The sequence below is a fragment of the Dreissena polymorpha genome, chromosome 6 (assembly GCF_020536995.1).
Source record: "Dreissena polymorpha isolate Duluth1 chromosome 6, UMN_Dpol_1.0, whole genome shotgun sequence".
NCBI lineage: Eukaryota > Metazoa > Mollusca > Bivalvia > Myida > Dreissenidae > Dreissena > Dreissena polymorpha.
This window is the reverse complement of record NC_068360.1, coordinates 35,604,233-35,674,052: the sequence shown is the minus strand read 5'-3', so window position 1 is coordinate 35,674,052 and position 69,820 is coordinate 35,604,233. Positions and strand designations below refer to the sequence as shown.

Sequence of the window (69,820 nt, the reverse complement as noted above, 5' to 3'; positions counted from 1 at the left end):
ATTCTAAATTTTGCTCAACACAAAACAGATGCCATGGCTACCGGTGGTGTTGACGATACGTGGTACGAACTATCGAGTGACGTGATTGGAGGTCAAGTTGTTTGAGACTTTGCGATCCTTGAATAAGGGATAACAAACACAACGATGCCTCGTTGTTCTGTTCAATCTGTAAAGAATTCCTTTGCAGCACATGCAAGAATTTACACCTTAAATATACGCTTGGAAATCATGACATTGTTAGTGTCCAAGAAGCGGATTTTTTGCCATCTGAAGTGGATATGAAAGGCATGGCCAGATGTAAGGAGCATTTTGAAATAATTAAATTTATATGTGAAGATCATTCATTGCTATGTTGTAGCGAGTGTTTGTTTATTCACAGAAAATGCAAGCATGTTAACAAAGTGACAGAGCAATGTAAACTTCACTTAGAAGAATACCGAAGTGCGCAAGCATCGTTAGAAAACTCAAGGGCGCGAGTACATGCTGTCATTGAAGACTGCGAAAGAGAAATTGAGAATATAAATAATAATGGATTGAAAGTATCAAAGGAAATAAACGTACACATTGACAGTATAATAGTTATGCTAAACAACACAAGATCAACAGTTCTGAAAGAGGCAAATACTAAATTTGACACAGAGACTCAATTGCTTCGTGTAAGACATTCGACTTGCAAAAGTATTGAAGCGACGATAGCTGAAATTCTTCCACTGTATTCATTAGTTTTAAAGGCTGGTACCCCCGAGCAGACATTCATTCTTACGAGAATGTTTAAAGAGAAAATAGCACACGTTCAGCATGAAGTTGCTAAGCAAGACGAAACACCATGCTCAATTAGAATAAATGTTGAATTTGCGCCCGAAATGTCAGCGCTGTTGAAGAAAGGTTACAGTATTGTCTCACTGCAAATGAATTATAATTCATTCGAGAAAGGTAAAAAGTTGATAGACCAATAGGTACTACAATAATGAAGTATTCAATTATTATCTAGTGCGGAATATTGATAGCTATGTTTCTATCATCAAGATATGTCTATCTCAGTACATGCTACGAATTGAATGACTGTATGATTCTATACTCGTTTTGGTTACATTTTATCTTGCTTCAGATTGTCTCTTTTGTATACGACCATTAGGTAGTCTAACAGTAGCAATTGAAATGTATACTCGTTTTGGTATTTATTTTTATGCGTGATGCTATGAGGTAACGTTGTATGTACACTGACATATTTAATGAATACTTGTGGGCCAAGTGTGAGGTTTTTAGCTCCTTTAAACGGTTTAAACCCCCAGTGCGTTTGCATTTAAGATTCAAAGGCGGTGAGCACTGTTTTGTTCATGTTTGTGCGTTTTTTTATTTGCATGTATGTCTTGTGTAGTTTATTTGTGTTGTGTTCATTGCTATGCAATTGGTCCCTCGCCATAAATAGAGACATTGTATAAAACTGATTTCCTCTCCTGCTGGTGAAGATAGCTAATTAACTGTTTGTATATGGTCATGGTTGCATCATCATCAGTTAAATATAATTTAATACGAAACAAAGCAAACCACAGATCTTTTATTCTGTGAATATTTATAAACTAAATGTTATTTCTTAGGTATACACGTTGAAGACAGTTGTTTACAATAATCTCTTTTCGATCGTGTATTACTGCTCAGTTATTTATGTGTTTATCAGGACACACGTTCAAGGATGACAAGAAATATCCGATTGAATCATATTCCAATAGGGCTTTGGCCAAGAACATAAGGTATTCGTTCATGCCAAATAAACCAGACGCATTTTATTAAATGACCCTTACAACTTTAAATTTGATAAATAATTATTGCAAACAATCATTTAACACCAGAAGGGAGGATCTATCTATAGTCAATGTATCGGTCGGTTTAAATCTTAGGCCACAGAAAGAGCATATTCAAAAGTGAAAACAGTACACAAGTGCATCTACTGAAAAAAAACGTTTGAAAACGGCCATTTCAAGTAACGACAGTTATTTTAGTTCATTAAATGCACTCGCTTTTCATGTAAATTGCACTTCATGTGATGTGTATATTCCAATATACCAATTTGACAATTATATATTTTATTTCAGCAAAACAAACCAGAAATATTGGTAAAGTTTAAAAAAAAGACCCTTTAAATGAATCGGTTGATGGGTCTATTCACACAAGTGACAGCTCGAGCACAGTTAACACAATAAGGTATCAGTCGTAATTATTATCCGATTATCCGTTACATTTTGTATACAATTTGCCTTACAAAGAACACACATTTTTTGATAATCCTATCACATACTGTCGATACAAATGTATACTAATATTTTGATAGTATAGCACCGTGTCTCTCTGTATGTATCATGTGTGTATAGAATGCCCACAAAGGTTTTAATACTGATGAACTATTAAATATGTTGCAATATTCTTTCTTTTTTCATTACTTGAAGTTTGCGATTTGACGCCTGAACTTGATATGTTTGAACTTATAATTTTTAACATTGTCAGGTAAAACTGATAAATCTAATTAACTACATTCAATGGCCCTCTGATCTTTTTCGGGGTAGCTTTCTAGTTAACGTTTGATTACTTGCGGTAATTTATGTGTGGTCATATCGAACGAGAATCGAATCGTTCGAAATTTCTTAATTTATCAAATGCGAACGTACTGCGATTGTTTAACGTCTTCCAAGAACGGTTGCAGTTTTATGATGATTAAAATTTAAAAAGTTGTTTCAATAACGCGTTTTAAATAAAGTAATAAGCATATCCATAACTAACACATACTTTTCTTTATAAATTTCAGAATGCTATGTGATTTCTTTTAAAACAACATGAAAGCTATTGGTGTATAGCGTAAAAGAGGCGCCCTTTAACAGTTTATTGCGTGTTTAAAGTAAACAATATCAGGGGAGTCATTGTACGTGCAAATTAATTATTAAATCATAATATATAATCACTTTTGTACCTGACGTAGTTTCGATTAATCATTTACAATATAATAAACCGGTACATATTAATCAAGTCATGTTAACTTATATGATATAAATAAAAACGATGTATGATGTGACACATATTTTTTTAATAAAGCATGCATAGGAAATAAGAAATACAAATTCATTCCTTAATTCATCACTAACAATAACATATGCAGTCCTCAAACTAACACAAGTACGCATCAATTCAAATCAAAACTATTTCTTAAGCGTAATTAACATTATTAATTCGATTTTATTTGAAATAAGAGAATCTGGCACACAGGGTTATTAAGTGTATAGACAAACACACTTGGTTTTTAATGATTGTCCCATATTTCAACCTATTGGCTGGTAAAACAAAATAAATGCACAATTGAACTAAATGTTGAAAGCCAGTTATAACCAGTTACAATAATGTAGAAAAAAACAAGCAGTATACGAAGATATACAACTAATTATTTGTAAGTTGGGATTATGTACATTCAAATATTGTGACTTTGATTTTCAATTTATAGAGCTGATTCAGATGTACAAACAATGTTATTTAACGAAAACCTATCTAGTCTAATCCAATGTTGCATTTCAAATTACATCTTATATTGTTTCTTCCATTAAAAGTATGAATAATGATAAGCAATGAAAAGTCATTTTATAATAAAAATCTCATAGTGTACCTAAAACATTAGTGTTACAGATCAACACTTTTCGTGCTCTAATTAATAGGAACATAATTAGCAAGTTTTTTTTCTAACATTACATTTTTTCTGTCCTATTTACAATTATTAAACAACCTTTAATAATCCTTATTCCTAAAAAAATACTGGGTTACGGTAATTATTCATATTAGATGTTAATAACTCCGAACTTCTGGAACATATCAACTAAACATAACCTTTTGATGTGTCTGTTCCATTTCCCAATATCAAGGCAATTACCTTTTGTAATAGTTATATAATCTTTTAATCTTTGTTACACTTGAATGCCACACAGAGATCAAAGGAACATGTTTCAGTAAAGTAACAGTATTTCCAATGAATTAGCAAGGCAGGAGAACAGACACCATAATTTATGTTTGCATGAAATGTTCAAATATCACCCCTTACACTTCCTGAACAAATTTAATTTAGAAAAGTCTGCAAAGCAATTTTTGACAATTACTCTGGCTTTTAAACAGGTTCCTTTAGCAGTCATTTTATTTGTATAAAGTGTATAATTTCCTAGCAATAACATTAACATATAGTTATCGTCATCGATAACGTAATGCACACTATAGTGTAACGCGTCATTCCACTGAGGCAAAGTTGGAAGAGTAGTTATATTTACTTGATATAAGTATGTCCTGCTAACCTTAAGTAATGTTGTATTCCCAAGTGCGTTGCGTAATTATCACCATTGAGTAAGTCATGCACACAAAATCAATACTATCGTGAACATATTATCAATGTCCCACCATATCTTTTGTGTTGAACCCTTCAAATACAGACGAGTTTTTAGCTTAAGTTTGCTATCACGGATAAGGTGCTGTCAATTTAAAAGTCTAATTTACCCGAATTGAAATAACCATAAAAAGTGATATTGACATTCCAAGTATGTGCAAATAAGCAAGTTATGTTTATTTATTAACCAAACACCCTGAAAAACATGATTCCCTTCAATACAAAGGGAATAATATCAAATACAGAAAAGAAATATGTTCTTCAATAATTGTGAATGTATGCTCCTCACATAAAGAATAAATAAAGGACAATAACTATGAACATACTGTGGGCAGAATTATGGTCCTTGTGTTTGGCATTAAAGGTTATTAACCTGTACTTCCAGATTTACGCTCCAAACAAGAAACCGACTGCAACAAAAATAGTGTTAAATGTGTTCTCCACCTATTGATAAACAGCGAACTGCAGTGTCTGAGTAGCTTTAAATGCTTCAACCAAAACCCAATCTAGGATGATTCTTTCTGGCTTATTATCCGAACACCGCTATTTGAAATCTTGCTTACTTTAGGTGATAAACCCATCTCCCTATCTCGAAGGTCAGGGTCATATTTTAAGGTCAAAAATCCTTTTGTTTCCATAAAACAGTTTTTCGGGAACTATCAAGAAGTATTGACAATTGGCTTGACACGTTTTTCTACGTCCCTCTTGAGTAAAATATTAGTCAGCCAATTATATACTTATATATTTTTTTATTGAATTTGATACAAATCATTATGTTATATATTCGAGCTAAAATATGTGGTAATTAAATTAATATAGCAATCCACAACTGCATACAATATTAGTTTATGTTCAATCTAAATAGAGCGGCATATTTGTATCATAAGTACTAAAAGGAAGACAAAATGATGGAAGCTGTTGAGAAATTTAAAGATACCAACGATCGTGTCCAATTTCTTACTGACAGAAACGACATTAACAAAGCAGCTGAGATATTGGCTAACTCAGGTAATGTGATCAATCTTTGTTGATATATGATGTTAAGCCATAATATTTTGCACTGTTATACAGTGTAGTAGTGTTCTCGCAAACAAAACTTATTGTGAGGAGTATCTATGCGTAGATTACCCCACAAGTGTGAACATGTACCGAACCTCTGATTATTCTTCAAAAACTTATCGGAGAAAAATATAATTTCTATTCTAACGTGATGTGGGCTTTAATAAAATTATTATGCATAGTGTAGCATGATTGGGGTTTATACAGAGTAAAACAGTGTCTTTGGTTTTCATTTAAATGCATTCGTTATGATTGTTAAAATCTGACAGAAAAGTATTATTCGGCAATATGGGAATACATGTTTTGTTTTATATATTTACAGGAAATATTAAAGAAGCAGCCGAAATGTTGTTCACCTATGGAAAAAGAGATAAAGCGGTTTTAATGGCCAAAAGGACAGAAGATGAAGCAGTGATCGGCAAATTTCTCCTCACGAAGTGCAGATCTCTTCTCTACGAGAGTAACACGCAGTCCACATAACTTGGAGAATGAAATTTGATGCTTAAAGATGCTATATTAGAAACAATCGAAATGTTTGAGGCTTGTAACGATTTTGATGAACTGGGAGCTGCTTGGATGTTGAACTGGGTACTGTCAGATAATACACAGTGTATTGAAAAGTAGTGAAAATATGCCGTTCATCCTAAAGAAAGACCGCGTTGTCTCGACATGATTCAATATCTCATTTCTTCCAAAGCTGAGAAGAAAACGCAAGTTATTGAAGTCTTTAAAAAAGAGGCTCGTGTGAATTTGGCTGTTGTCCTTCTTAAAAGAATTCAGCAATGGCTTGAACCAATCTTTTCGCGCATTCAGACTCTTAGGAACGAAGCAATGGTTTGTGATTGGTTCAGATTAGATATGCCTTGTATTATTGGAAAGAATTGTAGAAAACTACATTGCCTGCAAACAAAAGACGACTTTGGCAGGCATGTAAATAAAACTGGTCGTTTTGTGCATAGAATGTGAAAGCAATGTCCAAAGTGGAGCTTCAAGCTTGATTGAAAAGAAGTGTCTAGATGCAGTGACATCAATTGTAGAAGTGTTTGTTACAAATAAGGTGGACAATTTCTACGAAAGGTACAAAAGCTGCTTCTGTCTCTGGAATGATCTTATGCGTGTCGATGGTCATCCTAATCTACTTGGGAATGACATAAAAAATCTGACAGAATACATATCAGAAAACAAGATTAAAAAGCAACTGAAAGAGTTCTTACAAGGTCAATGGAAACACGCTTCAGCTTGTGACAAAGGTATGCTGCTCAATAGCCGGGCTTTTAGACAATCGGAAGTTTTCATGCGCATTGAGTATGGCTACTATCTTTTCCAATTAACAACTGGGAAACACCAGTTCAAAACATCATCTTCATCAAAAATGAGACAGTTGGAAATTCAGCTGAATTGCGAAATAATAATGAAAGGAAGGTGCTTCAACCAAAAGTATAACACAATAATGGTTACACCGAACAGAAATACCATGAATGTGGAGTGCACCGCACGAAGGTTTATTGATTGATTTGATGAACTTTTGAAGGGAAATGTGTGGGAATCTGTTGAAAAATTCACAAAATTTATCATATTGTCTAGCACGAAGGATGATGACGTTCTTGAACCGTGGGTGTTCATGATGTGGTTGGAGTTCTACTCTACTTTGGCTTCCCTTATTATTGCGAAATTGAAGGGTCAGAATTTTGCATATTTCCATTTAGTTCTTCCAAACAACTATTTGAACCTTTTGTTTTTTGTGGAGTCCATCATTCCATCTGGCCTCAAAATAACTAAAGCAATTCAGAGGTTTCAAACAAGCTATAAAAATATGCCAAAAATGATTTCGATAATGCAAGAACGTTTAAAATGTATGGCATTTGCTGTTGCAGGATTTTGTGATCATTTACCTTTGATGGAAACTTTAGTGTAGAAATGTGAAGATGATCCCATGATGTTTGGTGGCATTGAAAGACTGTTAATTCTGGCAATGACTCTGGTTTGTAACATTGGCAAAACTGTTGAAGTAGTTAATTAACAGTCGTAAATGAATATGATGACCAAAATCAAATTTGAGACAATGCACCGTTGCGCCTCAGAAGAACACTGCAGCGTTTGCAGAATGCTACAGGAATAGCAGATGTTGCTAATGTACTAATGGATTTGTTGAATCGTCGACAAATATCTGAACAATTACTGCTATGCTCATGGAAAACAGAAAATAAAATTGTCATTCTTGCAAAAAGTGCCCTAAAGACTTCAACAGAAATTGGAGGAATGTTCGATGAGCAGTTCTGCAATGCTGAAAAAACATTGACCGCAATTAAACACAACAAAGAAGGCTGTTATAATGTTTATGAGGAAAATGACGTAGAAACGGCCTACAAACAGGAAACCGACTTAGAGAAAGATCAGACTAAAGAGGAAATTGAGAAAAGTCAAAGGGAAAAACAAGAACAGCAACTACGAGACATGAGGGAACGGGCTGTCACGACTATTTCGCGTAGGTATAGAAAAATACGGGATAAGAGGCATGCCAAAAAAAGGTACAGACACTTCATTTTATCAAAGTTTTGCTGGAATAAAGGTGGACACTAAGTCATGTGGTATATGTGGTGTCTATTTTGAACAATTGGTCACTAGTATACATGATGTTAAATCAAAAGAAAATGCGATACATTCTGTAACAGATATTCATTAGAGTAGTGACATCAAAGCTGCAATGATGATTCAAGTTCTTAGAGGGCTCATGGCTACCCTAGACCATCAACGAAACTCATTAGAATTAACGAGCTTCAAGAAAACTTATCAGGAATCCATTGAACCGAAACTAAAAGAGGTAAAAATATACCTATCTGATTCGGGATTCGGACTAGTGGACCAGTCGTATGTAGAGAAACATTATGCACAACACCAGATGGACATGCAAAGACTGCGAACGCTTGTAGCCCAAATAGAGAAAGAATTTCAACTCAGGATTAACAGCAGAATGTGGTAGCATGCTGGTTTAAATGACATGAAATTAAAAGAATTGGACGATAATTTCCGAACTCTAAAACCGTACATAGAGCGGATTCAGGACAAACTAAAACGGGTAAAAATATTAATTAGTAAAATTAAAAACCATTTATATGGGTCGTAATGTCACAAAGAGATATTTATGGTAAAGAAAAAATATTTCCCAGACAAAGTTGATTTTATGTTTTGCGTCTTCGACCACACACACACTTTGAAATGATATATATTTAGATATACAGATAATGTAAAAGCATTGATTTTAAAATCTGATATTAATTAACTGTTTTTAAGAAACGTGCATACAAATTCACTCACTTGAGCTTTGGATTCTTCTCTGTCGACTCAAATATAACCTTTATGGTATCAAAACAATTAAAAGCATTTATAAGTAAAATACAGAATGACACGGCTTTGTGTTTTATATTTACCGTAAATGGAACTAGTCGGCATGACATATTTTGTGCAATAGTACCGCCTGTACATATATTCATATTGCCACATACAATTTGGTGTTACACAACGTAACATATAAATGAACGTAAATAATAATTAAGTAAATGAAAGCCACTTTCACGGTGTCGCATATAAATTAAACAATTTAAACCAATATTGTTCGTTTCAAGTATATTTTAAATGGATTAAGTCACATATGGATTAAACCCGCTTTGTATGTTTTATTATGGTTGCTGGTACATTTAAAATCAAGGAAAAGTGTTGAACCGCTTTTAAACTTTGAACAAAATGTTTATCTACCTTTAATAGGTATTAAGCCTGTTAAGTCAAATTGTGAGGACACAATTCTTTTACAACACATTTAAACCAAATTAAGGTTAGAGGACACGCGATTTTATGTTTTTGCATTGATTCTAAAATCAATATAGCTGACAGCGTGTATACATTCTTTTAGATGATCTGTAGGGTTTCCTCTCAACAAACATGCAATGGAATGTTACCGTGAATTGTTCGCAATTCATATATACAACAATACAAAACATAAACAGTTGTAAAAATGTAAGATATAATAATAAATAATCTCGAACAAGAGGGCTTAATGTTATATGTCGCTCACATAAGACCCGACGTATCGGAACCAACAAGACGACTAAATGCTATATGTCGCTTAAGACCCGAAGTAACGGGACGACAAAGAGGGCTTAATGCTATATGTCGCTTAAGACGCGAAGTAACGGAACGAACAAGAGGACTTAATGCTATATATTGCTTACTCAAGACCCGAAGTACCGGAACTGTTTTGATCAGCTTTTTGGGCAATGAATGTGACTTCTCGAGTGTTCATGGGAGTGCACTACAGCCATATAAGGAAAGCTGCTGCGTCTCGTGGTTGTAATGTTTTATTTATAAAATCAACAGGGAAAGGTCACTTAAGAACTCATGGGCATATTTTGAATCAATATTGTAGAGGACCATCATATTATGTTTCCGAATACATACCAAGCATCTGGGCATCGAGATAACGATTTTGAGAGTATAAACTATATACATTATAAGGGAACCGATATGACATAGCGCTGGGTCAGTTTGACTACCGGCAAAATAATTTGCATAAACTAGACAATAAACAACCTGTTCAATTTTAAGTTTTCGCTATATACAGATATGGGAATCAAGTAATCCCTTTTGCTAGGTTTGGCCTCTGGGGCATTATTTAAACAAACTTGGCTTGGGACCAACATAAATGTTACCGGTGAAATACCAAATTTCTGGTATTAGAGATGTACATAAGAGATTGTTTCGTGTGGTTTCAGAGGAGAATATATTTACGTTTTCACATTATAAATCTAACTGACACACGTTACCCCCTGGGTTGGGCAAGATGTGTCCACATAGACATGATTCCAACAAACTTGGTAGTGGCAAACATACGATGTTACATGCCAAATACTATAGCTATGGATCATAAGGCTTTTATTGGACAAGGTTTTTTAAATTCTCACTATAAACATGGGGGAAACGAGTTACCCCTATGGTGGAGCTAAAACGACCTAATTACTTGAACGGACTCGATATAGGACTTCCATGCGGTTCTACATGCCAAATAATACGCCTTTTGGTCATGTGGTTTCAGCTGAGAATATTTTAAAGTGTTATTTATGTATGCACATTCACCTAAAAGGCAGGATCACTTGTCTCCCAATCACATGATTTTATCTATTTTGGTAGAGGACTACTATGCGATGTTACATGACATATACCAAACTTCTCAATATCGCGGTTTCGGACGAAGTTTTCACTTCATAATAATTTAAGTGAAACAAGTAAGCCCCAAGGCGTGGCAAAGTTTGACACCAGGGACATGATTTAAACAATCTTGGTAGATGACAAGAATGCGATGCTACATTACCGATACCGAAGTTATTTTTTCAGAGAAAATATATTTTTTGCAAACTATAAAAAAAACATATTGTCAGGGAGGATGGATGTATTACCAAAGCAAACATTAGAACACGCAACGCATGTTCTGGTAACGTGATGTAACAGTGTTAAGTAATATTTAAATCGATGATATTTTATAGATGAGAATATAACAAAATGGGACAGCATAATCCAAATTAGATTTTTACCTTTTATATGTCAGATGAGGCAAAAATAATATATAGAAACATGTTGCCCAGTGGACATTCCTTGTCAATGATAATACAAAGTCAATTTAAATCAGGGTCCAATATGTTACCTTCAGAGCGGAATATTTATGGCGAACTGTTGCTATCGGATTGGGCGAGTAATGCCACCATTTTTCCTTTGATTTCGGTCAACGCTAATGACGTTTTTCAAAATTGTTGTGTGTTCTGTACTTGCATTAGTTGTGTTTTGTTTAAAACAATATTCTACTTTATACATGTCTGGCATTGAACCATTTGAACCGTTTGACAGCAATACTTTCATGTTATGGTTATCTTGTTTCCTGTTCTATGCGATCAAACATTCCTGTTTTTCCCAGACTGTGTCGCCATTAATATGAACAAAATGAAATACCTTTAATCCCCGTCAACACATAGACGCCGCTTCTACTACGATCAAAGCGTGGCCGAAAACGTGGCCGATCTGACACATCGCAGGAGAAACGTAGTGGAGTCTTCATATGCGCAGTATGGTTGCGGTAGATACTTCATGATCGGAGAGCTCTACGCTTTCGCGACGCTAATTTTGAACATGCTCAAAACAAGCGTAGCGGGATCGTGGCCGACAAGAATCGGTGTAAACTCGTAAAAAGAACGTATTAGAAGCGCCGTAATCGTACAGGCAGCGCGGAACCATCGTGGAGAGATCTTCATGATCGTAGTAAAAGCGTATTCGTTATAACTTGATTATACCGCACATATACTGCTTAAAATGTCCAACACTGTACATAATAACACATATATGTGGGAAAACATTCGTTCCTGCCATGGTACCGATCCGACCGGGAAGTTAAAATAGAATTTAAGTATTTCCCTATGTTTTTTCCCAGCGATGCTGTCCCTGTTTGGTCCGCCTGTAATCTGTTCCTCTTGCATGTTTGCTTCTTGTCTCCAGGCACCGGGCTCCGGATTGTGCTCATCATCATCATCATGGTCAAGTTGGGCATTTTGTAAAGCCGGGTAGCGTAATCGCATTAGGTTATGATGGCAAACACAACACTCTATGGTGCCTTGTATCACTGCTGGGAATTGCTGCAAGGTTGTGAGTAAAACCTGCCATCTTTGTGCCAAAATACCAAAAGCATTTTCTATCACACGGCGACCCCTTGATATTCTGTAGTTTGTGATTAAGTGCTCTCTGATTAGACGTCTTTGCGAATAAGGTTTCATCAAATATGTCCTCGATCCAAATGCATCATTTCCATGAACAAAGTAGGATATCGGCTCGTTGTCATGAGGAAGTGGGTCTGGCGCTGGAAATCCCATTGCTCTGTCTTCGATGCACTGTTTCAGCCCAGATTCATTACAAATGTGAGCATCAGACATAGAACCAAGACCTCCGCAGACAATCCATAGAAATTTGTAATCAGCATCTGTCAATGCGTGTAGCACTACAGAAAGAAGTGCTTGAAATTGTGATAAAGCGAGCCACTGTTCGGGGGACATCTGATGGGCGCGTGTTTACCATCTAGGGCACCGCATGCATGTGGGACATTCCATCTGTTCTTGAACTCGTCTGCTATGAGAGACCATTAATATGGAGTTGTTGGACATGTTATCACTTAATCTTTAAATTCCTCACAAATAGCCGGGCAAACCTCAGGAATGAGATACGCTATCTTATTCTTAGCCACTCTGAAGTTATACATTAGACTAGGGTACTTATCTCCTGAAGAGAGATGTCTGATAGTAATGGCAAGTTTGACACCTGGTTCTAGCGCTTTCCTCAAGCCTGTATCTTTCTTCTGAATCCTAGGGCCAACTCTGTGAAGCAGCTCATCGAACATCGCTGGTTCCATCTTCAAACAGTTGAAGAAGCAATTGCTGTCTTCCATGCGGAGTTCTCGCAGGAGTGTGTCATACTGTCCAAACTGGAGCCTCCTATAGCCATGCCCGTACCCAGTGTCTTCTTAGCCTTCTTATGCGCCTCCGCCTGTTAACTATCTGTGCATTTTCAAGTTCAACTAACATATGTTCTTGCCGAAGTAAAGCCAGATGAATCAGATCAGCATTAATACGTCCGTTCATGTTTGAAGTTTGGAAAAAAGTGAAAAATATGTTTTTAACCAAAGATATATATACATCATCGCCAAAATCGTACTAGAAGCGTAATACAATCGTAATATGATCGGAGACATGTTAGCGATATCGTCGTACAGTCATATAAGTTTGCTTAGCGTCGTAGTATGATCTTGAATGTCCAGGCAGTAAACGCAGTAAACGCGGCCGCTGGTCGGCAACGGTCTGCGTAACATCGTAGTAGAACATGTTAACAGCGCGTTTGACGTAGGTGCATCGTAGTACGGTCGAATTGAAGACCATAATTTGCCAAATTGCTCGATTTAGACTCCGATCGGCCTCGATAGGCCCCGATCCAAACCTTTTTCAGATCGTGGCTTGATCGGGATGATCGTCGTGAAGTCGCAGCCATGTGAGAACGGGAGGTAATGTAGGGTTGGTAAAAATACAAAGGCCGTATCAGATTTTGCATACTTAAACGTGCAATTATTTATCGGAACACCATACACACGTCATAAGGCTAATTTGAAAAATGTGTCATATTCCCTCACTATAACGCCTCTTTTTTTTTAATCCGATCGAAACGTAAAAAGTATCTTTTCATAAATAAATGTTTTTAATTTAAAGTTTCAGTGTGTTTCATTTCACATGCATCAAGTATGATTAAACAGTGCACAAAGTGTGTTTTGAACTACACAATCCAGATGTTTGAATCGTAAAATGTTTAAATATATGTAATCATAAAATTGAATTTTAAACAAGGCTGAATCGAAAGTAATACATTAAAAAACCCAACTGCTCATCCATATATACACAAACATCAGATATTCGTGATAAACTGAACAATTAAAGACACGTTTATAATACTTGGCATCGCTAAAAATAAATGAAGCAAAAACTCCAGAGACAAGCAGAAACCAAAAATCATCCCCTTGCAGGGATATATGTTTTCTTTCTGATGCTTATTTATTCATATTTCAAAGATGTAGTAAGTTTCACTTTATCGTCTTTTAATATAAAACTAGCAGATTTGAGCAAAGTTACATTTGCTAATTACTCCTCTTTGTATGGTTTTCTGATTCATACACAAGGCTGTCGTGGCACCATCTAATGAGTTGGAATGATTAAAATTACGCATAAATATATGCACAAATTATGACTTATTTTGTCGACAGTTTATACATCGGTGAAATTCCAAATAAATGCTTTTCTTTTCTTACAATTACAAATAATGTGGATATAATCTGCAATTGTTTAACATTTTAGGACAATAACATACTCTTATTTGCCTACTTACGAATATCGTTTTACTTTCGGTTCATCTCCGTCAAACGGTACATCATTGATTATCGCACTAAACAATGAATTCATTTCAATATTGACGAACATAAAGTAACGTCGCTAAATAAGCGCAATAAAATGACAGTACTAAGACACTTGTTTATGACAAAGTTGTACGGATATGGATATTTAATTGTTAATTTTCATACGGGTGGGACACGAAACACAAGTCACGTGAGCGGACTATCTGATCAGAATGCAGCGTTCAATTGAGCATGAAAAAATCTGTTATCATAACTGATCAAAACAGAATCGATTTAAATGAAACATCGCTAAAGATGATATTTTTAGCAAGTTTGTATAGTTAATTGTCTTCCTTTACTTGTTTTGCTCCATCATCTTTGAAAATGTTGACAATGTCAAAAGCGACCCTCGCGTTGTGAGAAAGTTGGCCGGTAACTACATTCACTAAGAAGTTCCACAGTCAGTCTACATATACTTACTATGGTGTAATACCAAGTGTCACCATACGTAGTTTGCTTTTCAGAATAGTACGACGTCAGTGCGACGTTCGGTATTTGGGACCCAACTGTCGGTGCGCATTGGACCGGTTTGATTGATAACGTATCCTATAATTAAACACATTTTCTTTATTCACTTTTGAACATGTACCATACCTCTGAAAAAGAACTAATTAAATTTGATTTGAAAACCATAGATGTATATCCCTCATTTTCAATATCCTTGCACCAACATTCACGATTCGGCAAATTCTTCTTTTTAATAGACATTCTTATGTCGACTTCAAACTTCAAAAATCTTGTAAACGTATCCATCAACTTTCTCAAACGCAACCTTTCGACAAACGATTGTTTAAAAATTACCTTCACCAACAATCTCACCGGTTAACCGTAATTAAGCAGTTATAACTAATATAACGACAACTACTACTACTTCTACTACTACTAACTACTACTACTACTACTACTACTATTACAACTACAACTATTACAACTACTACTACCACTACTTTTACTGCTACTACTACTACTACTCGTACTACTACTACTAAGTACTACTACTAGTACTTCTTCAACTACTACTACTACTACTACTACTACTACTACTTCTACTACTTAAACTACTATTACTAATTTTAACAAAGAGGTTTCCATTTTTTACTATGCCCTAATATGACGTCAGTATTTTCCAAAATTTCGTCCAGTTAGTTTTTTTAATATGGAATAGCGACTAGCATAATATCGGGGGGGGGGTCCGTCGGTGTATATTTGTTCAGTTAATTACATCGTGTTTTTTATTTTATTTTAATATTTAACAGGTATATAATAAATGAAATTTAGTTCAATTATTTCAATATTGACAATATGTGTTTTTTTTAAGTTTCTAACAAAGCCTACGAAGCGCTTCTATATTCGTCTTGTCCCGACACAAGTGACTGTTGCCGGATTTTTTTATTAAATAATTTTTCTTTTCTTTTTTATTTTTTATTTGTATCACATTTTTCTTAATTCTCCAAAAGATATTAAGTGTTTTGCGACTTGCTTGGTTCATTTCTTTCTTCTGATTTAAAATACTTGTATTTACTAAACAAATGTTAAAGCATCGTATATAACTTAAGTTTTGGAATATAATCACTTTTTTCGGTTCGACTTGCATGTACAATTTATGGCATGACTCAACAATTTTTAATGATGTAATAGTGGAGACAAAAAACAAACTAACGTCATATATTCATGTTTACACTATAATTCATTAAAAATTACAAAAACACACCTACCAATTTTACTGGTCAGATAATATACCCTACCAATTTGCTAAAACCTAAACACCATACAAAAACTGGCAAACCATATATATTGACATGTTTCTCTATAAACATAACATCGTGAGCATTATATGTTGTCATGGCAAACCTACATAAGCACATGTAATTACATATTAAAATGCTTACATAATACTCGGACACGCCACACATTGTATTACTAGTCTAGACAAATTATATATTTGCATTAAAGTATGTATCAATAAGATCAAAATTTCCAAAACCACAATAAAATACATTTTAAAATTCAACGCCGTGTGATGACCTTTTGATTTATTTAATTGTCTTGCCTATTCTTAAATTATTTATTTTCAGAGAACATGCATAACGCCTATGTAATATCTATTCAGATACATGCGGAAATGACACGAATAACGCGGATTGTGGAATAATTGGATTGCGTTTCAAAGCGCGCCGTTTTCATAAATGAGATCGCGTTGTTATGTGTGGTCCTTATAATGGCTTTCGGCACCTGATATAATGAGGTCGGAGTCAACCACATAAGGTCGATTTTCAATGTTTAAAATGTTAATATTTATAGTTATATATGCGATAATAATGGATATTCAGCCGCTTTCAACGTCATAAAAATTGTGGAAGTGCATTAACGAATAAATGCAGAAGTCGAAGTTATTTTGTTAAACGTCAGAATCATTCGACCTGAAAATAATATTGATAAAATAATATTGTCAGATATTTAGCATAATAAAATACTAGAACGGGCTTATATAAATATCAACTCTCAATCCTTAATAACATGACAATATAACAGCACTTATTTCGTAACTGTAAAACAGGAAATCTAGTGGTTTTGACTAAATAACAATCGAATTCAATAATTGCTGTTGTTTACAGCTATTTCGAACAATCGCTTAACAACATAACTTACAGAGAATGGACTTATATTTATCACATAACAAGTGAGAAAATTTATAGATAAGAATTGATATTAGTTTGGTGTTGGTCTTATTTTATTGATTATAATATTATACTGTTTACCACTACATGATTACTTGATATGTAAATAATCAAGTAGAATTTCGAATTAGTGGATGGCATACTCATATATATCAGACATTTAAATGGTACGCTTATTATTATTAGTTTTTTTATGTTTCTAAAAATTTCTTTATAAATATATTTTTCCAATATTACATATAATATAATACACATGTGCATGCAAATTCATGTTAATACTATTTTAAGGGGCCTTTTCACAGATTTTGGCATATTTTGAAGTAAGTCATCAAATGCTTTATATTGATAAATGTAAACATTGTATCTCAAAAGCTCCAGTAAAAAGTCAAGAATAAATTTAAAAAAGTAGCCGGCACCAGGGCTCGAACCAGTGACCACCGGAGTCCTGGAGTTAGGCTGAAGTAAAACGCATTAGCCCTCTTGGCTATTCCGCCGAGTGTACTGAGGATGGGTATTTTATACCTTATATTAGCAATCTTCGTAGTTTCGTTAATGTAAACGACAACAACAGAACTCTCCAAATTATGCAATCGTTTCGCGTTGCAACGCTTTATATTTTTTAGGTTTTCAAATCGTCAAAAGATACATATAATGGCTATATTAGACTATGATAAATGTTCAGTAATACTGTTTCCTCACAAATATCATAACTTAAACGAAAATTTGCGAATCTGAAACAACTTTTTTCAATTTTGTCAATTTACCAAACCGTGAAAAGATCCCTTTAATATTATTATAATAATTGCCTTACATATTACCAAAATTAAATTTGGACCTTATTTCAAGATCATTGTTCTTAAAAATTAATAACATTAACCACCATGCAAGGAATCTATTAAATACTTAGCATAAAACGAAGACAAAGAAATACCATTTAACGAACAAATTAAAACATAATTTGGTACACGAAATATATATTGAAATATCCTAACATCATCCAAAAGATCCCAAGTCTGAAATAAAAGTAAATCCGTAGTAATACAAACCGGACTATAAAAGCCTTTATATGACATGGACCTCGATATTTACCTTAAACCATTGACCCTGCTATGCTTATTATGTGGTGCTATTTGCCAAGAGTGAAAACGAACTTGCATCATTGTATTACTCATGTTTGGATTTTTGTTACATTTGAATAATGGATATGAATGTTGGGAAAACAAAAACATTATTGTTACGGGACAGACTCCTAAGTCAAAGGAATATTACCGATTCAAAAGCTATTCATTTCAAATAGTGCATACATTAACTTCCTAGATATTATTCCTAGAAACAAAACATGGCGTATGTTGAATGTCAAGAAATATTTAACCGGGTAATGACGATCGTACTTATTAATTCTGTACTTCATATCAACAAAATTCTCGATAGATTGCCAGCTCAAACTGTTTGTGTTTATTAAAGTACCCAGTTTGCAATTTTTCTTTTTAAATATTGAGCTGCGGTGTCCTATTAATGATCAAAATAGCTAAAACAAACTTGTTTCTAAACACAATTTGAACGTAATGAAAAGGATTCCACTTCATATTGTATGCCGAGTCCATTTCTCCTGCATATTAAAAAGCGAAGCGAATTGTTTGAAAATCATAAACTGAATATTCTGTCATCCATTACATATATAATCTTACTTAAAACACTCAGACATAAATGGTTATTCATATACATGTATTTTTAAAGCCGCATATTTTTTACGACTGCAGTATGGTTTTGACATAATAAAATCTTTATTATTTTGGGCTTAGTGCAAGGTTCGGCTAGCCCTTAAACCGGTCTAAAGTTCAAGTGCTTTGCATAGACCATTCCATGTATACATGTACGAGATTTCATTTTTGTTGTAATTGTTACGTTATAGAGAAGAGCATAAGAACAAAACAAAACGTTGATTTCATGTCAGCATTTGTTATTTTCCACTTATGCACATCACAAGATTTCAGCTTAATCCGTTGTTGTATTGACAAAATTGTGTCGGCCTAGGTTCCAACTTGGCAGCATGTAAGCTTGCTTTATATCGAAATTGCTCATCTCACTCGGTAATTTTGCAATTTGTTTTGTCTATTGCAATCATGAAAATGCAGAAAAGAGCGATAGAAGTAAATAATTCAAGAACCCCGTCATCACTAGTGTTTGAAAGCATACATGAAGCGTTTGAAATCGTTAAGAAGTTTACAGCTGAATGCATACGCAATACGAATTGCATGCATATATACATGTAGTAAAAGAAATTTTCGATGCTTGTTGATTTTTTATATCTAACACGCTATATATTTTATAACCATATATTGTTCGAAAAAAATGGCGATTGCTCAGGAGAGAGAGATTTTTAATATGAAGGTGATGTAAACCATTCTTATCTAAAAGTATTGGGGGACGTATAACAAAAACAAGAAACCAACAAACGTATTTTACCCAACATTAAATCCATTTTGATTCGAAATGATTGAATGAGTTATCTAAAAATGCCGTTGTATTGTTGTTCTCGAATGTATACACTTCTTTTGCACCCTCACTTAAAGGTATAACAGATATCAATATACGTTATTTGTTTATTGTCTAGATATTAGGCTATATGATGTAGCCATGCCATATAATAGGAATTAAAAAAATATTACCTGTAAATATTCCTTCATTATAAAAAAAATGGAGAGTAAACAATGTAAATTGCTTTTTTATTTTTCGTGGAAAAATACAAAACAAAATTACAAAAGAAAATAATTCCAAAAAGAATTGATTATTGCAGTTTTAAACTTTTGTAAATGTTTTTTCATAATGTATACGTTTCTTACAATCTAAATATGAACGCGTAATCTGTAACCATGTTCAATTTCAGACTCTTTATAGTACGGCCATGTTAGATACACGGCATGAAAAAAACCTTCCCATATATGTCATTCTGGTTCCTTTTCATGATATTTGTTACATAAAGTTTTAAAAGTTAACGTTTGTAATAAATTTATATCATGGTTTAGCCAGGGATATGAATAGGCAATTAAATAATGATATCAATAATATTTTATGTAACTGCAAATCTACCGATTTGTATTAAATATGTCATTCTCCATTTATACTATTTAGTCTTAAAGTCACTATCACGCTCACCAATACATACGGCTACTGTATTATGCTATATAAAAACATTCGACAACAAGTAGTACCATACGATGGTTAATTACAATAGGAAGACCCTAAAAACAAGTAACATTGATGTAAAAACGTTATATTACAAGCATTCGGCAAGTTTTAAGCATCTAAATATCTAAATATCGTTCCACGATGTAATATACTTTCGCTTTCGAGTCAGGATCGGATTCATTCGGGTTGCGTTCATTTGCATAATTTATACAAGCCATTTTCGCATTCGCTAAGTTCCAGTTACCCAGAATTCATTTTGATTTCACAGAATGATTATTCATGAGAGCTAAGTCATGCTTCCGACGCTTACCGTATCCAATCTCGTGTTCGCCCGTAAATGTTCGGATATTTCACGGGAGAAATAAATGGAATTATTTGTGGCCACAAAATAAATAAAAACGAGCATTGTGTATCTCGTTAAATCAATTCTACCAGACAACATCTAACGTTGAAATTTTGCATTTTGCTAAAGGAACATTGATTTTTTATGGGTTAGCTTTATTTAACGAAATATTCGATATTTTTGAGCGTGATTGTTACTTTAATAGTTAAGGTCTTATAACTTTTGCATATCTATTTGATATTGAATTCCTAGCTTTTGAAAACGTTGTTTTGATGGAATTGTCTATTTAGTTTCAATGACGTTAGAACTTCTATTCCTAATACATATTAGATTTGTTTAATCAAAGTAAGCTCATCGTCAAAATATTCACGTCACTCATGCAATTACAGTAATGTTTCATTTGGAATAACGTTCATCGAAATTATTTGCTGTGTTAAATGAAAATTGGAAGAGTTTATGTTTTATGTTAATGCTGTTTATGCCTGTAATTTCAGTATCATTTCATATTTTAGATAATATGTCCGTGCAAAGATTAAAGAAATAACAAAATGGTAGGTTCCCTTGACGACATCCAGGCTAAATTAAGAAGAATTCAGAGGAATGCCCACAGTGTATGATAGCGGATTTAGACTAATTGTACAATATTTGAAACCAAAATTGTATTCATAATACAATACAATGTAATGTTATAATGTCAATTAACCTGCGTGCTTGACATAATACCATGCTGTTTTGTCAACACACACCACAGACGCTAAACCAGTATTTATCAAGAAATACATAATACAAGTCTTAAAACGAAGCAAATCCGTACATTTAAAAAAAACAGTACACGTTGACGATATACACATTAAACCACACATATATATACTTGCATTCTACGAAGAATGCAATACACGAATAGAAAACATAGTAGATTCAAATATTGATAACCAACTATTTAGCATAATAATATAACAAAAAATATCCATTGATGTTACAAATTATAAGGCTCCAATATCATGAAACACCAGTCTCACAATCTGACATCAAATCCTACCTGCAACGTTATCCACAGACGTAGACAATGTTTTAACAATAAAACAGGAAATTATGATACCTTTACAGACTTTTATACAACAGTCTTACTAAGAATTTATGGTAAAACTGTAATATTTTGTTCTCAAATAAATTAATCGTTTTATAGTTTGTAAAATCATTATTCGCAATTGTTGAGCGTGCTTCGCATAGATTTGGATAAAAAGCAGAGATGCATAACCAATAGTCAGTTGAAGGGTCGGCAAACTGAATCACTTAACATCACACAAAATTCCGATCGGTAGATCAGTTCAATACAGTCACTAATAACAAAATAGTAAGTTAATATACGACAAAAATATTATGGTGTCACATATTTTTCAGCATACTGCCAAAAGCAAATAAGATTGTCACAAAGTTTGTTAAAGGCATTTACCATAATTCAATGTACGGATGATCCACGTATTTTCAAAACAAACAAATAAATAAGCGATATACATGCACTAAATATATAGGACTGAACAAATCACTAGCAGAGCCAACCTTTTGATCGTTCACTGCAGCTTTAGAACAGGTGGGTTTGTGAAAATTTAAGAAAATGGATCTTTAGGTTCGTTTTGTACTTTATATCAGATTTTAACAAACAAGAACAAATAGTATTGTCAAACTGTAACGTTAAACCTTCTTTCTTCACCAGCAATATATCATTTATTTAAATTGCTAACAAAAAGTTATTCTTATTATGTTATTTGAGTGACCATGAATATTCTAAATATATTTTAAAGTACACCAAGTTTATATTAGTGATATTGCATACTTAAACAGATACTCTACATCTGTAAAACCATTTTTATTCAATACTCTTACCATGCAGAATAAGTTAAAATGTTATATAGTTTTCAATAAAACACTGTATTGATGCTCTCAATTTCTCAGTATTTAATGCAATAGAGGCCCATCAACGTATAATGTTATATAATTTATACTCTAAGCAATGTCATAAATACCATGATTTTATATGAATGTACATATATACAAATATTGTTAGATACAATTGGCTGAACACTGGTTTCAATTACATTTGAAATTAGTTTTTTTAAACAAACTTTGTCTTTGAACATACCATAATAAAATAATCTGAATGTTTTGATATTTATGCTTTCATAAAAAGACATATTTTCAAATAAAATAATTCTACTATTATAAACATTTACTAAATATGGACACCTAATTGAAAGTACAACCTTGTAAACACTGAGCATCCTCAATCTCAGACCCCTTGATTTATACTAATGGCCATGCCTAAATTTAACAGATACCTTCTTTTAAAAGTATGCATGACCACTCTTACTTTCCACAGTGAAAGGAGTTTCCCAGTCGCTGATTTCCCATGTAAATGTTACAAGTTCTTCACCTAGGTTTCTTGTTTCCAAAAATGTCATTAAAATAGTTGAGACGTCCGATGTTTTAATAATTTGTTTCAAGTCTTCGACGGTTTTTTTAATTCCAGATGGAGCTGAAGTCGATAATGAAACTCTCGTCAGCATCTCTATAAGTGATGATTTAGTTTCAACAGGAACTATTATATCGACGTTACTCGCTAGAGTCAATCCTAACATGACTAATCGTTCCACCATGCCAGTCATCTCGGGTTTATCTTCACATTTATTGACCAATATGTCGATCAGTCTAACTTTACTTTTGGATCCCACCAAAACGCTTATGATTTTTGTAAAAGCCGTCAGCATCTCATCAAGGCTGTCTGGAACGCCAAGATCACATTCCTTTAAGCATTTCATGATGTCAAGTTCTGCCGGTAATATTACTTCGACGAACTTAATCAAGTGCAGATAATTTCCCAGGATAAATACTGGCGTTTCAACACTGGTGTTGCATAAAGCATTTAGTTTGGCGACCATTAGGCATGCAATCGTACAAATCAATTCGAACCAAATAATTATTGTTTCAGGATCAGACAATTTTTCCAGGTTGACCATATTAATGTAATTGTTGAACTGTTTAACCGCTTTAAAAACATTGCCAGTCATAATCATTTGGAACAAATTCAGTACAGTATTTTTTAAAACACACTTTGTTTCAGTAAGTTGTATACGAAACATAAAGCAGCTGAATGCAACTCCCATTAACTCTTGTTCATCACCTGGAAATCCAACCGAATCGTTTTCATTATAACCATGTGTGAACCACTGTAGATTCAGAAAGACTTTCAACTTTTGGTGCACCTTGTTTTTGTTTATTATGCCATCCAAAAGGCTTGTAATGTCGCTTGTCGTATAGTTTAAATGGCTTCCTTCAATAATAAGGTCTCTACAAAGGCTTAATGATGTTTGATATTTTAAAGGCTCATCATTCAATTGTCTGAGTATCCTCGAGAACCGAAATTGATCAAGGCTTGAAGTTTCATTGAACAATCTATGTTCCAATTCAATATTAAGTATATCATATTGTATCAAACATTCAAATGAATCCTTTTTTCGACGCTGATAGATTGTTTCATCATCAGAGGCATTTTCACATTGTTTAAATGCTCTTACAGGTTTGCTTAACATCACCTCTTTTCGTATTTCTGCGTTAACACGCCTAAGTTTTGAAACCCATTCCGTTAGTTTCTCTTGCATCAACGCATGAACCACAGCTTCTCCTACTTCCGCTTTAGGTTTTTCACACTGTTCACGTATGTTCCCCAGATACTTCAAGCATAGTGGTCTTTCATAGGGTCTGATACGAACGGTTTGTTCAGAACATGGGCTGAACCCATAGAATGCTCCATATTGAAAAAACTTGGCAAGTTGATGCTTATCGTTGGGATTGAGTAAAGTGTGACAGACACGAAAAACTTCATCGATCGCTGAGACAACAAAATTGAAATCAAATATGGTAAAAAGTTTCCTAGATACAATTGCATCAGTACATTCAATTTTTCCCGCCTCGTTTGCTAATGCTTTAAACGCATCGATCGCCCTCTTTATATCGCATGTTTCTTCTGTGTTTTGAAATTTAAGCAAACATGCAGCTCCTAGGCCCTCGTAATCTTCACACGACTTAAAAATAGCGATTGCCTCATCAATCATCACTATTTGATTGGATAGCCAAATCCAATCATTACTGGAATTAACCTGATTTATGCGACATTTAATCAAAATATATTTGCCAATGTCTTTATTTGAAAGAGTTTCTTTAGCGAGTGTGACCGCTTCATCCAATTTCGTGTGGGAAACAAGCAAATCTACTGCAGCAGTACACTGATCTGAAAATGTGACATGTATATGTACGGTAAAGGAAATACTATCCAATATATCTATTAACTATGCAGTAAGTTAACATACACTGCGATAATATTATCATACTTGACTGATTTTTCATGAAAACCTACGCATCAAATAATGTATTCACTACGATTGAAACCTTTTTGCATAGTGTTTGTACACTCATTATAACAAACATAATACTTACTGACAACGTGTGTTTCTATCATTGTGCTTTCAGATAATGCATATGTTTATGTTCTAATTTGTTTTGACAATAATGTATATATTGTATACATTTATTTTATAATCTCGATTATAAATAATGGTACGTTCTCGTTAACATATTGAAAATGTTTATTAAATTAGCTTACTGTCATCCTTAAGCAATCGTGCTGCATGTGATATGTATCCTCTATCTTCTAGAAATTTAATACGATCTTTGAGTTCTGGAAATGCGCTTACTGCTTTGATCATGTTTTCTGTATTTCTGCGTTGGTGATAAAACTCGGCCGCCCTGAGTAGAGTTTTGTATTTTTTATTTCTTAACAAATTACTCATATAAAAACAATAATTGTCTTGAATATCAATGTAAGCATGATTTTATAATAACTCAATGTGTTATTTGTAGAACTCTACATTTTGACGAATTTTTGTAATTGTTATAAATAATTGTGACAAGCAGTGCATCATTAGATTACTCGCATTCCGATTACACGCATGTTGAAAACACTGATTACCTGTCATAATTTTCAAGTTACAATATATATATATATATATATATATATATATATATATATATATATATATATATATATATATATATATATATATATATATATATATACTGAAGACGACAAGGACATAAAAAGGTCACTCATCACAAACCTCTGTTGGATCACGAATTCATTGAACTCGACGTTCTGTTGACCGCTGTCATGAACTGATATCTGCATCACTTGCAAATCCTGCAATTTAAGATATACCAGATAATATTGAGTTTTGTTTCACTATTTTCCTTTCGCACAACAAAACCTTGATTGGCATATCCAACATAGGGTCCAATCATCGTTTCAAGCAATACCGCGATAATCAACCGAGCAAGTATCGATCCATAGTGTCGGTGTTTTTTGGAAGATGACCTTATCACCAAAAAACAATATTTGGACGTACTGATTGTAAATGATACGTATTTAGGGTCTGTTTACAATGGTGAAACTGAAACCGATAAACAACGCAAACCACGGTTAGTTAAATTCATGTCTGGGGTTCGTTCCTTTCTGCATTTTACCAGAAAAGGAGTTCATTCTTACCTATTTTGTTTGGGGTGTTGCGCCAGATTTTAATGTCGAGGATATTTTTATCCCTATAACGATTTATATACTATTATGCGGATATTGTGGTGTTAAACTACTTGTTTCGGGTAAATTCCTGAACATGTTGTCTTTTTACATTTATTTCGAAAAAATATATACATGAAAGGATGTTTTATATTGTTTACTAAAGTAACATAAATACTCAAAATCATGAATATTTCGCAAACTATTTCGTAAAATAATGTTAACCCATAAAATCAGTGTCCCTTTTAACAATTGCCAACATTTCAACGCCAGACGTGCTATGGAAACATTTAACAAGATCAAAATGCTCGTTTCTATTTTGTTGTGTCACATTATATATTCCATTCTAATATCCAGCAACAATATCAATTCATACGACACACGAATACTAACTTGGTACATGAACATGTGTTGAATATATTGTCCCGTAAGAAAGCAAAAAATATCATTTTGTATCTTATTTACTCTAGGTTACCAGACCGCATCATGCGTTGAATTTTGGCCGTTGCTATAATGAACATTTTGTTTATGTATTACTTTATGTCTCGAAATATTGAAAGAAATTTTCGTTGACTGTGGGGTTGTTGGGCTTTTAAGATCGTTTGCTTTAACAGTATGATATGGAAAAACACCTCACTTTAGCAAACACTAATATGTCTTACTTTTACATGAGTATATTATTGAGGACACACTATTTCGGATTCATCGGAACGTAGTGAATGCAGTTGTTAATATAGTTATTTACTTGTAATGGCGTAATTGATCGTTTATACGTTTAACATTCAGTTATAATACCGTCATAATATATGATATTTTCCTACTTGTGTGAATCTATTCTCGAAATGTTGCATTTTAGTCGGCAGAATTGTGTTATGTTTAACATATGACTTGTGGGTTATGCTAAATGATAACGTTGTGTTCCATAATGAATTCGATGTCCTTAATTTAATTCTTGCTTTATAATGAGAACATACAATTTTTTATAAAGTCCAACACTATTAAATTATTAACAACTGTTTAAAACATTAATTCATTGGCTAATATAGTAAGATTTGTATTGGTTTCATAGGTCAGATAAAAAAAATAAAACAACACGATTTCGTAATATTGTGTTTTATTACCTGATGTCTTATATAAATGATAATTTATTATTTTTTGCTATTTCCTCGTCGAAAAAGAAATTTGCAATGTTTGAAACTGTTACCGGTGAATATCGAACTGTTGACCGGTCAACAGTTTGAACTGTTGCCCGCTGGAATAATGACGTCATTTCGTCGAAAAAATGACGTCATTTTACAGTTAAACAGTCAAAATTATTTATTTTATCGATTACTGTTGTGTGTAAATAAAAATTTAGTTTGCTGTTATTTCTATGTTGGAAATTTGATCAGGTAATAAAACACTTATTTAATGGATGCTTGGTGAACAGTCTAAACTGTTGTCCCTCGGTATCAGGGCTGACATTTGGAACTGTTGCCCTCGGCCTATTGGCCTCGGGCAACAGTACCGCCTCGGGCAACAGTACCAAAGTCATCCCTGATACCTTGGGAAACAGTTTTGACTGTTCACCGCGCATCCATGAAATAAGTGTATAATGTAATGCATCGCATTTCATTCATTATAATCGATATTAACCGAAACAACCGGATGCCAAAATTAACTGCGTACGTTTTCGTGATCAGTCGAATTTTCCTGCTGGAATCCAAGATTATTGAGTCGAAAGATAAATTGACGGTCTACATGCCAAGAAGCAATAATACATTTAATTGTCCTCAAACAAAATGAATTTTCTAACATTTTTCCACTGTAGCGATTTCGAATTCAAATATAGAAATGTTGTTTTTGCAACAATTCTTTAACCCGGTGTCCACCAATTTTTGTTCCCTTCAACTTATATATTTTATTTGATAAGCATAAAATACCCCCCTTTTCAATTGAAAAATGACGGTCTAAACATCAAATTGTTTAGAGAAGATGTTAAGGTTTCGTATTCTTCAATTGTGATATTTTTAAGGTTTAACACAAATATAAATGCTGTGACAACACAGCCTTAAACTTCCTACTAATTTCAATGTTTAATCTTAGAATTAATAACGGCCGTAGGCCTGCATGAAATCTTTGATATGGACTTTGTGTAAATGTAAAAGCAAGATATAAATGAATAAACATGACTTTGGATTATAATTGTTGACTTGAGAAACGTTATAAATGTTATATTTTAAGAACAACAGTGTTAATGAGCTTTTAAAAATTAAATTTATACCAAACAGCACATATCTTATCTAACGGAAAAGCTTACCCTTAGTTTTATTTCGTATCGCCTCAGGGTGTCTAGAGCAGATTCAAAGTCTCCATTCGCACATAAAACTGAGATAGCTTTGTTAAAATTACCCTCTTTCTCGTACAAACGACTGCTGTCGTGGTAAATATTCAGACGTCGATATAGATCGGCAGCATTTTCATACTAGATTTAAGCACAAAATAAGAAATAAGACACACATGTACGTGTAAAAACGGAATAATTATTACATAAAACAAGTTGATTCTAATGAAAACGAAAACGTCAATTTAAAGTAAAAACATATGAAAATCACCTGTCCTGTTTGTTCGAAAAGCTGTGCTGCAAGTTTAAGTTCATTGGCATTCTGCAAACAACGTGCAGCATGAATACGCTTGTTGCATTCGAGGTAGAGCTCAGCTGCGCAAAGAAACTCGAGATGCATTTTGTTTGGATTGTCTTTGTGGTCAAAAGCCTGAGAAATAACCCATATACAAGGGAATCTAATTTCTTTACAACTAACATTGTTCTTTATCAAATGCACAAATCTATTTTATGAAATTAAATAATGGTTACTTAGTTTAAAAAGGATTATAAAATCACATTAAACGTTTTTTTTTACTTTGCAGTCTCAGTTATGTAAATGGTCAGTATTCGACAAACAAAATAGATTTGTGAACGTATATTTTAATAATGCTAATTAAAAGCGTATTATTTTTCTCCTCAAAAAAAGCAAATGCTATCATTTAACAAATTATTACTACCATTCTTGATCTTATGTGTGCTTGTGTCATTTTTTCAAATTTAATATCACCGCTGAACCGGAAGCACTTGGACGCCTCTGCATACATTTTGTGTCTCATCATTTCCCGTCCCCGCCTCCGCCAATCCTCAGGACTTGATTGTACAGCAAACACAGATCCTTGGGAACCTTGATATAATTTAAATGATTTCGTTACCAAAACTTGGAATTGTACGAGATTTATTTATTATGTGATGTTTAAACGGACATATAACCGCATAGATATTCAATGTTTGAAAAATGGAATATTGTTTTGAATCTATTATTAAAAATAGAGCTGTCAGAGGACAGCGCGCTCGACTATTCGAGTGATTGACAGTATAACGTATGCCATCAAGGGGAAATTGTTCATATTCAATAATTTATTAGACAATCTTTCAAAAATAAAAAAGTAAAAAAAATGATATTTTTGCGGGGGGGGGGGGGTGGGGTGGGGGGGTTGAGAGGGGGTATGATGTGGGAAGGGGTCATTTATTAGACGATGTTAAAAAAAGGGGAAAAAAATCGGGGGGGGGGCAGGCGGGGTGAGGGGGATGAACGGGGGGTATAATGTGGGTTGTGGTCATTGATTAGATGATGTTTAAAAATAAAAAATTGGGGGTGGGAGGTTGGGAGGGGGGGGCAGGGATTCTGGGTAGGGGCGTGGCGTATTGTTTGGGTGGAATCCATTGTGGTATTCAGGTAAGTGTTGTTTTGTCAAAGAATTAATAAAATGTGATCATAAATAAAGAAGTTATGTAAATTTAAGGAAAATTTTTCAAATATCTAAGTATAAAAGGGGCCATAATTCTGTCAAAATGCTTGATACAGTGGTCTGCTCTTGTTTATAGGTTGGGTCATGTTGGTAAACAAGCATGCAAAATATAAAAGCAATATGTCAAAGGACATTGGATATATGTGGGGTAGTATGCAAACTTTAACATAGATTTATCAATAATATGCATATTCTAAGTATAAAAGGGGCAATAATTCTGTCAAAATGCTTGATACAGTTGTCTGCTCTTGTTTATAGGTTGGGGTCATGATAGTAAACAAGTATGCAAAATATAAAAGCAATATGTCAAGGGACATTGAAAATATTTGGCGTAGTACGCAAACTTTAACATTTGCTGAATATTCTAAGTGGAAAAGGGGCCATAATTATGACAAAATGCTTGATAGAGTTGTCTGCTCTTGTTTATAGGTCGGGGTCATATTGGTTAACAAGAATGCAAAATATGAAATCAATATGTCAAGGGACAATGAAAATAATTGGGGTAGTACGAAAACTTTAACATTTCCACGCTAACGCTAACGCAGACGCCGACGCCGGGTGAGTAGGATAGCTCCACTATATATATTTCATATATAATAGTCGAGCTCATAAAATTATCTCACTACCAACGTGTCAAATTGTTCGAAATTCATTGTATTATATGGTGCTTAAACGGACATATAACCGCACAGATCTTCAATGTTTGAAAAATGGAACATTGTTTTGAATCTATTATTAAAATAAAATTATCTCGCTACTAAATTGTACGATATTTATCGTATTATATGATACTTGAACGGATATATAAACAACTTAAATCTGCAATGTTTGAAAAATGGTTTGAGTCTATTATTAAAATACAATTATTTCGCTACGAAAGTGTCAAATGTACGATATTTATTGTAGTATATGATGTTTAAACGGACATATAACCGCATAGATCTCCAATGTTTGAAAAATGGAACATAGTTTAAGATATAATCAAAATAATATATATAATGATGCGAGCTTTCATTACCAAATAAAATTGTATAGGAACTGATTTGTACCCATGCAACACGCGGTTAATTTTACGTTGTAATCCATGCTATATATATATATATTTCATTTAGTAATTTAATCGGTCGATGCAGACTACGAATTGCTCCAAGTACGGATCTTATACATAAAATCAAAATGAAAGACACTGTTTTTTCATATTTTTAATCATCTAGTGTTTTCCTTATTTTGGTACGTTTAGATATAGATAATGTCATTTATGGACATCACATTGTTAACTTGTTAAACAAATTAAAACAAATTATATTTTGTTCGTACTTGATTCATTTATGTCTTGCCCTTTTAAGTTTTTCACCAGTTTACGAGCCTTGAAAAACTCATACATTGGCGCCCTTTTTTCGCGATCTTCATCAAATATCCAGACATTCACACGAGCCCTTGTCAACGCTGTGTACAGGTGCTTCAACTCTGAGTTCAGGATTTTGTGTTGGTTTGCGTCAAATTTCAGAGGTCGGGGGTGATTTGATGATTCTAATATTTCTGAAAAACATGTCAAATGATTGGACTTATGTAACACAATATAACTGTGGATCAAAAATACATTTTATATATTTTAAATTAATGTGTGCTACATGCGACTATTAAACGGTATTTAGATACCACAATAATGTGGTTTTTTAAACAAAATGTTTTCTCCTGAACATAAATTGTGATCAGCCTTTTATACGATGAACACATTTTCTCAACATGACTAACACATGAATGCGCTTATCTCACTTGGTACATAATAATTATCTACATGTAGTAAAGTACAAAAACAAATAAGCGTAAGCTTGTTAACCGTAGTCAAACTGGACTACGTTATCCTTTTGGTTGATCAGCCGATTCAAGTACTCAATAACGACGCGCCATTCTTTGCTTGCCTGAAAAACATAATTCTATTTATGCGCGTATCATAAAACTGAAACGCTAAACAATAATATCCTTCGTACTCAAATATAAGCAAGTACAATTAATAACAAGAGCACCGCCTTGCGGGTGCAGACCGCTCATCAATTTTCTTTTCAAAGGTGAAGGGACTCTCATTTTCAATCACAAAGGAGGGAGGGGTGGAGTGAAGAGGGGTTTATAGTGTGGGGTTGTGGACATTTATTACATTATCTATTTCGCCAAAAAAGCGAAAAAAAAAATAGGGGGCGGGGGGAGGGGGGGGGTGGGGGGGGGGGTGGCGGGGGCGATGGGGGGGGGGTATTTTTTGGGTGCGATGGTTGGACGGTATTTCAAACATAACCGTTTAAAAAAAAATGGGTGGGGGGGTTATTTTGTGATGGGGGTGGTGGTAATTTGTGAGATGAGATTAAAAAAAAAAAAAAAAAAAAAAAAAAATTGGGGGGGTGGGTGGGATGGGGATGTGGGGTGGGGGTATAGTGTGAGGGTGTGGTGGTCATTTGTGAGATGATCTTAAAAAAAAAAAAAAAATTAGGGGGGGGAGGGCGGAGGGGGGAGGGGGGGAGGGCACGGGGGATGGTTTGGGTGGAGTCTATTGTGGTATGTCAGGTAAGAGTAGTTTCGTCAAAGTACCAATCAAATCTAATCATAAATAAAGAAGTTATGGCAATTTTAGCAAAATTTAATAATTTGACCTTGAGAGTCAAGGTCATTCAAAGGTCAAGGTAAAATTCAACTTGCCAGGTACAGTAACCTCATGATAGCATGAAAGTATTTGAAGTTTGAAAGCAATAGCCTTGATACTTAAGAAGTAAAGTGGATCGAAACACAAAATTTAACCATATATTAAAAGTTACTAAGTCAAAAAAGGGCCATAATTCCGTAACAATGACAACCAGAGTTATGCATTTTGTCCTTTTACTGTACCCTTAGTTTGTGAGTGTTCCAAGTATGAAAGCAATATCTATGATACTTTAGGGGTAGAGTGGACCAAAACATAAATCTTAACCAAATTTTCAATTTTCTAAGTATAAAGGGCCCATAATTCCGTCCAAATGCCAGTCAGAGTGACATAACTTTGCCTGCACGGTCCCCTTATGATAGTTCATAAGTGTTGCAAGTATGAAAGCAATAGCTTTGATACTGTAGGAATAAAGTGGACCTAAACACAAAACTTAATCAAATTTTCAATTTTCTAAGTATAAAAAGGGCACATAATTCTGTCAAAATGCCAGTCAGAGTTACATTACTTTGCCTGCACAGTCCCCTTATGATAGTTAGTAAGTGTTGCAAGTATGAAAGCAATAGCTTTGATGCTTAAGGAATAAAATGGACCTAAACACAAAACTTAACCAAAATTTTCAATTTTCTAAGTATAAAAAGGGCACATAGTTCTGTCAAAATGCACGCCAGAGTTATCTAACTTTGCCTGCCCAGTCCCCTCATGATAGTAAGTAAGTGTACCAAGTTTGAATGCAATAGCATTGATACTTACTGAGAAAAGTGGACCTAAACGCAAAACTTAACCAAAATTTTCAATTTTCTAAGTATAAAAAGGGCACATAATTCTGTCAAAATGCACGCCAGAGTTATCTAACTTTGCCTGCCCAGTCCCCTCATGATAGTAAGTAAGTGTACCAAGTTTGAATGCAATAGCATTGATACTTTCTGAGAAAAGTGGACATTAACGCAAAACTTAACCGGACGCCAACGCCAACGCCAACGCCGACGCCGACGCCGACGCCAAGGTGATGACAATAGCTCATTTTTTTTTTCAAAAAATAGATGAGCTAAAAACGTTATTGTTATTCAAGAATTGTAACATCATTTTGTTTGTTGGTGCCGCTAGTTCTACAATTGGTTTGTCTAGATACCATGACCGCATAATTTAAATGTATATTTTGTTTTATGAAGTGCGTATCGTGCTATGTTTTTGAAGCATTTGGCAATTTTAATGAAATAACGTTAGCATTAATATTTAATAGTTAATATTATTTCTTAAAGATTGTTCTGGGATTTATTTTCATATAATAAAATATTCCCTTATCCAAAACTTACCTGTGAATTAGTAAAAAAGTTATACAATAGAACGTCATCAAACTCAAGTCCTTTGGCCTCAAAAATTGTCAGAACAAGTCCTAATTTTAAGACGGCGGGCAATGCTTCTCGAGCATCGTCATTGACCACTAAAATCAAAATTCATATTCATTATTTACAGCATGTTATTTTTAATATCACACATTAGGTGTGTTTGATATGATAATGCAGATTTATTTTTCCATAATTGGACGTTTTAAACGTGGTTGATATTCTGTTCGATCGTGTTCCCATGTCGAAACATTTGAACGTTTACATACGACAATACACTACAAATATACCTGCCAGATAGAAAAAAAGAGTGATAAAATGTAATAATTTTCCTAACGATGCCCTTTTGTTGTTACGGTGGGTATATTTGTAGTTCTTTCGTGTTAGCGACTCTCTTCAAATCAGTCAACATGCCATAACGATATTACAGTAAGCAACCACAATATTTTTGAAATGACATATTCCTATATATAATGCACCATTTAAATTTTGATAATAGCATTAACTTGTTAATAAGTTGAGTATATGTAAACGTAAAGATTACGCTTAATGTATATTTGTTAATAACATAAATGTTAATACCAAGAATCACTTGATGTGCTCCGAACTCTATGGGCACTGTGTTACGCTGGTTGCCCTTTAAAAGCAACACAAGGTCACTAACACTTCCAGATTCAAACACTATTGGCATAGGTCCTTCGAAAAGACCTTGGTCAGGCGGAAGGCTATCGAACGATTCCGGAAAAAGTGCGGCCATTATTTCCAATACGCTTGATGCTAATCGGAGTATGCCGGCATGGGTCCGATAATTATATACGAGTTTATAGACCTTAAAAAATAATCCAAAACACAGCATAATAAAATATCCAATTAAAATATTACTCATTAAACACTTAAAAATAATTAATTGGCAATCAAAAATGGAAAACGATTAGATGATAGTCTATGGGTAGTTGATGTCATTTGAAAAATAATAGATTTCTTTTGTTTTTGTTTTAACTAATTAAGAATAGATATACACCCGCACGTTAAATGTAAATTAAGTGTATCTGATAAAATATCGAGTACCTCTTCCGGCTGAGCTACGATTGGAGACCCAGTTGAGCGATTTATTTCTTGCATATAATGAAACAGAGATCGGAGATCTTGAAATCGGAAGGATATTCCTCGCATGATACTTTGAGCAGTGTCACCTGAAACACAAGACAATGTTAGCAATTCCTTGGGAATTTGTGCGCTCTGTAATGTGTTGTTTCTGGGGGGTTTAACGAGTATACGCTTCAATGAATATGAATGGTTATATATTTATAACCATTTTGAAGAAGCCGTAATAAGTGGTTTAAAATGTTATCATTACCATCAGAAGAACACCATGTCTAGGTTGCATGTTCTACATACATATTATGAATGCTTTTAAATTGATCCACATATATATATTGATATAATGATTAAGTCGATTGAAGATAACACTTAACTTCTTAGTTGTTCTCATTTTTATTTTTATTTACATAACTACAAAATTGTCATTATGTACTTGAATTATAAACAACGTGAAATACCTGTGAAAAACATGTCGTTCGGGTTTTGACACAGGCGTATCAACAAACACAGTTCCGCTTGGGTGAAATCTTGCGTTTCATCGACAAATATTTGGTGAATCGCCCACGGACGATAATTGAGAACACTTAGCCGTTTAAATACACTGTGAACAAGATCGGTCTCGTCAAAAAGAGCGTTATCTGTCTTGAATCTTTTGTATTCGAGAAACAGAGAGTAAATAACGTCTCTATCTCCAGAGAAGTTTGGCGCTCGTTTTCTTCCAATATCATTATACTGCTTATTGTCCAAATAGCCTCTTGGCTCTGATAACGCTTCATACGACCCCTAAAATTTTTTTGGAAATACGTAATTTAGACGCAGATAAAATGTTAAATATATACATTTTGTTAGGAGATGTAGTCTAATTGATAATAAGCTTTTGACGGTATTATAAAGAAATGCATAAACACATTTACCTCAATAAATGACATTATCTCTGTCCAGACAAGTGTCGGATGATAAGATGAATGTGTGTGTTTTAAGTGTTTCCAAAACTTATCCACAAACATCATATACGTAATTTCTTTCGTGCGGTCAACCTATTTGGAAATAAACAATACAACAACACACAGACTCAGTTTCGTCAAAGTAAGAGTATTTTCATGCCAACTAATGAACCATATAAGTGATTAACTTATCAAAATAGTATATATAACACATTGTGATACATCATTTTATTGGCTCCATATTGATATATCGATTAGAAATACTTATTCGTAAAAGGAAATAAGAAGAAGCAAGACAATACAACTAATAGATCAACTGTTTAAAAAAAATCAATATGTTGAAATTTGATTTACGATTGTTGCTCCATTTTTTGATACGTTCGGTCGTGATGTGGACGTGGTTTCAATTTCATCGTTGAACACTTCTACAATGTAATCTTCATCTTCTAAACATTCGTCAACCGACACCAAAGTTACGGGCGCATTTCTGTCGTTCCAGTCTCTGATTTCCTCCTAAAATGATATGAAATTAAGTCGTTGCCAATTTGATTTACAAAACATACAGCTGTAAATGATTTAAACAAACATTTCAAACGAAAAACACGAAGGAATTCGAGCTTGAAAGCGGAAAAATATTGCAAAAAGTAGTCCCCTCCAGCATATAACACATTCTTGCAAAAGAATAAAAAAAATCGCACTTTGCAGCGAAGGTTGATAATTATTAGATTCTTGATCTTTATACTGGAAAACTAAACGTTGCTTTTGTAATAAACTGTTGTTTATTTTAAATATACAAACCTTAAGACTCCCATCTTCATTACGAACAAAGAAGTACGGGGGTCCAACGGACACATCCAACATAAGTAGCAGTTGTCTTGATGTGACAAACATGGGGTATGCATAATCTTTTACATCCTGCAGACGGGATGGTAGATTTTCATCCTCGTTTTGCATATGACCTTCCATCAAGTTTTCTCCTTTACGTAATGCGCGGAAATTCCTCCGAACTTCACCACACAACACAGCGTTTTTCGTTATGAATAGCTTCAAAATAAATTATTGTTTTGATATTTTAGCAAAAGCTTCACACTTCTAGATAGAAGTTATGATATCAATATGATAAATGCAACATGCAAGTATAGCAGCACAACATCAATTTGCAACAGTTTGTATTTTTGTAATAGTTTATACCCACCCCAAACGCACTACGTACCTGGTGTAAGTGATCATATATATCTTGATCTTTTTGCTCTGCCTCGTTTGCGGCACAAGTGCTTTCAGAGTTTTCTAATTAAAACAAAACATGAAAGGATCTTTACTTCATCACAGTAAGCCTCGCTAATTTGGCTTCAAATTAATAATGATGAAATTAATATATACCAAGAAACGAACTTTGTATTGCTTAAGTGTTGCCGATTAAAATTGGATTTTGGAGGATGGACAGCGGATATCACATAGGTTTTCATAATTTGGATACGACAATTTCTTGGCGACAATGTTCATTTCATTCTTTTCTAGCAAAACATGGATCTTTCAAATTAATTTACTTGTATTATGACATATAATCGAACGGATCGTTAAAGTTAATTATAGTATTTCTATACAAAACGTCCATGAGCTTCTTTTAAGAATTAATAAAGATGAAACATAAAAAAATACCTTTCGGAATAGATTTTTCTTTTTTATTGGAAATACAATACGCACACCTAGGAAGAATTGGATTGATTGGTGAAGTTGCCCAGTAGGCTCGAAATTGGCTCCACAAACGATACACACAGCATGTTGTTTTCCCTTTTAAATAAAACACGAGTAAGTTATACATTTGAGTTATCATTATGTATAAATTTCTATGAGGTAAACTTGTCTTATCGAATTGAAAAAAAGCAAATGTTAAAAAAAGTTCCGTGTTGATCATGAAAAACTAGAGCTTGTAAATTATATATTTTATAAAACGCTTTTACAAATATTTAGACGAATGCCAATCCATGCTGTGATTGGACCTTTGACCTCCAATAATGCGATTCAAGGCAGCAATGTTGTTTATGAAAGCGTGTAAATGGCTCATATATGTAAACATATGTAACTGCAAAATTTAAATGAGGGCTGAAGGAACAACGGGAGGGAGAAAGGGGGGATTCCCTGACACTTTATAGGTTTTGCCATATAAGCTGTGATAGAAACCCTGGTCGAACCATTTTGTTACTCCCGACGATCTATCGTTACAACAGTTCTTCTAGGAATTTTTAAGTTTGATTACAGTCCAAAAGCATTAAATTCGATTTTGTCTCGTGACAATTATGTTGTCAAATCATAACACAGTTCCATAACGCTATTCGCCCATAGGGACAAATGCTCCGACCAAGTTGCTTTAAGATCGGGCAATAAATGTGGTTTCTAGTGTGTTCACAAGATAAATGATGACGCACGGCGGAAAAATGCCACTCAATGAAACCATTGGCATGCAAAGATTGTGTGACTTATAAAAAGTAAACTTGGTAAAAATTACTAACATAAACGGTGTTAAACTTCAAACAGACAAAGGTCGTGTTTATGAGGATACACGTCGACTCATCGATTCTCAATGTGAAATAAGAAAGAAAAATGTATTTACCTGTTCCGCTTCGACCTATCAAAAGGATTGGTGCATTGCTTTCTATGTTGATTAAAGTATACTCTGTATCTGTTACACGAAATGGAAAATCCACTTTGGTTTCGATATTTTGAAGCACGGTACGCAAGAGAGCAGATGAAAATGAGTAGAATTTCAGTATGTGGTATTCATTTTCATTCGAACTCGCCGGCGAAAGCAAATTCATACTCGTCTGAAACGCAATGGCATCATAAATGAAAAGTTTATATAAATTGCTGGTACGAAAATTGTAATCGCAATTACTCATAGTATATAATTCTTACATATATCATGCGCAGAACACAACTATTCTTTTTAAGTACAAGTACTAGAATATTTAACTTACCTGATTTTCAGACACATCATAATTACCACCGGATGCTTCTATGAATAACCGTGGGTATCGCATTCCAGCATTGACATGTTTTGCAGCCAATGAGGCTGACATGAGAGTTTTCTTAAGAATGCAGCTTTTCCCTCGATTGTGCGATTTCGTGATCTTTCGAATAGTTCTTGAAATATATAGAACCAATAAATATATTGTTTTCCTCTTTTCAATAAGTGACTTGTCAAGAGAGCATACATTAATATAAGATGTAGTGAGATGTAACAAAAATCAACACATGTGGAAATTCACTTGTACTATAAACACGAACTGTCACCATAGGATGACATATGCACCCGAAAAACGCTTTTTTTCGAAACCTAAACGCAGATTTCAAAACCTAAACGCAAGGTAAATTTCAACCTTGTCCATATACACATGCATACCTAATATGACGATTACATTTGAAGCGACATATAAGTTATGAGCATTTTTCGAAACCGAAACGCAAAGTGTGACGGACAGACAGACGGACAGACAGACGGACGGACATGCGATCACTATATGCCCACCTTCGGGGGCATAAAAATAAATCAAACCATCAACAGTTCCCTTGAATATGGCTAATGCATATATTAACATTATTGTAACACTGTACACATTATCTTGTTTTCTTAAATCAAGTTCACTTGGTTCAATGCCGTCACCCCATTAATTTCGTTTCGCACTCATCTAGTTTCTTACTCGTACTCTGAATAGAGGCTCAAAATCTGCGCGCATACATTTGAAATGCGTTCTGAGAAAACTGAGCTTAATGCATGTGCGTAAAGTATCATCCCAGATTAGCCTGTGAAGTCCACACAGGGTAATCAGGGACGACACTTTCCGCTTATCTGGTATTTTTAGTTATAAGGAAGTCCCTCCTTACCGAAATCAAGTTTACGCGGAAAGTGTCGTCCCTGATTAGCCTGTACGGACTGCACAGGCTAATATAGGATGACACATTACGCTCATGCATTACGCCCAGTTTTCTCAGAACAAGGCCAATTTGATCATAATTGTTTTAGACTCGTGCTTGGTTTGTGATTAATTTTATGATTATTATTAGGTGTGACTAGCCCTCAAGCAGGTTTAAAAAAACAATGATTTTTTAAAACCTACGGCGGTCATCACTGCTTTAATCATTTCATATTTATAGTTGGTGCTCTGATATAAGAGTAGTGGAGAACAATCATTTCTCTTTTGATACAGTTTCTGACGTTTGATTGTTTGCCATATAAAACAAGAAATGTGTTTGTCAGAAATACTATGTCCCCTTCTGCGCCGCTTTGAAGCTATATATTTGACCTTTGACCTCGAAGGAAGACCTTGACCTTTCACCACTCAAAATGTGCAGCTTTATGAGATACACATGCATGTCAAATATCAAGTTGCTATCTTTAATATTGCAAAAGTTATGGCAAATGTTAAAGTTTGACGCAAACACACAAACAAACCAACAAACAGGGCAAAAACAATATGCCCCCACTATAGTGGTGGGGGACATAAAACACTTTTTCCAAACGAATAATGGAAGTAGAGAAATGAAAGTGTAGTTGCATAACTGTTATATAATAGAGTATCTCAAAAAATGTGAAAACAATTACTTTTCCTTCCCTCTTATTCACCTGTTTAGTTTGTCATGGTCCACAACCACATCCCAAATTCGAATGACCTCCGAAAATACCTTCCCCTGCATGCCTCCTTCTGTATTACTCAGTCTCGGAGAGAATGTTATTGCAAGTTCCCACATTATACGTCCGCCTTGTAAATAACCAAAATATGTTTAGTGATTGTGTTACAGTATATAGCGAAAGATGTTTCCAAATGATGAAACAAAAGATTTAAGCTACACACGCATAAATAATTCATGTTTACGTTCCGTATGCCAACAACAAATTATAGTTGGAAACGTACAGCGTTTATGTTGTTATGAAAAACATTGTGGAATAACAAACTTCGAATTTACCCTTGCTAAACTTTGCTTCGAAAAGATTTAATGTGGCTGGAATATGGCGAACTTTCTTGCATAAATGCGGTTGCCAGTCTCCGCTTGCTAACATCTGAATCGCCATTAACATGCGACGTTTAAGGTCTGGAGGCAAATGTGACTCTCTTAAGATTGTCCATACATCAGATGTACATTCAATCTCCCAATCCATTTTGTCCATCCGCTGTTGAAAAAGCAAATGAGCATGCAATGTGCGAAGAATGGCTAAATAGTTGTTCATGTTAATAATACTTATATGACAGTGCAGTCGATTGCGCATGCAGTAAACGCTATTATCAGAATATTAATCTTATCGTTAAACGACATAACGTTGATCTGATGATTTATCTTACGAAGATTTAAAGCAACTAAGAAATGCTAATATTTTGACGGTTTCTATAAAGTGCTTAATTGCACTCACACTTTACCAAAGTTAAAATCAAATTATTAAAGTTTTGTAAACATTAACTATAGAGCCTCCTATCCAAATGTACATACGTTACAAATTATCGGGAATACATGTCAATTGAACTGTATTGAAGTACATATTGTAGGATGCAAACGTGTGCAACAACTGTTTGGGGCACAATGAAAATAAAATAAAACCAAAGAACCCTTAATCGTGTCTTTTATATACCTAAATGTTCAGATAATCGAACTATCAAGAAGCCGTATAAATGGCTTGTAAAAGGCAGGTTTTACATGTTTCATAATCTATTCTCACCTGTGCATCAATATCTGTAAAGCTTACAGTGTCGTACATTGCTACGTCATTATATTCATCAGCAACTTCTTCTTGACTGCTTTTCACTTAATGTTTCCAATATCTTCCTATTTCTATCGTGTTATTAATGTCAATATGCGTTGCTGAAGAACTATGTGTATACTCTGTCTGTATTGGCGTATTTGTCGTTTGCAAATGTGTTTCAATAGTTTCGTCAGGAAGTGTCTCAGTTGATGCTAACTGCTCAATCATCTTTCGGATACGGATTTTTATTTTATCTTTTTCTGTAACTTTTTTAATCGCATGTTCAACAACTGACCTTGATAAATCTTTCTCAACTTTTTCCAAATTTGAATCTTGTTTGACCAGAAAAACAGCATCCGTTTTTACCTTATTACACAACTGTTTGTGTCGCGCCTTAAACGATTTCGCCTTTTTTAGATTTTGTAAAAGGCCATCCTTTCGATTCACTATGCAGTCCGCAGGCAATTTTCCTTCACGGTTGTAGTAATTTCCAGAAACTTTAAACTTACACAAACATTTAACTACCTGTAATGCACATATCAATGGATTTTCTCAAAATGGGTTTATATAACATGAAAGTATTCAATATTAATCAGAAAAAAAAACATGTATTAACTTATTTGTATTAACCCGATATGTTGAAAACGAAATTGTCTATGCCTTTTTGCTTTTGCTTTTATAGTGTATGTTGTGCCTTAACACCCGGCAAAACTATTTCGAACTTGGGTAACTTGGTCAGCATAATTGACATATCGGGTCGTACTCTGTGAAAAGGGGTTTAATGCATATGCGTAAAGCGTCGTCCCATATACGCCTGTGCAGATCAGGGACGACACTTTCCGTTTCTATATTTTATCGTTTCAAGAAAGTCTCTACTTAGCAAGAATTCAGTTAGGGCAAAAACTGTCGTCGCTGATTAGCTTATGCGGACTGCACAGGCTAATATGTGTCGACACTTTACGCACATGCATTAAACCCTATTTCCACAGAGCGCGGCTTATATGCTTTTTGTGCATTCAGCACTTGCCAAATGTATGCTTGTCGTGTAAACCTTCGCAAAAATACACAAAATGAAATTGGCTTAAATGCTTAAAATACAACTAACCGATAGGCCTATACGAAATATACTAGCGAATACAACCAGAGGCGGCCTGCAACTATTCACAATTTATACCTTATATATTAAATAACACAAATCAGCGTAACCATCTGTTGCATTTGCATTAAAACAATAAACAAAAGTTTGACACACAATTAAGCCAGTTATAATATAAATGAAAGTTGAGCTATTGAGCGGTCATTGTATGTTCTTAAGAATTGGTCAAGCAAACGTTTTTGATATGATCATTCTTAAAATTTCCCTTATCAATTTTGTAATTGATGGAACACCTTAACTGTAAATTGTTGATACTTTACTTACCTTGACCACATGTATCGAAGTACTTTTGGCAAGAAGGTGAAACAGACAATCCCCATTTGGATCTAACCTTTCTGGGTCTAAAGAAGGTTTAGATTCATTCCCATATCGTTCTAAACAATATTCCAGTACAGAGATATCTGAAACCAAACATACTCTAGTAACACAATGTAATGTGCGATATTACATTTCATGCATATATTCGTTGATAAATAATTTAAATGCGATATTTTTCAATAATTTACGCCTATCCAATAAGAAATATCATTTTGGAATAAATAGTTTTACGCAAGAAAACAGCTCTTTCAAACTGTTTTTTGAAAATGATAAGTGTTGTGGTGACAATTATGTTACATAAAAATCTTACAGAATGATTAATTCATTCCATGTAAATTGAAATAAATCGTTACGAAAAATGAGTTACAAGTTCCGTTGCTAGTAAGATGTAAAAACCTTCCTGTGGTAATTTGTATTTTCTTGGTATTTATTAACAACGTGTGTCCGATCATATACTAACTATTGGAGTTGCCATAATTAAAAGGCGGAACTTTATAACTAAACATATTAACAGATGAAAATTGGAATCTATTGACGTCGAATAAATGAGTAAATAACTATAGAAGTTTCTACGAAGGTAATATATTTATTCATATGCGTACTTCCATCTTTGAGGGCAAGCCGAACAACAGCATGCATGGGAGTATCTCCATCTTCTCCCGAAAGTGACATGGGATCGGCACCACACTTCAGCAACGCCAACAGAAGTTTGTATTGTCCTAGATTTGCTGCCTTTGTCATCAACATATGAACCCCTGGTATCCGTTAACATAGTTCAATCAGTTATACCAAGCAACGTGAATTATTCATACCAAGTTTCTCACTTATCGTGTTTAACAACTTATATAATACATCTTTGTTTTTAATTATTAATGGATTCTGAGCGTTTAACCATTTCAGCTGTTATCGCAATTGTAATCACGTGTAAGCAATTTAAACTTACCTTTCGAATGCATTGCTTGTAACAATATCTTTATGTTATCTGCTTCACTTGTCGGGAGGTATTCAATGGCTACTTTTCCGTCCATGTTTTGAACACTGGCATCTACTCGGCATTTGACCAATTCATTTAATACTTTATATCTGAGTAGGAAACAATAAAACACAAACCTTTACCATAATGCGTTGTTTGTTATTGTTTTTTTTTTGTTTTTAATGAATACCTTGCGTAAATCATTATAAAAAATGTGTATTTGCTATTTTCATTCCAATATACAAAGTCGAAGTTGGCACAATTCTGCAGTCGATATCCATATGGCTTTATTGCAGTATTCAAACAGTTTTAAAAAAATAATTAAATATTTAAACTTTGAAAGTGAATGTGTTTGTTTTAAGAGTACGAAGCGGATTATTAACCGAGTATCAATAGAAAATCAAAGTAGTCCTATGCAAAGTAAATAATCAGATTTCAGATAATGCTCGAAGAGTTTCGTGAATCGTGTAAATAGTTTAGCAGGACGGTTGCAAGAACAAGGACACGTTTTAAACATTTATCGAAGCAGCTAACACCCCGTACGTGTTATTACATATTTAGTTTCATAAAGCTACGTGGTAAATTCACGACGATATTTACGACGTGTGATTTTAATTGCACAAACTTTAATATGCAAAAGTACGACCTCGTATGTCGACGATTACCATTTACCTTATTTTCGGCTTTACATTTGCTTGTCTTGCGGCTGTGTGCAACAACGTGTTGCCTTTGGTGTCAACGTGCAAGTGATAAGTTAATTCTGGACGGCTCAGCAGAAAAGTAAGCAGCCGCTCCGACCCTCCTATTGCAATAAAAAGTAACATTTGATTACGAATGTGTAGTTCAAGACTTTTGAAAAAAATGAAATAATTTACAGCAGAACTGTGTATGAAATTAAACGTGTATGAACTAAATGATTTTATTCAATAGTGTTCTTGAAAATGAGAATTGTTCCAAAAGTCATATTATCCAACGTTTTGTTCAGAAAACAGTTTAATTTGTTGAGTAATTTCTACTTTTAAACAAACAAAATGAACAATTCAAACTATAGAAGAAAATATTGAGTTGTTAGTTTAGAAAGAAAAAATAAATATTTGAAATGCACAAGTTTGTTATTGCACACGACGAATTCTCACCGACAAGGGTAACTCTAACCACAGCTTGTAAGTATGTATTTTCTCTTTCAAATGAAAGTGTTTTCTCATCGGACCCACACTCCAGAAGGTAATGGATCAAACCCAAACACCATGGATGCTTCTGTATAAACAATCCTTATTATTGATTAAACAAGATCCGATCACAAACGCTACTGACATTATACGTGTATAATTGATAAATGGGGATCAAATATAAGTGAAAGATACTTGTAAAGTTTGTAATATATGTTCTTCGTAAGATCAGGTCATTTCTAGGTGTCATTTAATAAAGCAATGCCCCATTTGTTCTACGTTGTCATTCTGAGCAGACTCTTACTTGTATTTTATTTAGTATATTTTCTTTCCATACATTCAACATCGTAACAGACCTGTAGTTTATCTATACCGCAAAACGGTTTGAGATTAAGAGCCAAAGTCTGGTCCTTCTTCCATTCATTGTGCTGAAACTGCTCATATGCCACGTTTGCAGCCTCCCAGTCGTCATTTGTAACCAATTTGTAACACACCCTTGCCCAAATAGGAGCTTCGCTTTTCGAAATGACGAGCGATTTGCTTCGATTTGCTGTTATTTAAAGGATTCAATTGTTATTGTTAAATTACGAGCGTTCAGCAATGACATGCAGACAAATATGTTCATAAGACTTCAACTAATTTCTCGAAAATGTGCATTACCAAGACCCTTGTGTAGTAGTTGAGCATTTATACTGGTAAATTACAATGTCGATCGACTTACAAAGAGATTGTAAGACAGGTATCATTTCTGTAAACACATGCTCTTTAGCACTATTGCTGTCTTCCCCACCGTCTTTAACACAATGATATGCCTTTAATAAGTATTTTAAGGCCTCTTGTGGATCATCTGTACCTCGCAATAACACACCAACACGAAGATTGGCCTGAAAACAGACCATATGTGTAGGTCATTTGCATATATAATGTTTAATGACCAAGACTATGAACACTGAGTGGGTAGAACATTGTTTCGACATTTTATTTAGTAATATACTTAAAACTAACTCTACATAAAGGTACTTAATACAACGAATACATAGTAATAATACAACTATAGAAAATTCTGAGGAGATATATCTCTTATAAAGCGGACGAAATATCTAAATGGCTGCATATGACAAAAGTTGTAGGGGAAAAAAACAATATTGTCAAAAAGGACAATATCTATTGAATAAAACATCCAAACATGAAAACAGTTCGTTGTATGTAAATATTTCAATATTATGAAGTCATCTTTGATGTCATTAGATTGACGATTGGCGAATTGAGAATTCTTTAACGTTTCATCAAATAATAGTAAATATATGACTTAAACATCACTGTACACAATATGGCAAAAAAGAGATTACTAACAAATCAATATATACTGAAAACAATCGGTTTTTGAGAAATCGTCGTTTGAAGGTAATAAATTCATACTTGGAAGCGTTTCTATTGTTTTAATTCAAATTTGTCAATACTTGTATTTCGTACAGAAGCTTAACAAGCACACTTTGATTTATCCTAGAAAGGTTTACCGTGGGGTAAATGTAGTAACTTTTGATTCGGGACAACCCCTCTTTGACTCTTAGTTGGGCCAACTAAAAAACGCTGTAATAGCTGTTTTTAAATTTTGTTATAAGTGAACTCTTTAATTCCGCTAAAATTTTCACGGCAAAGCAATTAATGAAAAACTTCAGAAATGACAAAAATATGTTAACAAGTACATTTCACATCACTCTGTAATATCATACACATATTTCATTGGCATCTTGGGTAAATGTATTTTCCCGAAGGAGATGGGTCAATATTTTTTAACTATTGTCTTGAGGCCGTGAGACCGAGGGCGACAGTTCAAAATATTGCCCTTGATTTTGAAAATCAATACTTTGACACACTGTTTCGAACTGTCATTGAAGTATCTCGTTGACTTCATTTGACATTGCGCAAAGTTCTGATCAGTTTGAAATATTGATGAGGTGCAATAGAGCAAATCAAAACAATAAAACATAAAAACATAACAAAGTGTTTAACTGGATAAAAGGAGGTTTTGTAATTTGAATTAAGTCATAAAAATGTTATGTGAATTAAGTAATTAATGCTGGTGCACGTTTGGAGAGAAAATATCATGTATGACTGTTTCATTTTCAGGCAATGTCGTTGGGCCTATCAGACACTTTAGTTATAAAGAAATATTATAAAATATAACTCATATAACAAACAAAATAAAATAAAACTAAATATAATATAATATAATCTAGTAAACATGATATAACATAATATAATATTGCATAATATATTATTTTCTAATTACTTGGCAACAAAAACGATTTTATAAAATTTGCATGCAAACTGAGGAGTTTTTATAAATAGTTCAATGATACGTACCTTGAAATAGTGCTCATTCATTGCGATGCATTGCTTCAAGTTTTCAACAGCTTCTTGTGTTAAATTCTTGTCCAAAAGGCAGTCAGTTAATTTCATAAACATACCTTCAATATCTAGACTACTCTTCTGTCCTCAATAAGAAACAAAATACAAAACAATTCAAAATGTCTACTAAAACCTTATATACACTTATAAAATAGCAACGAATATAAAGCTTTTGATGCAAAATAACCATTACGTTAATCAGCGTCTGTGATATAAAGTATGGTCGCAGCAGCTTAGTTTAACATTTTGTCGTATCAACCAATACGTTATTTAATTCAGTATGGTTTTGGTATGCAAAACTTTTGATAGGACAGATAAACACCTACAAACAAAATAATGATTTGAAAATAAATATTCATTACGTATTCGATTCCTTTCAATGAACTTTGTGCTGTCTATGTTTACAAAGATCCGCATCTGAATTTCAAATGTGATTTATATTAATGAACTTACTAAAGTAGATATCTGCATTACTTCCATTATGTTGAAATATGATATTTTAAATTGTGTCAGTCTTAACAAATTTCCCAATCAAAATACCAAACGTCATCAATATTTAAAGTCATCACACAAAAACATTATTATCATATTCTGTACAGTGAAACAGAAAGCAACTGACCTTTGAACGTGGAATCTGTGGTAAATGTTCTTGTAGAACAGTGATTGCCCGCGTGTAGTCCTGTATAGCTTTTTCTAAGCAATGGTCTTTGAACATAGCATCGCCACTGGCATTGCTACGGGATATTTCCGCAAAATGTACATCTAAAATGAAGTATAAACTCTGTATAGATTAAGAAAACAAAGTTTGTTGACTAATATCCCAATATGATAATAGATGAGCGGCGTTAAAATAAGCAAGGTTGTGAGAATTGATGAGTAGGAATACAAATAACAGAACAATATTATTTGGATTACGACATCTTCATATTGTTCATGCTTTTTTAAATGTAATGAGTTGGAACTAAACTTATCTTTACCCGAACGTATAAATTATGTCATATTTCGATAGTAATACAACGCCATGCTAATTTCATCAATACTGAGATAAAATGATAACAGATTCGTAGAAAACTATACATGTAACCTTTGCACTTTTAATTGTACCAATGAATGTGGTTATTTTCGAAAGATACAACAATCACAGAAAAAGCTTTCGAGTCATATTAATCATCATGTGCAATCTGTGAGCTTACGCACCTGGAAATGTTGGTTCATTTTTGTATTTATGTTGAACATGAATAAGAAGTGTTTTGCTGAGAATGTGATGTAACTTTGAAAAATATTTCCAAGTATTTGTATTCCGTTTTAAAGGAATCATTGCCCTTTTTTAGAGAAGGGTTTTGCTTGTTTTGCACAAATCTCAAAGCGTTCTTTTCATAAACATATAAATACACGTCACGTTATGTGAACTAGAGCAACTGGAAATAATACACTACTTTTAAACTATTCGTTTAGCCTGTGCATTGTGCTCGCTCGCTCAAATTTTCTTCAGGAAACAATCCAGCAACAAACGATATTCGTTAAGCCCTAAGCGGGATTTTGGCCATACATGTTAAAAAAGTCGTTTGGGCTAAAACGGGTCATAACTTACATAACAAGAGCTGTCACTATAGGATGGCATATGCCCCCTATAAACGCTTTGATAGAAGTTATGAGCATTTTTCGAAACCTAAACGCAGATTTTGAAACCTTAACGCGGACCCTAAGGTCAAGATCAAGGTCACAGGGGTAAAAATGTTTGTGCGTAAGGAAAGGCCTTGTAAATATACACATAAATACCAAATATGAAGGTTATATCTCAAGGGACATAGAAGTTTTGAGCATTTTTCGAAACCTAAACGCAGATTTCAAAACCTAAACGCGGATCCTAAGTTAAAGGTAAAGGTCACAGGGGTAAAAGTTTTTGTGCGTATGGAAAGGCCTTGATCATATACACATGCATACCAAATATGAAGGTAACATCTCAAGGGACATAGAAGTTATGAGCAATTTTCGAAAACTAAACGCAGATTTCGAAACCTTAACCCGGACCCTAAGTTCAAGTTCAAGGTTAAATTGGTAAAAATGTGTGTGCGTATGGAAAGGCCTTGTCCATATACACATGCATACCAAATTTGAAGGTTATATCTGAAGGGACACCGAAGTTATGAGCATTTTTCGAAACCTTAACGCAGATTTCGAAACCTAAACGCGGACCCTAAGTTCAAGGTCAAGGTCAAAAGGGTAAAAATTTGTGTGCGTATGGAAAGACCTTGTCCATATACACATGCATACTAAATATGTAGGTTATATCTCAAGGGACATAGAAGAAGTTATGAGCAATTTTCGAAACCTTCACGCAGATTTCGAAACCTTAACGCGGAGCCTTAGTTCAAGGTCAAGGTCACAGGGGTTAAATTTTTGTGCGTATGGAAAGACCGTGTCCATATAATACACATGCATACCAAATTTGAAGGTAATATCGCAAGGGACATAGAAGTTAAGAGCATTTTTCGAAACCTAAACGCAGATTTCGAAACATAAACGCAGACCCTTAGTTCAAGATCAAGGTCACAGGGGTAAAAATTGGTGTGCGTATGGAAAGGCCTTTTCCATATACACATGCGTACCAAATATGAATGCTATATCTCAAGGGACATAGAAGTCATGAGCATTTTTCGATACCTAAACGCAAAGTGTGACGGAAAGACAGACGGACAGTCTGAACACTATATGCCCTCCTTCGGGGGCCTTCGGGGGCATAAAAACTAAGCATTTAATATACTCTTACTTAATGACATCTTATACTCTAACTTAATGACATCTTAAGTATATTTGTGAAATTGTATCACTTTGGCAGAAATACGTTTCGATTTAAGTGCGACACAAGTTTAAAATTGCGCAAATTTGACATCACTGTCTTAAAAACTGAACCAAACTTGCTGAAAATCCTTATGCAAATTATGTCTATAATTTATAATCGCCTTTTCAGCAATACACACATAAAAATTATTTGAACAAAATGAACCAAAATAAACAGATGTGTAAGTCCGCACGCCGATTATTATGAATGTAAAAGGCTTTAACTTTTTATCCAGCTTTCAAATCCAACCATATTTAATGATCCGTGCAACTATTAATTAAATCAGCTCTAGATTTTAAATCAAATAAAGTAAGATACAAATTGGCCATAATAATTCATTGGATATATACAATATATAAGTAAAAGAGTCAATACTTTATCATAAGACTGTATGTTGTTCCGAATGTTGTTTTGAGCACATTCAAGAAGAAAAAATGCATGTTCAGAACACAACGTCTTGTTTAAAGAAGTAGTAGTAACGGATATGTACCACGTCGTATCTGTCAAATTTATCACACAATGCTTGCTAGCTTCGATTTTTGATCGGAGACTAGTAATTGAAATTCAAAAATAAATATATACGATTTACACATTCAAAGAATGGAAATAATAGCCTATAATTGTGACTTTCGTTATTTCAATTTGTTCCCAATCAATTGCAAAAAAATACGTCAGAAATTTCTAATAGTGCACCTGTTTGAAAATACTTTATGGCTTTCAATATTCGCCATGAATAAGGCGACAAACCATGTATTAAAAATATGGTAAAACCAGAATTTTTTTAAAGCAACGTCTTTTACGTTATATCATTTTCCCTGTCCTTTCCATTTTTTCAAAGAATGTGTATTCAGATGAGAAGTAACAAATTAGCATGATGAAATCGTATTAATGACATTTATTAATTGGTATGATTGGTAAGTTTACGTTTTGTAAGACACTTCACGAAAACGTTGTTGTTTTCATCTGTACATAAAATATGAACTTACTCTGATCAGGGTCAAAGAAGATATCAAATATGTTCCCTGGACAGTTTCTGTCAAGAAATTCTACAGGTCGGTTTCCGTTGACATCTTTTGTCAAAGCGCTGAAATTTATTACATCAACCATTGTTGTTTGTTTACATCACACGTATTTTGTTTCAAGAAAAAGAAACGGATTTGAATACACAAAAACTACCTGAAGCCTTGTTCGACGAGAATATCAGTGACAGTTTGCATAATCTTGTAATCCGATATATTTCGTACTTTTGATACTGTATGAAAAACCGTATCACCCTTGCCATTCCTTTCGAGCGAACGTAAGTCTTCAGTATAACGGACGACTTCACGCATTATTGATGTTGTGTCTGAAAAAAATATAAACAACATATAAGCAATTGTGTTGTGTAGGTTTTATCTGGATTAACTAAATTTCAACACAGTCGTATTATTGACGTGACGTCATATATAAATTCAAGGCGACCAGAAGATATACACTTACTTGTAAGCAACGCAAATCTTACAGAAGCATGTAGAATATTGTCGGATTCATCTACACACAAACATTGAGCAAATGATTCTTCTCGGTTGCGAAATATTGCAAATATAGTAATCTCCAACCAAAACAGCGACATTGATTCTAAACTATTACGTCGTTCTAAGTAGGCGTAAACCGAAGCAGCATTCAAAATATCCAATGAACTAGTGCTAACAACTCCAGTGCATAATCGGACTGTATCACTGTCTGAAAATTAAAGAAATAAATATGGGAAATGTTCGATTTCAGATCCGTTGGTTAGATGTTAATAATGATATGGATCGCAATGTCAAACTAGTTGTCCAAATACACAATTTTTAATGCTTATCTGTTCCGACACCCCATGTTGTTATGGTTAACTAGTTAACAAGTATTATATACCGCAGTTACATCTTCTGATAAAAGAGCAGTTGTAATTTATGACAGCTCGTTTCTGTATTCGGCTCTCAGAAGAAAACCAATGAGATAACATATTTACATATCCGACCCATATAATTTTGTTCTTAATAATGACAGTTTGAAAAAGAAATCTTTGTGTACTTATTCAAATAAATGTTTCTGCATTTTAATAAAAAAAGTATTATTTCTATTAGACTATTAGTGATTCACACGAGACGCTAACCGGGCAAGTTCAGTTAATAGACTACACTTTTGAGGCCTAAAAAAACATGTTTGTTTCAGGTTACCCGACCGACCGTATCAATTTACCCCCGACTGCATTTTTTTTTCGAACAAACAATAAAAAAATTCGCCTTTTACACCATTCGGCAGCGATTTAGATCGCAAATGTATTGATAAAAAATAATTACATTCAAAACAATGTATTACCGGTAATTATGGACCAAATCGGCAGAGTTGCATTCAGTTCACACATAATAATCTCTTTGTCCAAACACCGCAAACAGCAGTCTACACAATAGGTCAGTAGACTTGCTATGCGTGTTTTCATAACCCACAACACATAATCCAGTTCCGTCCAGATGTTCTCTTGTACGATTACTGTTACAATAATTACTCAATTAAAAGACCGTAACGATAAAGATAGGTCGTGTTTGATTTGAAATTAATTTAGAGGAAATGTCAAAATATTAGCGAAATAATTTTGTTAAAAATTACCAAAGAAACTTTTAATGGAAATCATCAGATTTCAATGTTCACTGCGCTACAAAGTTTGTATAAAAAAAAAACAATACACGCATGCTTTCCTCGACCTTGAACATAGCCGCATAATTTTCGCGCTCTTTTGTCGGGAAATATACATGACGACTCTATTTAATAGAAGCATTTGTAAACGTCTTGTTAACATTAAAAAATCGGAAGTGTGTTTCGGATTACAAGTTATTATTCTCATTTGGGAATTTAACGGAACATTTATACTTGTGTTATATTTGTTATGAATTAAATATTGATTTGTTAAACCTTTACAGAGTACGTGTCGAAAAATATGTTTTGATAATTTTATGCATGAAAAGCAAAATTTCCAGGAGGGTAACACCCGTTTGCTAAAATCAGTCTCTTACGTAACTTGTCATGGTTTTATCGCGGATAAGTACACTGTTCGCACCAATAAATCTGGTACATGAAGGTAAAACAAAGCCATAAAATTGCGATGAACCCCTGAAATTATCGATTGATAGTGACATGGGGTTATTTACGCATATCTGATTCACACTGTTGCCACCAGTTTTTATCAGATCCTACAGTAAAAAAAAAGAAAAGAAGAAATTCCCGACCTACCGACCCTAATTTTTTTGAGCCTGTAACCTGAAACAAACAAGTTTTTTTAAGGCCTGAGAAACGCGTTTCGATCCCCGACAAGAACACATAACTTGCGAGGGGACTAGACATTAAATCATTTCTACGACCAAATTTCCACTACCTAATACCTAAATGGTTGTTGTCATTGACAAGAATAAATATGTGCACCTAGTACGGTTAAACAAGCTTAATAACGCGGTAAAATGACTGAAATATTGTTAAAACTGCGCAAATCTAAAAGACAAACAAACAACTGAAACTTATATTGTTTTTGTTTGCAAAATAAATGTTTTAGTGATAACAAACAAACCAAAATAGAAAATAACAAACCTGAAACAAATGAACCATAATTATGTTTGCGCTCCATGTCTGGTCCCAGAAGCAGGATACCTATTGTCCACCAGTCTGCTTTTTGATTCAGAATTTCTAAAACCTGCGGCCACAAAGCAGCATCCACAGCATACAACTGTTTGTACATCTCTGTTAGTGTCCTTTCTGGTGAACATATCGTGTAAATTTGCCAAAATGATCTGAACCATTATTAAATTTCTCACTCTCAATTATGCTGGTAATTGAACAGTAAATGGTTGTTTTATAAATGAAATAAGGAAACAGGTAATGAACATTAACGATTTTTTTATATTTATTGTGAACTTACATGAACTGGTAACAGTAAAATATGCATTAAGCGTAAATACCTGGTGTGTTTTTAAGCAATTCTACGGCCTTCACAAGCAATATGATCATGTCGTCTTTAGAAACATTTTCTATACCATTCATGTAGACTTCAAAACTCTCACTGACATTGGTAAGAATCTCTAATGCTCGCCCGCACAAGCAATAACGCTATAATTTGAGCATAACATAATAAAGAATAATTTGTTAGTATATGCAGTAGAAGAATACATTTATGTTTCGGCCCGAGACCCATTCTTGTGTTTTGTAATACATTTTTCTTGACTAGAATGTTAAATAAAATGAAAATAAAAATGCGATTCATGTTAAAAGACGTTAGCTTAAAACTTCATGTACGCAAATATTTGTGTGACTGGATTCAAGATTTTTACGTAACAATCTTTCCTCATACATTGACCATATAAGTCAAAGACAGGCCAAACTAACCATGGTATCAAGAGATGCTTCTTTGTCTGATCTTTTCGAGATTGTGCTGTATCCATCAGTGAAAGTATCATCCCAACTTGAAGTTGATTTGGCAGAACCTGAATTGTTCATGTATATACATACATTTTTAATTCTATCGAACACCCATAAAAGTAATATCGGTTAGCATGTACATGTCTCATATCAGTAACGGACACTATTACCAAAATATATCCAAATTAATATTCATCACGATTGACACAAACAAAATACAAAAATGGCTCATGAAACACTTGAACGGATGAAACAATTTCTGATATATCCCATTATCATTGTAAATGTTACATTTTGTTAAATTGTACAATCGGATTACTGAGTGATTCAAGATTTCATACCAGACCGTTCGTCTGCTTTCTGCAATCGATTAAGTCGAAGGTAATCTAAAACAGTTTTTCCTTTGTTGTTCTTCAGACTTAATGATATTCCATGTCTCAAAAATAAATCCAATACAAGCCCTCCTGTTTTGGTACCAAACTGTAAATCAAACGGATACAATTTACAAAATGTCCGAATTATCTTTTTTGAAAACTATTAGAAGAACCGATTTATCATGTAACATTCATAAGTCATAATGTTATATTATAAAATATCAAAAGAACAAACCGTTCGCGACATTACGAGAATGTGAAAAGCTGTATTTCCCTCTTTATCCTTTTCAGCCAAAATGTTGCATATGTCTGTTGCATACAAAGACATGACGAGCTGAAGTAGTTTTGCACTTTCTAGAAACAATGGAGATTTCATACTTTACATTTTGACTATTTGTTTTGGTAAACGACACAATGAAAAGTACATGTATACCAACTTTATAACTTATCTTTCAAACGTTATTTTTTTCAAACGTATGAAAGGTTTACAATTTTAAAGGCTCGAGTCCAGACGTTTGCCTAATGGTTTTCCAATGCATTACCCCAGTCGTACATCTTAACTGAATTCGTCCATGATCCCCATACGGGAGGCCCATTTACTGTAAGAAGTCATCTCCGAACTGACCTTTTTACTTAACTGATCTGAATACCCAACATTGAGCTTGTTTTTTTATAATGTTATACCAGACGATTATATAAAAGAGCAAATTATGCACAATCATCTGTCAGTAAAGTCGTTGAACAAGTAAATCGCTATTAACTTTACGAGAAAATATATGTGTACCATGTTTATTTCCTTACAGGTTATTCAATATCCACTTTGCGTGCGATACTAATAAGTCCGACGGACTTTTTATGAACCTAATTGGGCAACCATCGGGTTAGTTTGATGTAAGAATTCATCTTTAATACAGGTACATACTAACATGCAGAATGTATCAAACATAAAGTGTTGTGACTACATCACTTATTGCATTAAAAATTATTAATACTTATGTCACTATATATAGTAACAAAATTGACCCGAATGCATGTGATTATCGGTCAAAGCAAGGTGATTATCACGTTTGGCCCTGCAGGGCAAAATATTGATAATCGATAATCAACCCCGGTGACGTCATAACGCGTTACGTAATAACAAAATGGCGTCCACATTCAGTCTCAGTCAACGATGATAAATCCACCTTACTACAACTCAACGAAAGAATCCAACATACTGTTAATGATGCGCAGCATACAGTTTGGATTATACCAATATCGATAAAAACTGAAACTCTTCTGTACATTAGATATATGCCTCTATTTGAGATAAAACAGTATTCATCGAACTGACAAACAGCAAAATCAATAGTTAAAGAAACAATGCCTCGACAACTTAAATCCGATGTTTATAATAATAAAATAACAACGATGTGCTATTCCGTCCTTTATTGTTATTCCATCCGTTATTTTATATTGATTTTTAATTACACTTTTTGACACGATTGTATCGAATGCTAACGGTAACCACTTTCACCAAAAACACGATTTACGATTGAATGACTTGTTGGAGCGACTACACAAAAATGATTCCTAATAGTGCATGACAAACACTATCCAAAATAAGTTTTGGATTCGTTCGATGGAAAAAAATATTTAACTGTTAAATATAAATCCTCCACGACGGAACTGTTGTCCTTAAAATCCAGAGAGTCTAGCTAAAACTGCGTTTTGTCACAGAAATTACGTCACATGAGATACGTCATAATTTGCGTGTTCAATTGAATGAAAATTAAATAACGGAAAGCTGGAGTGAATAATCGCCCTCAGGCCTACGGCCTTTGGGGCGATTATTCACTCTGTGGGCCGATTATCACTTCTGGCCCTCAAGAAACGAGGTATTAACCTCTTATTAAAGAACAAATCTCAACTATTATTCACATTAATATGTTAACCAAAAAATCAACAACATAATAATGTATAATGTATGTGCAAGTACCTATGGCCAGTGACATTTTCACCAAATAATGAAGAATCGGCACTCCTTGCGATGTTCCGATGTCATTCCATTGGGCCCCGTTGCGTATTAATGAAACAGCCAGATCTTCTCCCCAAAGACGTAACGTGTGGTTCGTTGAATCGGAGAGAAGTTTTCCGACACTTATGTCAACACAGTTGGTTTTGTATAATTTGTTCACTGCACATGCAGCGTATCCACTAAAACAAAACTTGTATACAAGAACAATTGGCAGATAAATATGCGGTAGAGTTTTACTGAAGTTTAAGTTTATGTTCTGTTTGTAAAAAGACTTTAATAACTTGTCGACAGCGTTCCTATATAAGTATTAATAGATATCGAGTTATAAAGAAATTCAAATAAGTATTACCTCTTCGTATAGCCCGATATTAATATCGCAAGACTTTCCCACTTTTGGTTATGGGATAATTTAAAAATAAGACTCTTCCTGAATTTGTACGATACCATATCAAGTACACCACTGTTGGAAAGCACGGCCTCCGTTTCGTCTGAAAGGCATTTGAACGATATATGTTATATAAGATTCATACGATTAAACATAAACACATATGTGATTGAAAGTTAAACACCAGAATTATGTATACAAACAAAATTAAGAATGTAAATATTGCGAAATCGGTTACCTCAAAAGGAAGATAATCATATAAGCGGCGAATATTTCTAATTTATAAAAAGAGACAAGCGCCATGACCAAAAAGCACAGGACAGCACAAAGAACGTACCAAACGAAAACCACATATTAATGACAATAGCGAAGCGCCTTGTTTCGACAGATGCAGACCATAAGGAATTAGGGAATATTTAAACAAGTTCTCAGTCCAGTCGCCCATACAGCAAAATTTGTTTTTTACATATTCTCAAAGCATCGTCAAAACAAACTAAATGTAACAATAAAATATAAAAACCATAACATATTTATAGTTTTTAACTATTGTGTAGTTCGGTGTTAACCAGGGTAGAAGATTTGCTACTTTATAAGGAAATATGTAATACAAACATTAGGTCTCAAATGATGAAACAATAATATAAAATTGGTTATACCTGCGGTTGGAATGTGTGGAATAACAGCACAAATATCAGCTACAATGGATGTTATACCATCAAAATTACCATCGTTTCCGGCGCACAGTTCTCGATCAAGGAATCGAAAAGATTCCTTCACGGTGTGCTTTACTCCAATGAGTGATTCAAAAGCATTAACAACTTTTCTTTCCGTGTACATTTCCTTTAAAATAGATCAAAACAATGCGTTATCTGGAAGAAATCATTGTGCGTAAGCGGTTTATTGTATGAGCGACACACCTGTTAATCAGTGACACATTTTGTTCAGACAAAAAGTAGATATTTACCTCAATATTAAAAAACATTTTATTATGTAATTATGGTATTTTATTTCATCAGTCTTTCATTTCTGAAGTGTTTCGATCGCTCTCTTACAAAGAAATGTATAATTTTCATCTAGATAATTCACCTGAATCACTGTAGAACACATGGTCAATGCATGTGTTAAATCCGTTCTAGCGCCTCGGTTATTGAACTGTTTAAAACGAAGAATCGACCGCTGACAAAGAAACGTTGGTTTATATTTTAACACTCTCTGTTTGCTACTTAACAAGACACATGCTCGCAAAACCATGGTATATGACTGCTCAGCACGAACTAGGTCATCTTTCAATATAAAGTTATGTGCATCTTCTTTCAAACGAACAATGCGATCAATCACATTCTTGTCTAAAAAATAAAGATTACAAAATCAATAAAACGTTTGCGAATCATAAACGTTTCATATGCAATAGCAACTATAAACAATATTTTTAAATAAAAATTGTATATAGTAATACAAAACAAACATGCGCATGTCATATGATGATAACATTATATCTGTATAATATGCAAATTGAAATGATGTTATTCACATCAGGAATATGTGCCAATTATATGCTTATTCTGGAATTATTTTTATCACAATCGTATGCAATCGCAACCGCTTTTCATTTATTTGTATTTTAAGCCACGTTTACATATGTCATGAACCTCTATATTTATTTTTGGCGTTTTGGTCATAATCAGTTTTCTTTGGTTTTACTTCAAACCGCATTGTGTTTTATTAATATGTATATTAGCATCATGTAAATGGTACATAGTGTCGTTAAATGATATTGACTCGGTATGGGCATTTTATCGAAAGCTTCTTAAAGTCGTCCCAATATTGTTGCCCTATCAATTCAATGCAAACAGTGGGGAAAACAACTGAAATGCTCCGCGATTGATTTCCGTCCGTTGATTACTTGATTTGAAATTGGATTATAATTGGTATTTGAATACTGAACGGCATAACGTTTCTTAAATACGTACCTGTTGGTGGGTAGATTAACGACAGATCAACACACAGCTTTTTTAAATCATCGTCATAATATAATGCGTCCATCTTTAAGTTATTAATTCATGGACGCCAATCCTGTTTAATAAGAGTAAGATATAAACTTGTATAAAATGTATGTACCGTATGTGAGTTCAACAAATATCGTACAAGTATGTAATGTATTTAAGATAACAATCTAAATCCACATATATAAGCGCAGCAGATGAAACAATGGTTTGACTCAACACAGACTGTCAATGTATTACATACAGTAAAAAATAATAAACACTCGTACATCCTTGCTACTTTCAAATAGATAATGTTTGCTTTTATGCAAATAAACGCTTGGACTTCAATATGGAAAATCCCGAAATATTTGTATTTACTAACCGTAAAAACATTCATATAATACTTCATTTTGTGGTTTTTATACACCCTTTACGGCGCTAAATCATTATTCGCCTTAGATACTCCATAACAACCTGCATGATTGCATGAAGCGCCGAACAGTTTTAAATAACCTATAATTTCATCACAATAGCTCGATCTAACTTAAAATGAATACACATTACATATATACGTGCATTAGACTTCAATGCACATTTTAAGAAGATAATTTTGCATTCCTGATATCATTTTGTATCCCCACTCCATGAAGTTTTTGAAATATTTATATAATACCGTATAGGACGGCTGCAAATATGTTAGCATTTACATTAAAGATGTCAAGAGAGTGCTTTAAACGTGCACATTATTCTCAAATATGCGTTAATATGTTCTATATTTAGTTCTTCTTGAATGCTTTAAGCTTTTATGAGCACATACGTACATTTAGTTCTTCCTGGTAAAGGCTTACCAATATGAAAGTAAATATGGCCCATGTATGTCTATACAACCGAGTTCAATGAACCTATTACAACGCAACACACACAATACCTTTTAAAAACGAGATCAAACAAGACTATTGCCAAGCAATATATGTCCCATACTGGCTCCACCATTGTCAGACATTATTGTTGTTTTATTTGTTGCCATCGCAACCAGAATTTTTGACGTAGGAAAAAAATGAAATAGATAAATAGATTTATTTCGGATATAGAATACATACACACAATGCATTGAAACAACATGTACATAAAACAATATGAAGTAAAAAAAATCATACTTGAAAAGTACGTGCATAGAATGCACAATGTTATGCACACTAACGCCAAGGATTACACAAGAAGGAGCAACATCCCTTATTTCCGTTGTGGTCCTTGTTGTTGGTGGCACGACATAGAGAGGCACTAGTAATAAATGAATACTATGTTTATAATAATAAATACATGAAATATAATACTAAGATTCAGATCAATGAACACAAATGTATCAATTATGATCGTCATATCACATATTAAATTTGGATGGATTACACATTTAAAGGTGACTACAAAAAAACAACAAGAGCACCGCATAACGTTTGCCACGCTCGGCTGCGAAAGCTTGTCAGAATTTGTTTTTTTAGAGGTCACAGTGACCTTGACATTTGACCTAGTGACCCAAAATGGGTGTGGCGTGTATAACTCATCAAGGTGCATCTACATATGAAGTTTCAAAGATGTAGGTGGAAGCACTTTGATTTTAGAGGCAATGTTAAGGTTTAAGCACGACGCCGGCGGACGGCGGACGACGAGCAGGCTATGACAATAGCTCGGGTTTTCTCCGAAAACACTTAACAGCCTCGCTAAAATTAAAAAGTCACATCAAGAATGCATGTATTATTTATCCGAAATGATAAGACATTGGGTATGGGAAAATGTAAAACAATTACAGCATAGCAAAGCAACTTAAGATTAAACGACTCTATTTACAAAATGTTGTTTTATTGCAGATTTAGAACTGGAAAATACTGTCATCTGGGTTATAAAAATGGTAGTTTATTCCACAATGTGCAACCCAAATGACGTGCAAAGTGTCCATATTGCCATATATCCATGTGTTAAGATTTATGAAACAAGAGGGCCTGAAAGGCCCAAAGTCGCTCACCTGAGATCAAGTTTCATGATCATCGGAAAATAAATGTTACCTCTAGAGTGTTAACAAGGTCATATATTTCAATAAAAGTTAAGAAGAACGTGTGTCAAAAAATGCGAAATAAGCCAGATATTTAATTCTGAAATCGAAAATGTCGACACAGTCGAATTTGCCAGAATGTATATCATGCATGTACGATGTGAATTAGTTCAATGGTTGGTTTTAAATTCCTGCAGCGATGTCTATTCATACGACAAACGAACACTAACTCCGATCCTAATAAAAAGACGAATTCTTCGGTTATTGTAGGAAAATATATACGAAATATCTTCGTCACCATCGGCTCTGGGCGCTAATTTGTCTTTGCTGCATTTTATGAAATTCATCTTCAATATCTTGCCTATTTTGTGTTATTGTAACATGTATTTATCACTATATTACAATTTAACACATATAAAAATCGTATAGTCTCGTTTTAATTGTTTGACAAAAGTATGCCAGAATGTACAGAATCATCAAACAATAAAAAAACATATTCAAAAGTTTGCTATCTTCCAGAATGTAAAACTATCATTTATAATTAATTGCACTTAATCTTCATGTGCTTAAAACAAATATTTTAACAAGGGAGACAAATCTGTCAATTCAACATAATTTTTTATTTGCAGTTACTTTCCTTGATATGCTAAACTAAAGTGTTCAAAAGCTGTTTTTACTATATAATATAAGGAAAATGACCCCCCCCCCCTACGGCGATGCTTTTTAAACCGATCCGAACCATTTTCGAACTCAATCGTTATATCCAGAAAACACATGTTCTCACCAAATTTCATGAACATTGGACCAAAAAAGTGACTTCTAGAGTGTTCCCATGTTTTCACGATATACATATAGAGAAAACTGCCCCGCCCCCTGGTGGCCATGTTTTTTTACCGATCTGGACCATTTTCAAACTCGTCCGAGATATCAATGAAACCAAGGTTTTGACCTAGTTTCAAGATGATTGGGCAAAAATTGTGACTTCTAGAGTGTTCACAAGGTTTCTCTAAAGCCATATAAGGAATACTGCCCCCCCCCTTGCGGCCATGTTTTTCCACAGACCGAAACCATTTTTGAACTCAACCAACATATCATTTAGACAAACATTTTGACAAAGTAACATGAAATTTGGGCATCAAATGTGACTTCTACAGAGTTCACAAGGTTTTTCTTTTTTTGACCTAGTGACCGAGTTTTTGACCCAGCATGACCCAGTTTCGATGTATCAATGGGACAAATGTTCTGACCAAATTTCATGAAGATCAGACAATAAATGTGGCATCTAGAGTGTTCACAAGGCAAAATGTTGACGACGCTCGACGAACAAAAAGCGATCACAAAAGCTCACCATGAGCACGTAGTGCTCAGGTAAACTCAAAATATTAAAAACTTTAAAAGTTATCGCATGATCCAGAAAAGTGTGAAAGACTCACGGACTGACGGACACAGGGACTGGCGGACACACTGAGCGCAAACCATAAGTCCCCTCCGGTGAAACCGGTAGGGGACAATAATCACAATACTTAAAAATAAAAACTTGATAAAACTTTTTTCAAACCGAAAGAAGAAAGTTTTTAATTGACGATTATAGTACAGGAAGGCAAAAGATAATGCTGCATTCATTTATTTCTCCCGAATTTCTGATGGCCTCGTCTTATGCTGTCAGTTAAAAGTGGGTGGTGTATAACAGTTTTATTTAAATTAGCACACATGTTTACGACAGTGATATCGGTGCTAAAGGTTTCTTGGTACATTGTGATTACGCCGCACGTTATATACTGCTTAATGTTTTCCTTTAGGTTTAATATAAAGGTTCTATAAAAAATGACATGTTTTCAAATTTATACATTTTAGAATATCTCGGCGTTTTCTATTACATAATGTAGACATTTTCTGTAACAGTTGATGTGTATGAAATTTGGATTAATTTAATTATTGTAAAACAACACCATATACAGTTAGTTGTTTTACTTTGCGCTAAAGGGAAATAAATAAAATAGTTATGATATGTTTGTGTTTATTTATGCCAGAAAACCGTAAATGAGGCTCATATTACCGATTCCAGGCGGCGAGTTTATGTAAAGAAAGAGCCTTTTAAAAATAGCAACTCCCAGCGATCCGGATTATTGCAACTACTTCTTTATGGTACTTTTGTAACGGCAATATACAAGTTATTTTACTCATTTAAACTTCTTGAGACCCTTAAACTAAATGTTCAATTGTTATTTGTAAAGATCTTTTTTATTAATTTGCATTCCATTAGTTAAGGAAATTCACTCAATTCTCGTTCACTTATCCCGTTGCACAATCACCGTAAGTAAAATATACGAGCGTTTTAAGTAAGCTACGCCGAAAATAACGAAAAAGGGTCGTCTCCATAAAGGTGCGTTCAAATTTCTTAACAATTGAGATTTCCAATTGCATTAAGTGTGTCCCTTGCACGTACAAACGTCATAGCATTTAAAGCATTGTCAGAGTCTTGATCAACATTATATCTTGTTGAATAAGCTATGTGTTTAATTCGCATAATGTGGCACATTTTTTGTTAAACTAGCCAAACAATCACAGGGCGAGCGAGCATTTACGTCTTGTTGTCGTAGACAATAAAATCGATAAGCGAAAAATGGCGTGGCATATTCATTGTTTGAACTTACAGAAAGTCAATATCTTTGCCTATTCATTGGTTTAAACGTATTGTGTATCAGGCATTGTAAGTGTATGAATTACAATAATCAGCCAAAGAATGTTTACATAAGGCCAATGTTAGGACGTCAATATATTTTGTTCATAGAGGGTATTTTATTTAGATAAATACACACAAAAAGATTGACATGTATGTGACACACATGTAAACTCCTACAGAACACTATTGTATGAAAGTATGGGCTGTCAATTTGTAAAGATAAACAAACCATTAAATAAATTTGCTGTGCCGGTATACTGTGCTAGTATACATGTTAGTCCATATAAACGGACTCCCAGAACCTTTGATAATTTTTGCTATGGCGGCTCTGGGAGTCCACATGCACTCTTTCATACACATGCGTGCAGTTCAGCGAACGGAATCCGTGCGCTTCACTAAACAACGTTACAGACGTAGTTCGAGACAAATTGAGGAAAATAATGAATAAACTTCATAACCATGTTAAATTTACCTGAATGGAAACCTACGGATGTTATCCGTTTCATGCATCCGATAAAAACACGACGATGTTTCAACACACTTTTCTCGCTGACATTGTTATGTTTAAATTTGAAACAGTGCATTCTGTATCGAATACCACATCGTTATCGACTTTTGGGCTCCAACACATAACGCGACGTACAAAATATTGGTGGAATGCGACCTGACTTATATTGGGTTAATTTTCCAATATTGCGGATAAAGCGTACATAAAAAAAAACTTAGTCGACACAAATCAATTATTTCTTGCTTTAACGGTACCATTTGGATGCGTTTGTGGTTAAGTTAGGTATTTTACAATAAGCTCTGGCAGTTTCAGTGTTCATTAACCTTTGAATTGTTGATAACATTTTGCACCCATGGACAAGATAGAGCGCATTGCAACTCTCAGCCTAAGCTAAGAGTTGAATTATTGCAACTAGTATACATGTGTGCAGTGAACGCATATAACTCGTCTGAATTATAGTAAAGATAAACATTATGCATAAGTGTTATCTATATGTATGCATGAATGTGGCCTCTACAGTGATATCAATGTATTTCTATGATTTGACCTTACGACCCAGTTTTAACTCCACCTGGGATCGAACCACCGACAATGGTATTTAAAACCAACTCGGTCATTTCTGATGATAATGATAACAAAAATATTGAGTTGTGATAACAGCATCATCGGTGTTGCTATAAATATGTCATCGGTTAAATAAACTGCCGCAACACCCCTAAATATTTGAGAGCGTCAACAAGTTGAACTACTGGTCATGTACGTAATTCCGGCCACTTTTGGGACTATTTAAGAAAATTCTTTAGTGTTAGGCAACTGGTTGAAACTAAACTTCACATATATAATCCTGGGTTCAAAACTCACCTAACATGAAAATTTAAATAGAATTAGATCGGTGAATGTTACTTAATGAACAGAAAATGATGACATGTAAACTATCCATTTTCGTAGGTTAAATGTACCTAAAAAATCGGCCACTTTTCAGTTTGATCTGCAGATAAAATTACAAAGCAATATCTTTTGACAAATGTCCTCAATTTCAGAGTATTAATCAATGTTTATACTATTAAAATTTTTGACTTGAAATTTAAAATAAATGCGAAATTATTATACCAGTTACTCCCCCTACCTATTTTAATAAATATAAACAATGGGAAACTGCTAATTCATTAAAAAATATTTGTTTTTAATGTGTTTAATTCATTTTTTCAAACATAGCTAAAAAAGTAAACACATTTTGTTTGAAAAGTTGACTTCAGTGTTGATTATTAGTAAACGCTTATATATAATATTAAAACATGTAATCTAGTAATATTCTTATAAAGGGAGGTAATTCATATATTAAAAATTTATATTTAGGTTCTGATTTATATGTTTGAATATAAGTTTTTGAACAATTAATTGTTAAAACTTTAATTAAAGTTTATTAGATATTCTAAAATAAAAATAATTTTATCAAATATATTTGTTTCTTATATGAATATAATTGTTGCAACTAATGATGACATCACTTTCCCCATGAGCCAAATATTTCCTGCTATGTTTGTGACATTTTAACACAAAAGTTTACAGTGATATGTTTCTTACATTTGCAAAATATTGAGAGTGAGGATGGTTTTCATGTTGATTTTTCTAAATAAAAACAAAATATGTGCGTTAAGATCATGAAAATGATTTTACACAGGTGGCCGATTTTTTACGTACAGGCCGGAATAACGTACATGACCAGTAGTCAAAAGCCATGTACAAAATGCGGCATAAGTATGTCTATAAAATCAAATTCAATCAAGCCATTACATCACCACAAATACAATACCTTAGCGATTTCAATTGGGGTGTCTTCTGTGAAGAAATTCTCAAAACAAAAGAAATATTTTACCTTTTTAAAACCGAAAGCAGGAAGTCTAGCAAAGGAAACGAAAAAGGTTACGCTGCACTAATTTGTTTCCCTGATTAACCTCTGCGGACTGCAAAGGCTAAACAAGGACGGCACTTTACGCACATGCATTAAGCCCCCTCTTCACAAAGCGCGGCTCAATTATAATTACAGTCATCGATTTCTTTTTATCCCCACGCTTTTTGAAAAGCGTAGGAATAGTGTGGTAATCTCCGCCGTCTGTGAGTCTGTCTCTCCGTCCGTTTTGGCCACTATCCCCTCCTACACTATAAGCACTAGAACCTTGAAACTTACACACATGGTAGCTATGAGCATATGTGCGACCCTGCACTATTTAGAATTTTGATCTGACCCCTGGGTCAAAAGTTATGGTGGTTGGGGTGGGGCCGGGTCAGAGATTTTCACTCATTTTTATGCCCCCGGTAATGTTCATTGGTCATAACGTTTGCAATATTGAAGATAGCAACTTGATATTTGGCATGCATGTGTATCTCATGGAGCTGCGCATTTTGAGTGGTGAAAGGTCAAGGTCATGTTTCAAAGTCAAAGGTCAAAAAAACAAATCCAAGGGAAGTAATCAGCTTTAAAGGGAGGTAAATAATGAACCTGCCAAATGATATAAAAAATTAAAGCGGCGAAGCAGGGGGCATTGTGTTTCTGAAAAACTCAAAGGTCAAAAAAACAAATCCAAGGGAAGTAATAAGCTTTGAAGGGAGGTAAGTAATGAACCCGCCAAATGATTTTTTTAAATAAATCAAAGCGGCGCAGGAATGTGCACGGTGTTTCTGACAAACACCTCTCTTGTTTTATGTTATTTTACATTAACCTCTTCATTTCTACACCGATTAACTTCCAATCGATACTGAAAATCTCTTATGACAATACGGTCAATCTCAAAGATGCACTAGTGTAAAAATTAATATGAACTTATCTTTTGGAAAATTTATTTAACATGACATACACACAAACAAAACATGTAAACATATGTCTTTAAACATCCACTTACCTTTTTCCGATTATTTCGCTATTATAGATTTCTTTATCAGGAGGGATATTTTCTTTAAATCCATCGATTGGGCTTATCTCCGCAGCGACATTAGAATGTGTGCATTATCTTACCAATAAGCTTAAATAGCAAACATATTGATCGACGAAAAGAAGTAGAAGCTAGGGACGGTATATGTTTTTCAATACCTACTTTAAGTATGTGTATGCGCTTGCATTCCGATTTGGTGTAAAAAATGCAAGTTTCCATCTATCCGTACGTCCCGCTCCATTAATATGTAATCCCATAAAAAAAAACTTTTCCTATGTATACCTACATTTGTTTAAAAATGTATTTTAATAACAAACATAATCAATGCATAGAGTCTAAAAGCATCAAATCACAATCGAATATTACATGTTTATCTTGCATAAAAATAACAAAACAAATTGATATTTCTGTCCAATCATACAACATGTAAATTGCTAAGTGAATAAGAAGAAAGAAATCACAACACTTAGATACAAAACATATGGCACGTCCAAATGAAGTAAACTATTAACGTCTCACCAGTACAGGTATGCAGTACAACGCAGACTGATATTCTATATTCGAGACACAAGAATATTGACCAAACGTCTTTGAAGTAGGTATGTGGTATTTAAAGCGAGACAATACGATTTGTATATGTGCTAAAATTGTAATATATTGATGCAATATGTTACAATAACACAAAATTGGCAAGAACACAAATACATTAAAGACGAATTTCATAAAGTGTAGCAAAGACAATTTAGCGCCCCGAGCCGATTGTGACAAAGATATTGCGTACATATTTTCCTTCAATAACCGAAGCATTCGTCTTTTTTATTAGGATCGGAGTTAGTGTTCGTGTGTCGTATGGATAGATATCGTTGCAGTAATAAAAAATGAACCTTTAAACTAAATTTAGATTTCACATCGTACATGCATGATATACATAATGGCGAATTTGACTGTACATACAATTTCGATTTCAGAATTAAATATCTGGCGTATTTTGCATATTTCGACACATGTTCTTCTTAACTTGTATTTTATCAATATTGAAATATATGTATTATAAGTTTTTTACACGTTTCATTTTAATTCATTAATATTTGACAAAATCGTCAAATGTCTCACTTTAAACATTTTAGCAGCAGTATTTCTTGCCTACGGTGCCATCGCGCTTAAAGCCACACACCTTGAAATAAAATACACGTTGATCAATACCTAAACATGTATACTGATCATATGTTCATATTTAACATGGAGTCAACATATATGACCCAAAAATTTATGACGGGTGGTGAGAATCTGTTAATACCCTGCAGGGTGACTTTGAAAACATGTATGTCAACGGAAATGAACCTGTTTTAAAGACAGAGCAATCTTGCCCACCACTCACACATCATAACATCTTTATGGCATGCGTGTATGGGTGTAATAAATATTTAAATCGTATAAACGTTTATGGTTATTTAAAAACCGAAAATGCATGCAAGATAACGTTAAACTCGACAGCACTGACCGTGAACTCATGAACTACATTACCAAACAAATGTCGCATTAATTGTTTTCCATAATTGGCTGTCCGGCTAGCGCCGTGGTTTGTACAATCGCTTCTCACCTAGGCGACTAAATATGTTTCAATAC

At 33.9% G+C, this 69,820-nt stretch overlaps 2 protein-coding genes across 2 annotated transcripts; both read right to left on the bottom strand.

Moving 5' to 3' along the window:
- Positions 1-21,449: 21,449 nt before the first annotated feature.
- LOC127834178 (TPR and ankyrin repeat-containing protein 1-like) lies at positions 21,450-42,020 on the bottom strand. Its single transcript, XM_052359821.1, has 22 exons — positions 41,944-42,020; positions 41,199-41,403; positions 40,858-40,993; positions 39,212-39,377; positions 38,848-39,058; positions 37,896-38,027; positions 37,450-37,523; positions 37,035-37,280; positions 36,591-36,749; positions 36,207-36,329; positions 35,751-36,075; positions 35,260-35,384; positions 34,774-35,020; positions 34,162-34,289; positions 31,997-32,078; positions 31,474-31,695; positions 29,365-29,531; positions 28,917-29,075; positions 28,622-28,786; positions 25,871-25,950; positions 25,357-25,499; positions 21,450-24,984 (listed from the first exon to the last, which is right to left on the bottom strand). Exons 1-22 carry the CDS (start codon positions 41,980-41,982, stop codon positions 23,042-23,044), a joined length of 5,277 nt encoding a protein of 1,758 aa, XP_052215781.1. The 5' UTR covers positions 41,983-42,020; the 3' UTR covers positions 21,450-23,041.
- Positions 42,021-42,030: 10 nt separating this feature from the next.
- LOC127835580 (uncharacterized) lies at positions 42,031-67,161 on the bottom strand. Its single transcript, XM_052362016.1, has 25 exons — positions 67,078-67,161; positions 61,184-61,307; positions 60,012-60,114; positions 59,128-59,387; positions 58,698-58,881; positions 58,006-58,144; positions 57,618-57,835; positions 55,875-55,993; positions 55,607-55,745; positions 55,233-55,330; positions 54,809-54,956; positions 54,441-54,605; positions 52,317-52,559; positions 52,014-52,182; positions 51,824-51,921; positions 48,615-48,757; positions 47,951-48,076; positions 46,305-46,467; positions 45,940-46,133; positions 45,551-45,671; positions 45,087-45,216; positions 44,385-44,524; positions 44,044-44,196; positions 43,388-43,524; positions 42,031-42,492 (listed from the first exon to the last, which is right to left on the bottom strand). The coding sequence occupies exons 3-25, from the start codon at positions 60,082-60,084 to the stop codon at positions 42,031-42,033; spliced, it is 3,822 nt and encodes a 1,273-aa protein (XP_052217976.1). The 5' UTR covers positions 60,085-60,114; positions 61,184-61,307; positions 67,078-67,161.
- Positions 67,162-69,820: the final 2,659 nt, after the last annotated feature.

Coding starts and splice junctions, on each gene's coding strand:
- LOC127834178 (XM_052359821.1), bottom strand. CDS start 41,982: ATGTACGACACTGTAAGCTTTACAGATATTGATGCACAG. Junction 35,021..35,259: donor TCGTAGCTCAGCCGGAAGAG/GTACTCGATATT, acceptor TTATTTTTTAAG/GTCTATAAACTCGTATATAA. Junction 24,985..25,356: donor ACGATTGCTTAAGGATGACA/GTAAGCTAATTT, acceptor TCACATTTTCAG/ATCAGTGTACTGCTGCAGTA.
- LOC127835580 (XM_052362016.1), bottom strand. CDS start 60,084: ATGGACGCATTATATTATGACGATGATTTAAAAAAGCTGTGTGTTGAT. Junction 45,217..45,550: donor GGTTAGAGTTACCCTTGTCG/GTGAGAATTCGT, acceptor TTATTGCAATAG/GAGGGTCGGAGCGGCTGCTT. Junction 43,525..44,043: donor GCTTGCCCTCAAAGATGGAA/GTACGCATATGA, acceptor GTTTGGTTTCAG/ATATCTCTGTACTGGAATAT.